The sequence below is a fragment of the Anopheles coustani genome, chromosome 3, assembly GCF_943734705.1.
Source record: "Anopheles coustani chromosome 3, idAnoCousDA_361_x.2, whole genome shotgun sequence".
NCBI lineage: Eukaryota > Metazoa > Arthropoda > Insecta > Diptera > Culicidae > Anopheles > Anopheles coustani.
This window is the reverse complement of record NC_071288.1, coordinates 19,677,501-19,744,122: the sequence shown is the minus strand read 5'-3', so window position 1 is coordinate 19,744,122 and position 66,622 is coordinate 19,677,501. Positions and strand designations below refer to the sequence as shown.

The 66,622-nt window shown below is 45.5% G+C and overlaps 4 protein-coding genes across 4 annotated transcripts; 1 reads left to right on the top strand and 3 right to left on the bottom strand.

Moving 5' to 3' along the window:
* Window positions 1-21,358: 21,358 nt before the first annotated feature.
* Window positions 21,359-22,058, bottom strand: LOC131272452 (dynein light chain roadblock-type 2-like). The gene is made up of 2 exons (XM_058274186.1): window positions 22,053-22,058; window positions 21,359-21,712 (listed from the first exon to the last, which is right to left on the bottom strand). The coding sequence occupies exons 1-2, from the start codon at window positions 22,056-22,058 to the stop codon at window positions 21,359-21,361; spliced, it is 360 nt and encodes a 119-aa protein (XP_058130169.1).
* A 121-nt stretch (window positions 22,059-22,179) lies between these two features.
* LOC131272442 (glutaminase liver isoform, mitochondrial) lies at window positions 22,180-27,006 on the bottom strand. Its single transcript, XM_058274173.1, has 6 exons — window positions 26,828-27,006; window positions 26,389-26,475; window positions 25,900-26,002; window positions 24,941-25,047; window positions 24,180-24,276; window positions 22,180-24,106 (listed from the first exon to the last, which is right to left on the bottom strand). Exons 1-6 carry the CDS (start codon window positions 27,004-27,006, stop codon window positions 22,499-22,501), a joined length of 2,181 nt encoding a protein of 726 aa, XP_058130156.1. The 3' UTR covers window positions 22,180-22,498.
* A 1,639-nt stretch (window positions 27,007-28,645) lies between these two features.
* Window positions 28,646-30,542, top strand: LOC131271725 (dynein light chain roadblock-type 2). Its single transcript, XM_058273239.1, has 3 exons — window positions 28,646-28,806; window positions 28,932-29,010; window positions 29,133-30,542. Exons 1-3 carry the CDS (start codon window positions 28,804-28,806, stop codon window positions 29,342-29,344), a joined length of 294 nt encoding a protein of 97 aa, XP_058129222.1. The 5' UTR covers window positions 28,646-28,803; the 3' UTR covers window positions 29,345-30,542.
* On the bottom strand, window positions 30,542-59,080 carry LOC131259987 (AP-1 complex subunit gamma-1-like). The gene is made up of 8 exons (XM_058261607.1): window positions 58,784-59,080; window positions 34,941-35,008; window positions 34,529-34,859; window positions 32,950-33,907; window positions 32,677-32,875; window positions 31,859-31,979; window positions 31,523-31,784; window positions 30,542-31,458 (listed from the first exon to the last, which is right to left on the bottom strand). The coding sequence occupies exons 1-8, from the start codon at window positions 58,837-58,839 to the stop codon at window positions 30,799-30,801; spliced, it is 2,655 nt and encodes an 884-aa protein (XP_058117590.1). The 5' UTR covers window positions 58,840-59,080; the 3' UTR covers window positions 30,542-30,798.
* Window positions 59,081-66,622: the final 7,542 nt, after the last annotated feature.

Below are 66,622 nucleotides of genomic sequence, written 5' to 3'. Positions count from 1 at the left end.
TGCAATTTTTTCTTCATTTTCCTTAAATTATTTTCCCAAATAAAGCGTTCCATTATTTCCCCAAAAAGGAAAGCAGGAAAAGCCAGCTGTAGTGTTTCGTGTCGTTAGTTGATTCGGAGAAGCAAATAGTAATGTTTATCCTGTTTTTGTGCATCTGACATTAACTGCCTAATATTCATTTTGCAACTGTTTTTACCAGATTTTCATCAATGTACTTATTTGTCCATCCTTCCCCGCATACATACATGGCCATTATTACAATGAAAAACTCGTTTATAATTAATATGATAAATTTTATGTTAACTGAATAATAGTCCTCTGTTAATTAATCAGAAGTATAAGTCGGAAATGTTAAATTGAAGGGTGGATGGTAAAATTTATCGCACTATCTGTCCATACGCGGATATAATTATCTTTAATGGGAAGTACTCAAGTGCACGTGATGAACGGTTACGAGCTGTGATAATAGTCATAAATTATGAGGGAATCGATGGGAACACTTGGCAACCGACTCTTCTCGCTGTCTGGTTTATTTTCCGCCACGGACGTCTTTAAAACTGGCAGAGGTTTGATGGAGCCATTTTATATTTAAATCATGTAATGGATGGCCTCACTGGTGCGCTGTTGAATAACTCACTTTCCGTTTCGATTTCATTTCAGTTTCATTGCACTACCCACGCAGGGCCAGGAAAATGGGGGGAAAAACATCCGATCGATCATTGGCGATCTTGCCGACTTTCACTGGCGCAGCTGATAACAATCAATGTTTCACCGTTTACGATCGATCGTTGGGTGCGATCAAGTACTTGGCGTGTGCTCGCGTGCCTCGGTAGCCTTTCGGGGGCCTCCGTTTTCCATGCCCACCGTGAGCGCGTGTACATGCCGTGGTGCGGCCGTATCAACAACATGCCAAACGATCCGGCCACTAAATATCGTCGGCACTTTCATCAATCGTCTAAGGCTGACGCGGTGTTGGACTCGCACCGGTATGCCAACATAATAATCAATTCGATGCCGAAACCAACCCGGACACACCCGTCCGAAGTGGCGTGGTTGAGAGGCAGGTTTTCAGTCATTCATCCGAAGGGGCTTGTATGCATGGTGCATCAAACTGCAGTGAATAATAATGGCTTCCAAACGTGCGATGTTTTAGAGAGTCACGGGGGGAGCGATGCAGGATGGTGGAGCTCTACAAAGCCGGTACGATTTCACGATGATAATTTTATGCTCCGTTAGACAAACATCGAACGAACGTTCCACCAGCGAAGGGGAGGAGGAATGCGTCGAAATGGCAGCGATTTGAGGCATGTTTTCGTCCCCTCCCCCCTGGCATGATGGGGAGGGTTGTTTTTGTTTTCCCTGTACATTTCATAATACCGCTTGCGAGGAGCGTTGCAGGGGAGATGCAAATGATCTGTGTTGTACAAGGTATGCTGCTGCTCGACTTCGACTTCTTCCACGGTCCGGCGAACTTGGGGGTGACTTTGCTGACAGCAATCGGCACGAGAACCGAAGCGATAACGGAGGCTTCATTTTACCCGCAGTTTGTCATGTTTTCAACCGTGTTTACCATCATCGACGAGCTCGAGCCCGTCTTCATTGTCACGGTCCCGGGCATCCCGATTCCCCGCGGGTTTGGTGAACGCTTCATCGGACCTGTCCGCAAATCATCGACGTTAAGCGTGTTTTACGTTTGGCGATGGAATGGATTAGATGGGATCTAAAAATTGACCGCACACAGATAATTTATCGCTAGCGAAACAAAAAGAAAATCACAAATGCCCAATCCCGGCGACGAACGAGATGAATCCCGAACGCAGCCGAACGCGGTTTGGTGCCTTTTTATTTTTGTGCCTCACCGTGAACTGGCTTAAGCGGGAGATTTCCACGAGATTTGGTGATTTTTGTGGAACGTATTTTTTTCCCACTCCCACTCGTGGGGGGGGGGGGGGGGGGGAGGAAGCCCATTAGGGTTAAGCTCGTTAAAGCCCGGTTTTTATCCGCGAAGATTGTTTAGATGATTCTCGATCGCATCTGGTGGTAACGTCGGTATTTGGCTGAGTGTAGCCTTAGCCCATAATGTTTCTCCTTCGGTAGGTTGTACCGCGCGGAGAATGGGGGGGAGGGGGGGGGCGATGGGGAGGGATTTTGGAAGGATCTGATTAACGGCTGACGAGATTACATTGCCAAGCATTCGTCGAAATCGGTGTAACTTTTGGTGAATTTCCATGGTTTTCGAATTTCCTTGGTTCGGAAATTAATAAGATCGTTAAAAATTCTCAAGTTAAATTATATCGCATCGGAACGTGTATGCAAACGAACTGGAAGTAAGTAAGACGATGTTTGTGCTTTGCTGGGTGAATTATGTTGAAATGTAATTAAAATCGTTTATATTTACTTCCCGCTAGACATGCACTAGCTTCAGTTGTTTATGTGCAAAGTAACTCGCTAATACGGTAAACAGCCTCAGAGAGCGACCCACAGCGAAGAAGGTATGGGGTCGAAGAAATTCTTCATTGCCACGCAGTGCTGTTGTTGGTTCGGGGCTCTAATTAACGTTCCGCGAGCGTGCCCATTACGAGCCGGCCGTTATAGCGTTCACTGGGTGGACAATCGGAGCGTACCAGTTAATTGATTTAATGTCCGGGCGTCTATTTCGCGGGCGGCGTCTATAAAACTCACCCAACCGAACCCAAGTGCCTTCGGCTTAAATATTTTGGCAAGGCAGGACCATTCCCTCCCCTCCACCCTCGCTCGTTACAGGGTGCCTAGAGACGCGCCAAAAAAGTGCTAAAATATCGTAATGTTTTATCTTTCCCGGAGCCCATTTTTCCTCGCCCATAGTGACAGTGAAATTAGTTTTGTGCGCGGTTAAAGTGGCGGACAGGGTTCGCAAAACCACCACCTAAACATTAATGGACGCGCGGTTCAGCAACCCGCCGCAACCCGGTCTGCAGGCGAAATGGAAAGCGAAACTGGAAGCCCTCCAAACGTAACCCTCCTCTTCTTTCTCGACGACGTCCCGACGTAAAGAAAAGACGGCCAGACGTCATGCTACTCCAGACCGATAAGCGCGGGACTCCGGGACACTGCGTTCTTCACAGCGTAAGGTTACAAGACGAAAGTTAATCCGGAACGGAACGGAGAAGTTCCAAGCAAAACGTCCTACCCAACGTCCAAGAAGGGGTTTATTTCTTATTTCTCGACGACGTGAAGACCTGGCCACAAATGGTTTCCGAGTCGTAACGTTTTCGGGGTTTTCGGTCGGTTTCGGAAATTCGATACGCGTTAGCGATGGTTTGATTTCCACCCTGCGTGTATGTTCAACCGGAACACGCACCAAAGAACGCGGGCGTATATAACAGAGCCAGCGCACCTTTGAGGCTTTTGCCCAGTTCCGAATCCGAATGGCCTAAAAATATCACAAAAACCCCACCAACGGGGTGATTGGTTTTGGTTAGTTTCAATTAGCAGCTTGTTAGTTCGCAGTGACCCACAATGGTTGCATTGTGCGGCCTGTAAAATTAGTCCGGGGTGAAAGTTCCAAAGGGTTTTCCCCTTGGTTTTGTGTGAAACATTTGTATATTCATTTTGAATCAGTTCTTTTGGTTTCATAAATAATATAACTTTACACTTCTCATTAAACAGGAGAAACTAAACGTGGAAATCACCATTCGGTTTCATTTGTCCATTCCATACTATCACAACACCTTCTCAACTTCTCGTTCGGGAAAGTCTCCTTTAGGAAATGTTGTTGAAATCAATTGAATTTTCCCTCCCCATTCGCAGTGTCCTTTTGCCCGCAATCATGTAACAAATATTTGACTCGATCCAAAATTTTCATTTTTCCAAAAGCTCACATCCCGCAACCGCACGAGCTCGGTTTTCACTCGGGGAGGGGGGGCGGAATTAGGGTTCTGTTTGGGATGAATTTTCCCGATGGTTCGGTTGCATATTTAACGTTCGAAGGAATGCGGCCCGGGAGAGCGTGTGAGGGAAGATGGCATTTACGAAATAAATCATCCCCGTACAATGTCGAACAAAGTGATTCGGAAGGCCGTGTTAGTGAAATGGAAAAGCGTTGTACCGAGGGGTGGGCGGGTGCACTGAAGGTGGAGCTAATGCGGGGATGAAAAACGCCCGGACTGCCCATTCCGATAAGGATCACGGTTCGATTCGGTTGGAGTCGACCGGCGGCTGGAGGCCGTTTGTAACTGAATTTTACTTTCGGTTCAGGTTCCCCCCCCAACCTAGAGCACCTCGGGCGTGCAAGCACACACCCACACACACCGTAGGAGTTCGTGTCATTGCGATCGATCATTTTCTCGTAACGGAATGGTCGCCGTGGGAGTCGAAGGATGGGAGCTTATCATCCTCTTTTTCCGAGAAGGCAAAAAGAAAAGAAAAAAAAAAACGAGGGACACCAAAACTGAGTGCACGGCTTTCGGGAAAAACGGCTTACAATTTAGAGACCGGTCCCGATCGAACGTGGCGTGAACGGTTGGGGGGCAATGTGTTATTCATTTCGGATAAAATGCTACATAAATCATGCCATACACGCACACGGCCGATTCCGGTGCGCCCTAAATGTCAGCTCCGGGCCTGAAGCCCTCGAATGGGGATCCCGTTCCGCTTCCGGAGTTCGTTTGCTTTCCACGGGGGAATGGAAAAGCAACGATTATGGGACAATTTTTTCACCATATTTATTCAACGCTCGGGGAGCTTTTAAGGTCGAAAAAACATCACCGGCTTCGATTCGCTTTGAAAAGCCTCTACTTGGCAGTGGTGTGTGTGTGTTAGGGGAAGGTTTGGTCCCCTAGAGATTAATGACAACAAAAGAAACCACCTACCCTGAGCCCTGGGACCTGCGTCCGAAATGATAAATGTCATTGAAATTTGGTGTAACAAATTAGACCCGTGCAAACATTATCGATAATACGATCTAGATTTATTTTATTGCTTTCTCAATCGTAGTTTTCTCTTTCATTTTGAAAATTTGAACGTTGTTAGTTATGAGAAACATTGACATAGTGAAAGGTTAAAAATACCTTCACATCCAATGGCTTCGAATTTTCGGGAGCTCGGGAGAAAGTGCGCATCATTTTACTGTACTTAAAATTGTTTATGATTTAATCAGCAGTCAACTCTCAACTACAAATTGAAAACTTCGGCACATACTGGTGGTGGATGGAAACATTAGAAAAGTTACGTCGACTACGAACTACTCAAACAAGCTCACCGAATGGGCCTGTGTTTGCCTTTTTCGAAACGGCTAAGTGAATTTTTCCGGGATTAAAACTAACAGCAATTCCGGGCACAACTTTCGAAGCCCACAGTCCCTAACTCGTTTAGCGCTAATCGATTCCGGTAGCCTAATCCCTGGGAAAAAGGGAGGCGGCGTCCCATGGATGTCGGTCCTTTCCGGCCGGTTCCATGGTTTAAGCTTCCGTCCAGACGGTGAACCGTAAGCGTAACGTCCAACGAGAGAGCGTGGAACGTGGACGGTACGATAACCGTTGATAACTGCCAAACTTGCTCCTTCGGGGAGTTCGGGGTATCGAAACGAAGGATGCGTCCAGTTCGCCCTGGCCTTCTTATCGGTCCGTCCGGAAAGGGGTAAGGGGGTCGGGAAAAAGCACACACATGCCTCGACTGTGTCGGATCCCGTTTTGCCAAACAACGAATCGATTCGTACGGGTATTTGTTGGTATTTCATCGTCCCGGCGTCAATTATTCATCGAACTCACGAACCTTTCGAGCCGTGCCAGAAGGTATGTCTCGTTTGTCGGGCCATTACACGCCACCTGGAAATACTTCGACCACCACCACCGAAAGGGAAGGAAATTCGGCCATTGGACATTGACACGCAACGTCGGCCCGGGGCGATCCGAAACGGAGCTTTCTCCGTAAAAAATAATCGATAGACCGTACCGGAGTATGGGAGCAGTTCTGGGTGCAAACATACTTCATAAAACATACTCTCCTTAACATACCACATGATTACGTATGGAATCTGTCTGGGGAGCAACATTTTTCACATAAAATCATAGGTTAGAAGATTGTGTAGATAAGAAGGGAAGATAGAAGTAAATGATTCTCTGATTAAATCTAAATCTAGTAAAATACTAATGCAATTTACTGTTCAACTGAATAGTTTCCATATAATCAGTAATACTCTTTGGAATGAAAGCGGTTAGCTGTTCAATAAGAGGTATATTTTTAGTTATTATTAACACTTTTTTCTTTGATTCTTTATATCATTTGAAATACGCAGATTTGTATATCGTCTGTTCTTGCTCATTGTACAGTATGCATTTTAAAATGAATTCATTCAGTCGATTGAACTAGTTTGGAACTACTTCTAAACTTCTCGAAGTGTGCCCTTACTTTAAAGCTATAAAAATCACGAAAAAAGTCACGCAGATCATTACGCTGGAATGGGTTCTCGCCAGCCATTAGCATTTTATTGGAAAAGTTTGTTCCATTTTTTTTTTGCATTTCGCTTTTATGTTTGTTCCACTCCGGTCACGTCTATGTCGGTCGAGGTCAAGTAGAAGAAAAAAAAATTACCAACTTTCGATCGCACGAAGTGCAATCTTGTCCACCTCCCAAAAGGTGCATTATGCGCGGCACGAGTACGAATGCTAAGTCTTCTGCACTGAAGTTGATGCAAGAAGGAAAAAATAGAAACAGTAAAGTGGAGCGGCTTCAAAGCGAGTGAGAAATGATAATCGTGCATTCATTCGGGTCTAACGAGTCTTTATTCTTTCGTTTATTTCCGTGCAACTCCCCCTTTCCGTCGGTGGTGCATTTTGTCTTTCGTCAGCTGTTTAGGAAGGGAGCTCATTTCCGGTCGACGATAAGAACCTTTTAAAACATTAATGGACGACAGTTGGACGACGGTGGGAGTGTGGCCCGAGTTGAGGCCCGTCAAACTTGGTCGCACAACGTTTCAAAGCGTTCCTTCGTGGAGGATGTGTGCGCAACCCGGGAGTCTGGAAATGATTATGAGCGGAATTCCTGCATCCGGGGGTTTTCATCCGTACGATTGTCTCCACCGAGTCGCAAGAAATCCTTTCCACATCATTCTCATTTCGCACAGCACAGTAACTCCCCGAGGGTATGGGTTGTGCAATAAAGCTCAACTCAACACACCAACGTGCGAGTCGTCATAGTTTTCCCGCATTCCAAAGCGACATTTTACCAGCCGAATCTCGCCGTTCGACCAAGGACCAAGTGTTGAAACTTCCAACAGTTTGCTACTTTGCCCTTGTGGGTAGGGTTCGGTCGTTAGGCTTTACATATTTGTCTTCGGGCTGCCGAAGTCGCCCACAAGGGATTCACTTGCGTACAAAACCGGCCCCAGGTTGGGCTTTGTGCAAACGGTAGTCTGAACCGTAATGAAAGCATTACTGCCAGACTTGGACGGGTGTGTGTTTGGTGTTTTACCTCCTCCTTCCTTATCCAATGGAAATAAAAAAAATCTTCCAAAAAAAGTGTCCTTTTTAAGGAAAATCACCTAAAAGGACACGATGACAACAAAAAACAAAACAGAAAGACGTAAACTGGCTGGTATGGAAATACCGTCCATTATTCATCATTCCTAGCGAACGCCGATGGTGGCTTATGATGTAAAAAAGGAGCTGGTGGATGTTTTTTACCTTCTTACTATACACACGCAAATGTAAAAAGGCTGAAAGAAGGATTTAGAAAGAGTAATGGAGTGGAGTAGCCATGCTTGAAAAAACGAGACGTGTGTGTATGTTAGTGGCATGAAAATAAAACTTTGTACCAAAACAAGGACAAATAATTCACGAAGGAAAGGCTGGGATTATTTCAAACCAGACACCCTAATATACCGGTATTATGCAAATTATGGAACTATAAGGGACAAAGTAGATTTTACGACGAGTACTACTCAGTAAGAATCTTCAAAAGTGCAGCATTCTTTTGGATGTTGACAAATGAAATGTTTCTGCATTTTTGATTATCCTAAATAGTAACTATGCTTTCGGTATATTTGTTTACCTTTTCTTTGTAATTTATTGTCAGACTGAATGAAAAAAGAGTTTTAAACAGTCTTTTACAATGCTTTTAAGAAAGTAAATGGTGAATTTTGGTCCATTACTCACATGAACTTCATTTATTTTTACTCTTTCATCATTGATTTGGTGGAAAATATTTATCTCCATTTGGGCCCGTGTCAAGCCAACAATTGAAAAATGCTTTTCATTTATTGCACGGGCCTAACATATCTTTCTCGCGAGTCATGTGCAGTAAGGATGGGAATGTTAAGCGGCTCAGGGCGCGACCGTCATGCGAACAAATTCATCCAAACGTATTACCTACACCGATGAGTTTTTGCGGGCGACATAAACTTAGCTGCCTGCAGACACGATGATAAAACTCGGCACGTCTTGCCCCGCAAAACGCTGCAAGGAGTTTACTTTGCTACGCGCAATGAAAGTATGCAAATTTAGGGTAAAGAACAAAAAAAAACGAAAACTGTGAATATGTAAATGGTGAGCTTTTTCTCGCGTTTTATGCTCGGTGAGGAAAAGTGAAAGAGAAAGTGGATGGATGGATAGTACAAACTTTGGCGAAGGATTTGGAGTGTTATTATTTTCCTAGGTAGCCTTAAGCCATCAGTAACGCTTGAATTCTCAAAAAAAAAAAAAGAATGTCGTTCAGTGGAATATCAGTCTGGAAAGGATAAACCGAGAGGCATCCATTTTTCCCTTCAACCGCTACCCCATTGTCATTTGCCATTGGGATTGAAGTCAGAGGGTGCATGGAAGATGCCGGAAAAAAAGACTGACACCAACGAATTAGCGTTGACAGGGAATCAACTTCCAGAATTTTGTCACACTGACAAGCTTCAAAGTGCACAAAAAGGCACACATACACACACACACACTACACACTTTGCGCCCGACAGGTCCCGAGGGAATGGAGCGTTTTGAGCCGTCATGAGCTATTTGCGCCGAAAATGGGCTTTAAGGCTGCAGGCTCTGAGTGGAAAAGGAGTATCTGGGAAGGGTAAACTGCCTTTCGTCCAACGTGACGGGTTCATAAAATGTAGAGTGACTATGACAGAGTGTCAACGGGAGGACTCTCGGTTGTTTTCAAATCGTGCCTCGAAGCTTTCACAAGCTTTAGAATAAACAATAATTTGAAAAAGAAATAATGAAAGTATCGAGGCTCTGGGTTTTAAAAATATTCTAACACATCCCGGTTGGAACAACCACCGTAAGGCGCAGGCAGCGCCTCAAATTGGGGCCCTCGTTGGCCGCTGGCCAAACTATTTATTCCCTGCGATGGCGCAAATGGGCGACGGTCGGTGAATATTTCAATTTTGCGCCTCCCCAGACGCTCCACGTCCCGGTGGCGGTCCTCGCCAAATTGGGCACACGTTGGGCCCGGAGTGCCGGGCTGCGGTTACGCACAATCGGGGTCCTGCAAATGAGACGCAATCAGTAGCCTCGGCCGCAGCCAATTTGATGCAATATTCACGAATCGCCCGTCTGGTGTGCCGTGGCTCGGGGGGTCGCCCATCGGCTGGTCGGCCTTTTCCGATTGTCCAGCCAGTTCTAGCGTCCCTCACCGTACCTTTCTCTTTCCGGGTCGTTCCTTTTCGGGTCTTGGTTGCTGGTGGAACGAAAGGGAAAGGGCTTTTCTCGCCGAGGCGAGCTGGCTCGTTGCCAAATAGGATGCACTGGTCGTCGACCTTCGTGTGAGGTTGATGGCTATTTTTTCTCACAATGAACAGGACTTTTCACAGACATAACTGCATGAATTTTTTGGTAGAATGGTGAGCTTTTATTGCATTTCCTTTTTTAACACTTTTGACTCCTACGAACGACGACCCATTCGTGGATAAATTACATTAGGACTCCGTGTGACACCCGTCCACCACGGTTGGCCACATGAATATCCTTTCCGAAAACCCCTCTGGAAAGAGCATAAAATGGATGAATATAGCTCCATGCTCCGGGCAGATCCGATGCCACATTCACCGAATGGCCATTAACGACTAAGTACGGGACGACACAGGGCACGTTTTGCATCTAAAAATATACATCCATCGAACGTTCTACCACATTGATCGCTGCTCATGTACCAACGAGCAGCAGATTAATCGAAACACCAGAACCCGGTCGATCGAGCCAAATGGAAGCGCCCCGGAACGTGGTCGATCCGGTCGCTCGGCATCGAACGAAACCTCCGAAATTCGTTCCGGTCGGAAAGTCCGACCGAAAACCTTGCGCCCCGGCGGAGTGCCGCCGAGTGTAACATTAATTTTTATCTACCCCATTATGCGTGACGACCTCTTCGACCGTTTTTCTGGGTGTTCCTATCTGGTGGGCTGGTGGGCTGGTGGGCTGGAAAAAGCGGGCCAATTTTGTAAAGGGAAAATCGAAACATGCACCACCTTCCCCGCTCAAGTGGATGAGATCCGATAAGAAGCTACACGAGCTGCAGACGATCGGCAAAGATGCGCCCCCGGGGGGGATGGGAAAAGATTGAAGGTATTGGGAAGCGAATGGATTATTTTATTTTTAGGGCCGTCTATTTTGCGATCAATTTCCTTCCGAAACAGTGCTTGCGATTATTGAAATAAAATGAGGCAAACATAGGCGGTTTTAAGCAATACCATTTCGATGGTCGTTGGTATGCAATTTAAATGATGTGTGACGGATGCTGCGAATGGAAATGATTGTTAATTTAAATCACAAATCAAATACGTGCCTTTGTCTTGTTTGCTGACACGTCGATTCGATGACAGAAAAAAATGTCATGAATATGAATTGCGCAAACAAGAGATGATTCATGCAATATTCAATATTATTATGCTTGTTTATTTTGCGTTAGATGGCGGCAAACATCATGGCAGTTTGCATTTCACCTTTTTTTAATTAGAGACATTTATCGCATTCATCATACCAGGTTGATGAAACGCATTTCGCAACATTATGGTGGTATTTAATTAAAATCAAAAGTGTATGAACTTAAGCTATTAGATTAAAGCCGTCTCGATGCATTGAAAAAAAGAGAAAAACCCTCCAACATTGACATTTTGCTATATAAAACTCCCGGTTTTAAACCCGCCTGGAAAACCCACCAAGACGGACGAGACATTTCAATTCGGTTTCCCTCAAAAACCACAACATTCTATTCGCCTGACGAGCGTTGTAACGTCAAACAAAATGTGTTACCACTCGTTCTAGAAGTATCGCGGGCGGTAAAAGGCACTTTCTATGAATCCTTCGGCCCGGAGGAAAAGTTCTACAACAACGTACGGATAAAAACACCAACCTTTTGGGAGGCTTGGGATTACACGCACAAAAGCACCACCCCACCCACGGGCGAAACGGTGAATCATTAAATTTCACTCACGAACAAAACTTTTGCTCCCAAAAAGGGGGCCCCTCGGGGGGATGGACACGTGGCTGTGGAAATGGAAAGTTTACGGCCCACGCAGTCGGCGCAATTCGTCGAAAGATCCTTCCCAATTTCTGAGCGGAGGTGGAAAATTTGTCTTCTGCTATTGCCATTTGATCTATCCGTTTATTTTTTTTTTCCACGAACCGTAATGCCTTGTAGTTGAATTTTTGCCATGCTGCTTTGTCTAGTCTTCTTTCGTGCTTTCGTGCGTTGATGTACGCTTTCTGCTGACGCAGCCGACATTATCCATCGACCTTGGATCGATGTTAGAGTCTATCGAGTGACTCATCCTTTTTTTTCTAAATTTTTCTCCGCGCGGTGCCACTCAGTCGGCGGTAGTACGATCTGCGAATACGGTCGTTGTGGCCAACGCCATCGGAGGACGATTGTATCATCGTCTGATATGCGCTGCTTTCCTTATGATTGCATGATGTCGTTTCCGTTGTTTTATTTCGCTACCGAGCCGTCTGTCCATCGTCGCCGTGTCGTCATGGCAGGTTGCCAGACGCGATTGATTATCTCGGATGCCACATATTACCACCCATCAACGCCATCTTCATTACTAATCTGATGCTGTTACAGTTACAGCCGTGGATGTTGGAGCTCGTTCGGGTACGTGCCATTTATTTGACCTATCAGCCATCGCCCGTGGACACCACAGTACGACATAGAGAGACGAGAGAAGCCGTCAGAGCTCAATGTCTCTATTATCCTCAACAAACCTATCATTCAGTGACTTACATACATTGGCTGACCTTTGATCGTTAGGTAATGATATTCTGCTGTCATGTACACTCTATTGTAAGTATTAGTTTTGAAATGTTTCTTTCCATCCTACGTACTATAATTGACGGGTTATGATATGTAATTATTTTTCAGGTCCATTTTTGGAGAATGATATCATACAAAAACTATATTTTTATTGATAATGGGTATACGATAGGTGGTAAATTAAAAGCTGAGATAAGCATGTTATCGATATCGGAGATGTTTACAGGATGGAGAGAAAAAATGACTGACCCTTGTACACGCCAGGATAAACATTTATGGGATGACGTACAATTCCAAATAAAATATGCAAGACAAATTTCTCATGGGGAGTTTTGGAGAACTTATTAAAAATCAATAATATGGTTTTTGTTTATACTTAAAAATGGTTGTAATAGGATTGTGACATAAATGTTTGTATCAAATTCCAATTTATCTTCTACGTGCCGTGTCATTGGTTCGTCATGGATAGCGCTGTGTGAAATAGAAATGGTAGAAACTCTTTTCATTTTCAAAGCGAAGTTTGCCCTTATTTCCCTTTGTGTTTGGCAAAAACTGGGACAAACAACATTTAACTCCAGCCCTCAAGATGGTCGCAGGAACAACCATTAGCCATTCCCGGTTTCCACACCGTCACCTCGTCCGGGGATTACACTCCACGCTGCCTGAATGTGTCCTTCTTCTTCTGCAGCGTAAGGCACAAAAAAAAAACAAACATATCATTTGTTGTTTCGAGCCCTGGTCTACGTCGTTGGTAAAAGAAACGAGTAGCAGAAGTTTTGCAGGGCCGTAACAAAAGTGACACTAAGAGAATCCTCACCAACGCTAACGATCCTTGGGGCAGACGAAGGCTCGGAGGGCGGGTGCGATGCGTTCGCGCCAACAAATTCCTTTCCATTGTGCAGTGTTTTTGGTTTGCCTTCGGAGGAATCCGTCCGGCGGTTGTTATCTACGAGCACGGCGAGAAAATCTGGGCCAACAATCTGGGCGCCTTTTGCAATCTCCATCAAAATGGCAACTGCTTCGTGCAGCATCGTTCTGAAAATCAGTGCCAGCGAACTTTAGAACAAACGCCGCGTAGCCTACATTTATATATATTCTTGGGGAATGTTTCACTGCTTCGGTGGACGTTTTTGTTCTCCAGCAAATAATTGTGCCTACGAACGTCGAGCCTCTGGTTCTCGTGCACCATGATAAAACATTACGAGAATTGCATCGCATTCGTATGGCAGGGAGCCGAGTCTCAAGTAGGGCATTGTTGTCGTTTTGTTCATTTATTGTTTCTCTTGCGAGTTGAAAGACATCTGGGCGTGTTTAGTGCACACCATACTCGTACGCGTTTCCGGACGAATGCTTATGCAAAAAAAAAAACAAACATTTGACGACACAGATTCTTGGGATACAATCGGACTGGATGGTTGTTTGTTTCCATCTTGAAGCTGTAATGACGGGCTGGGACTAAAGTCATCAAAGAATCATGCAAAACCCAAAGCACCAGCATCTAGCACTGGTCCCAGTGTGGATAGTACATGTTCATCTCATACCATTCGGGTGTGTGTGTGTCCGCATTCTGCTCCAAATAGATCATGAAAGGGATGAACATCCTTCCCTGGAGGGCAAATCCCCATCATAGGCGTTATAGAAACGTCACTACCGTGCGTGTGTGTGAACAGAAAGTGGTTTGAAAGGTTTCCAAATGAACCTGGTATGATCCTCCAGTTTCCAGCAACAGGAGATAAAAGCAACGAGAAGTGAAGAAAAAAAACACAAACAGATACAAACTCTCGTCCTTGCTGCTCATTTGAGCGGTCGTCCTTTGTCCGTCAGCCTCCAAAGCTTCCCACCGTGCGGATCTTCCACGTGTTCCCGCCGGCGGTGAAGGTTAAGTCAACTAATCAACCCGACAGATCGGCCGACCCTCGGCGATGGTTAGCACGGAAAATCCCACGAGATTTTCCATCCCCCTGGACCAGGGTGTTGGGTAGGTGGTTTCGAGCGTAGCGAGAGGTGGCAAGTTTGTAACCTTTTTAGAAACCTTTAGCAGGAAGCCAGCCGACGGTGTGACCGTGATGAAGGATTTTAAATATTTATCTAATCCAAGATTTAGATTCCATGGGTCGGTGTTTCCTTTCTTTCTTTTTTCTCTCTCCGGTGAAGCCGAATTGTGTTCGGTCAGCGGAGGAAAACATGGCCAGCACCAAAGGAACGGCCGACGAGTGTCCTGGATAAATGGTTAAGAACAGAACCTATCTAGGATGGGTCGGTTTTTATCCCAGCATCGGCCTCGAGGACAATGTCGTCGCCCTCGAGGGGGGAAAGTAGAACGGCCGAGATGTATATATACATTCAGGGCAGCAAACGTTCCTTTTCTCGGGCCTCGGGAAAACTGTTATCGATTTTCCTCGTGGCACGCTGGCCTCTTTTCGCATCGGTTTGCGAACGGTTTTCCGATACGCCGGAGGTTTATCACGGGTGACGATCCAATCAAACAAAGATACCTACTTCACAAGGGACAAAGCGGAACATAGGATGGCGTTTCTCTGGGAAGCAATTCCGGGTGAAGGTTTTTCCCGAGTTCTTTGTCTGGTCGTAGCATTTTTGCTTGGTTCATTCTCTCAATAGCACGTTCCGAGATGATGTTTTTCGGGTAGGTTTTGGGTGGATGATTTAAATTGCGAAACAGTTCATGATAGTTTTTGCATTTCAAAAGAGGATTGGATACTCTTTTTTGTGAGTAAAAAGAATCCGTTTTGGAACCAACAAATGATTTGGTAGAAGGAAAGCATTCCACGGGGAGAACGGTGTCGTACGGAATGAACTGTTCGGACCAACTCTACTGCACAGTAATTATCAAAGTTCTCGAGCACCCTGTAGCTCATTGTCGCGTTGTACAGCATCACTTTCTTTAGTGGAAAACTTTGCGCGAATGGGGAGAACCACCAAGAAGGGCGGGTAGGTTCGATGGGGGGGCGAGGGGTGTGTAAGTTCAACGCCAACCAAACCACACCGAAGGTGTATAGGTTCAACTCCACAACCAACCTGCGGACGAGTCGTTTGGGGGCATTATTTTACACTTACTTCATAATCTGTCCCTACGCCGGGTGAAAACGGAAAAATGTAATTAAGTTGCGTCAGCTGGTCGGTTGGCAAATGGAGGCCCTCCGGTGCCATGCCCCGAAACGCTGCTCCGTCGCTGCAGCAAACCATTATTTGTCTTCCGTTGCTTACATTGTCACCCGTCTACCGGTAATCCGCGGTCGTTCGGTTAAATATTTGCCATTTGCCTAACGAGAACCGTTTGTACAAGCCGGCTCCAAGTGTGTTGGTGGGGATCCGAACACAGGTGGATCTCGGCGCTGTCCCGAGCGAACCTGTACCGGTTTTGTTTTAAGTATCTGCAGCCTCCCGCCCAACCGAGAGCTGAGAATTGGTCGTTGCCGACGAGGGTTTGATGGAATTTAATCGAAAAATCATTCAACGATGTTCGGAAAACGAAACTGGTTTGCGAAGGGCAGTAGCTTTAACGCCATGAGATTTGATTCAACCTTAAAATGCCTATAATGAGATGCTTCGATAGCAAGGTCAGCAGATAGCGTATACGAAAACAAAACGAATGCGGCAAAACAGAGTCAAACTCCATTCCGGGTTCTTGGCAAAGACTTCCCCGGTACGTTCGAAAAGTTTACGTTCCGTTGACCCAACGCTCGGGAAACTTTTCCACTAAATCTATTCTTCTTATGGTGAAGTTTGGCTTCGCACAATGTTTCTTTATTATTGCTAAGTTTGTTGTAAAGTTCCGAATGCGATGAGTCGTTGAGTCGGAAAAACATATGGAGAATGGAAAGGTCACATTGGTAAATGATTGTATCTAGAACTGGTTTATGGCAATTGTTTTTCGATAAATTCTGCGATCTGCCAGTCCAGAAAAGGCAACCATTTTTATTGCTTCGAAAACAAATAATTGCAACTCGTAAGCCGGCGTTCTTTTTTCGTAGGCATGAGAAATATATATTAGCACCGACACTAGAACCATTTATTGCCAACGCTTTTTCAATAAGCTGGCACAAATCAGGGGTCGGCAATGCACGAAATAAGCCCTAAAAACGAACATTACATTATGACGAAGACAAACAAATTTCAAAAATGTAATACAAACTGTAAATCAAGTTATCAAGAGGTTTTGCGTTTTGTTAAGAATATATTTACCAACAATTTAGTTGTAGTACTTTCCGGGTAATAAGTCTTTGAATTTGTACAAGAACGTTTTGTAATTTACAACGTTTGTATGTTTTTTACGGAAATTATGTATATGCCAATGAAGCAATGCCTTTATCCAAATGAAAAAATAATCAGAGCAGAGACAATTCTTTTAATTCCTCTTTCCAGCGCATTCGTTGTTATATCCTAGAGGTAATGTTAGATTATTTAACCTTTAACCTCAATCAAAGTGGAAATTACGTCTTCAATACTCTAGGTCTGTTAAATATTCTATGCCTCACTTTTCGGATGAAGACCCCTGGACTAAACGTTCATGAAGAAAAATAGAACGGAAATAAACTCATTTTTCAAGTGGCCCTTCCAGTCGGTCGCTTCTGTTTGTGATGCTCAAGTAGTTTGAAGTTGTCGCGTGTTTTCACAATAAATCTGGTATTGCAACACGGGCATCCATTTTCACCCGGCACGAACACGATTCGGTGCGGTTGTTGCAGCGATTTTCCTAGCGATAAGGACGAACATTTGACAGGGAGGGGAAAGAATTAAAAACCAGCCAGACGCAACTAAAACGCCAACAGCATGCAGGATGCAATTCCCGGTAGGAAATGGAGCAACATAAGTAGCTCTCACTTCCCAGCGCATTTCGTGCGAGGTTCGGTTTCCTTTTTCGCTGTGCTTTGTAGCTGCCTTGTTCTTCCTTCTTCCCAATCTTCCTCACCCGGGACCGGGAAACACAAATCGAAGCTCTACACTTGATATGTTTGCTGGTGTAGCTCATTTTCATTCTCCACCCGGGGAGGGTCAGGTTTCGAAAAGAGTTAAGTTATAGCGGCATTGCAGGGTGTTCAAGCAGGCTCCAACAATCGTAAACCATTGTCCGACGTGCGAAAAGTGTGGGGCGGGATGCGGGGGACCTCACGGGGGCGTGATGTATGCACCGGGAACACTACTGTTACTGGGCGAACCGAAGGGAAATGGCGCAGGCCACCGGGTGAGAAAAGGCTAGCGGAACAGTAAAACTGGTTCTTCCAGCCCGAAGGCGTTCTAGGAGCGAGAGAAAAGAAGAAATCTCGTAACAAACGAGCCTTTTCATGTGGCATGTGTGGCCGCGCCATGCACACTCCACGATACTCGACGAATCGATGTGTGTTTCACACGTTGCAGCGATTTGCTTCGATCAGCCTTTTTTTGTACACTTTTACAACGAACGGAAAAACTAAGCCAAACAGATGTCGAAAAGTTTCCTCAACTTCCATAGTTGATTCAATTGGCAAACGGGGAAAAAAACGTACCATAACATAAACACAACTAATGAAACATTACCGAGACGACATTGTACGCAGGTGCGTTACTATAAGCGTAGAATGTGTTCGTGTGGAATAAGAATCGACGAGCCCTTAAGGGAATTCTGCTCCGTGTTCGCTATCGTGAGAAGCGATGAGAGGGTATGAGAAGGTATGGCAGGCGAGCCCTTTTCAAGTGTCTCACGACTCACTGATTTTGAGCAGGAGTCGGCAAAGTCCAATCCGTAGAGCAAATTTAGGAGGGCCAAGGATGTTTTCGTATATTACTATTATATGTTACTTTCCTACTCTTCTGATTGCTATCTCAGGTATGGTACCGTTTTCGATTATGCTTATCTATTAGGACTTTGTTGACTTTATCTCTTTGCGTTAGTGGACAATCAACCCTCTCGTACACGAGAGGGCTTGCCTTCAATTGTGATGTGAACTCACTCTGCCGAGGCCCTGAACTCTACTTTCTTGCACAAATAATTCGTAGATTTGGTCCTGCTGTTGTCGACATTTTAGAAAAAGTTTGTAACCTAAATTGTCCTAAAAGATCAAGTAATTAGCTTTTATAATAAAAAGGTAGAATGCGATATTGAGTTCAGTTACATCACAAGGAAGGAAGAGATAAGTTTAAGAAAAGAAAAAACAGTAAAATTAATCGATATTGCGTAAGGCGTTATTAAAATCATCACAGGAGACGAGAAGTTGGCCCATAGCAATGATTTTATTTTTCTTTTTTTCTCAATTTAAAACATGATAGAAAACATTTGACCAATAATTTCCCAATTTATTAGTTTCAATCGATTTCGTACGTGAAATGTGTGCCAACCCCTGAGATTTGAGCATCCCCTAAAGCCGCGTGAGTAATGACGTGAGATGGAGTTGAAATCTCTTTTGCTCACACCGGCCAGAAACCAGCTCACCGAGGAAGGTGCACTTTCATTTCGTTTTGTTTGTTACACTAGGGGCAGCAAAAATGGGGAGAGTTCGTTTTTCTACATTAAAAGCCATCAAACAAGATGCTTGTTAGTTGCTTTCTATTCAAATGAGATCATGCTTGGTACCGATTTCTCCGTTCAACGCGTAGATGACAAAAAGTGAATCGAATCAAAGGCATGCAAAAATGATTCGAGTGGATTTTTTTCAATGTTTACCAAAATGGTAACCAGATAAGCAGCAAACCGTGATGAGTAAATGTAAAAAAGGGCTGTTTGTGTTGTGTGTCAGCAACAAGCAACGCCTTTAGTCAGCGAGACTCGAAATGCAGCGTTGTTCGATGTTCCACTGTGACCTGCTCACCTACCGGCCACGAGATTACGCTGATTACAGACAGCATTAGGGACAGCCCGTTTTTTTTATCTTATCGCCCCTCGCGCGGGGCCGCGACGCGAACTGACATTTCATGCACACGCGCACACGCGGAGCCCATTCGACGAGCCCCACCACATACGCACGAAGCAGCACGCGCTACGCTGGACGCGGCTGAGTCAATGGAACCTCGGAGTAATTTCCGCTGACGGTGGCCAAAAATCGTGGATTTTCAAGTGCAAAAGAAATTCTTTCGGGATAAATTCATGCCGCTGCACAGATTTGCATTTTTATTTCCTCCACGCAATTCTTTTGCGGCTTAAACACAGCGAGCAAGAGGAACCTCTTTCGCCGAGGAACGGCGGAGAATGGAGGACCTTTTTGCCACAACTCTCCAACGCCGTCCCACTCTCTCCTTCCCGCTCAGGCAATCCTTACGGCAGGACATCCCGACGCTCCGGGCTCGGACGGAATCGATCGGCGGAAACATATTTTGCGTGTTTATATGCTCTCTTGATTCAATTTACCTTCCTTCCTTCCTTTGGCGCTGGCTTCTATTGCTGGTCGATATCGGGTGGCGTCCTTTCGGTTCTGGCCGCTCGCTCGACGGTGTGTGTAGGAACAGCTTTTCTTCAAATTGAGTTTTCCCGTGCACCGAAAACTACCTTCGCGAGCCCAAAACGCTACGTCGGATCGTAGCAGGCGCAGCCCGTTTCTTTCTGCCTTTTTCGCTTCCTCTTCTTTGCTTTCACGCGCTTACACTTTTGTGTACAAACCGTGCACACTCATACGCACACACACTCAAACAAACACACGTTAGCAGCACCACGGCAGACAGGTATGCATCAAAGACTCATTCATGGAGCCGGACACTTGTGCCTCATTTTACTGCAGCATCGCGCGAGTGGAAGCTGAGGGGTGCACTTGGCGAGCTTTAAACCGCCCGGAATCGATTTCCGGAGGCACACGGTGACAGGTAGTGCCGCACGGGGACAGGGTGGTGGCTCATGGGACGGCCTGCAACTCGGAGGCTCGTGTAGAAACGACGCTGGCCAACGGGGTGGGCACTGTTGTGGCCGTTTTCTATGCAACGTTTCAGATTGAACAAATTTTTGTTTTCGAAAAACTACACCTCACTCTTCTGGCACTGGAACGCCAATAGCCCTACGCGAAGCCCACGGACCGGGGGGAAAAGCGGACTCGGTCAAAGTATGCGGAAGACGCGCGCACTAGCATAGAGAGCTGCTGCCACACCATCACACCACACAACCGAACGCGACCGAAGTGCAAACTCGTCTGATGCTGACGATGTTCCGAAGTGTGTTGTGCCTATTTTTTTCCTCCGCTCCCAAAGGCGTCTGCTGGAATTTCTCGCGCGAGAAGCGCGACGGTCACGTCCTGCTCGCGCTTTCTTGGAACGCACATCGCGATGCTTCTTTCTTCCGTTTGCGGTCTGCTCATTGATGCTCTTCGCTCTCGCGCGTGCTCACGTTCTCATTTATTCACCTGTCGCTCTCGTATGCCGGTTTGTACCAGCGACGTGAGCATAAGCATGTAAAATAAAAACATAAAAACATATTTTTTAAACATGCCTTATATGCTTTTAATGAGCCAAAATTGATAAATTCAATTCGAATTATGTGGAGACTGTAGTGGACAATTACAGGATTAAATTAAACATAGATTACCGAAATTTGTAAAAAGTTACTGCAAAATGGTCTTTAAGGTAATGAACAGACAGTATATTATCCTTACAGTAACCAATCTTAACTACAAATCCACTGATAAATGACCTGGGACAAAAAACTTAACCGGCATGTTGTAGACAACCTTCTTCCAATGAGTACTTAAGATTTCTATCCAATGAGTACTTAAAATACTTTTATATAACTTTTTCATAAGAAAACCACGAGAAGTTTCAAAGTCGATGCTAAAATTTATTTTTTAGTGACTTGAGATTGTAATCAATAGTGTGGTGTAATAGTTGTTGTTAAACAAATGAGTTATTCGTAATTTACTTTGTTTTTTGACATGTTTTGAGACATCCGTGCGACGCTGCACGATGAATTATTTTATCATCTATTTTATATCATATTTAATTTTTCTTAATTCTAGACTTCCGGAGAATGTGTATTCTAACGATACAGTGCGACGGGAGTTTCACTGAACTTGGGTGGATGGACATGATCATATTTTGGTTTAATATTTTGGGTTAATAAAAAGATCAACGAACTATTTTTATAATATGCTTTCTGATCGTGAGAAAATCAATTTTATTACATCGATTTCGAATAATTTAAACTTGCGCTCAGTGCTGGAGAGCATCGTCTCTATTTCGGCACTTGTACGGTGATGTACAGCAAACCGTGCTCCGGGTCCGTGCTGACAATGGCTTCGTTGTTGCGCGTCTTAATTCGCAGCATAAGAAACTCATCCTCCGGATCGAGAGCTTTCAGGTAGTAGCAGGCCTTATCCTTCAGGCTAGCGTAAAGTCCGGCCGTGACAACCGATTCCCTTTCGTCGCTGATGGTACTCCTCACCGGATGGCCCTGATCGTTCATTACGATCACCTGTTTCACCAACCGTACGTTGCGGATGAGCTCGAAGCAGTGATCGATGTACTTTTCATGCAAATCTTCCGGCTCCGGTTCCGGTTCCGGCGGTGGCACACTGGGTGGTTTTTCCTACGGCAAAGGGTCATGAGATAAACACATAGCTTTTTATTAACACAACGCCTCGTAAGTTTAAAGGTTCAATCAATTTATCTAAAATATATGAGATTGTTCTGTTTCCTAAATTGATCTAAGACAGACACGAACCATTTCTTTCACCTTCCACAGCTCACGGTAAACTGAAAACCATAACCATACGTGCCCAAACCACAAAGTAGAACACCTTTAATTATGCCCCTAAGTTATGAGTGTTTTGTGGCGAACATGGCAACTATGAGCTAGAACCTAGACACAAAACTACGAAGGGATCCGTTATGCTAATCAAACCCTTTTTTATTCGGTGTTGCCTGACATGCATCATTCGTTGTCGAACATTAGAAATTGGTGTTTGTTTTCCACTCAACGAGGGACATTTTCGGGAAGCAGATGGTATGGGAAATAGAAATAGGTAAAAGAAGAAACGAACTCCTTCCGTCGGTGAATACAGTCTCGTTTGGGTTTATTGACGTTAAGTTCATTGATTGATTCGACATCGATATAGTTTAATTGACATGCATTTATACACGCACTCATACACACACACGCACACGGTTAGAAGCACACGAAAAGGGTGCATGAACGCTAACATCTATCTAGGTAGGTGGTTTACATATAGAAAGGGACGAATTAAACCGAGTGCCCTTTATACGGTTCCTAAATCGCAGCGGTAATTATTGTCGCAGTTAATGTTGATTTGCTTTCAACGCTGGTAAAGCTGGTGCTCGTCATTCAGTGGTGATGGGCTAGGTTCTAATTGGTCTAATTTAAAATCTCCGCCCCGGGCGAACCGTCCTTCTTGGCCGATCCCTTCCCACTGGACGAGTCGCTGTCCTGGTCGGAGTTGTAGCCCGTTTCGCTCGCGTCGCAGGATTTCGCCTTCAGCACCTTCTCCTCCCACTGGCGGAGCAGCGCCACCACGTCCTCGTGGCCGAACGTTTCCGCCTCGTCGATCGGCCGGTTGCCCCAGCGATCCTTCGGGTCGTGCGGAACGCCGCAGTGCTCGAGCAGGAACCGGACGCACTCGAAGTGTCCCTCGGCGCTGGCAAGGTGAAGCGCCGTCCGGCCGTCGTAGTCGGCGAGCGTTATGTCCATGCCGGACAGCTTGTGCCGCCGCAGGGCCGTAACGTCACCGATGGCCGCCGAGAAGAGCAGGTTCACCACCGACAGGCCCTTGGTTTCGTACCGGTGGCGGCGCGGGTCCTTCTTGTTCGAGCCGTGCTTGATGTTGTCGTACAGGTGGAAGTTGAACACGTCCACGAGCTCCTTGCAGAACTGCACCCCCCGGCAGCTGTTGCCGAGCGGATCGAGCGGCGGCGACCACATGAACATGCCCATCACGTTCGGGATGACCAGCATGACGCCGCCGCACACGCCCGACTTGGCCGGCAGACCCACCTTGAACGCGAACTGGCCGCTGAAGTCGTACATGCCGCACGAGTGCATCAGCGACAGCACGTCCCGGACGTTCTCCGACTGCAGCACGCGCTCCTCCGTCAGCGGGCAGATGCCGCCGTTGGCTAGGGTGGCCGCGACGACCGACAGCGTGTCGCAGGTGGCCTCCATCGAGCAGATCTGGAAGTAGAAGTCCATGCACTCGCGCAGGTTCGCCTTCTCCGGGTAGCACTTGTGCTCGCGCATGTAGAAGCCGAGCGCGTAGTTCCGGTCGGCCGCCTCGCGCTCCGACAGGAACACGGCGTTGTTGAAGCCGAGCGGCTCGTTGCCCGCCATCCGGCTGAACCAGGTCTGCGCGTAGTCGAACTTCTCCGCCAGCGTCATCTCCGGGTGGACGAGCGTCTTCAGCAGCGAGCAGGTGAGGATCGCGCCCGCGTTGATCATCGGATTGTGCGGCTTCTTCTCGTAGTCCAGCACGAGCTCGTTGAAGTTGCGCCCGCTCGGCTCCTGGCCGATGTACTGGTGCACCACCTGGGCGCCCAGCTTCTCGAGGGCGATCGCGTACGTCAGCGGCTTGCTGCAGCTCTGCAGCGTGAACGGCACCGAGGTGTCGCCGATCGAGAAGCGCTGCGCGTCGATCGTGCACACACTGACGCCCCAGTAGTCCGGGTTGACGCGCGACAGCTGCGGGATGTAGTTGGCCACCTTGCCATCGGCGTTGCTCTTGCACTTCCAGTAGATCTCCTCGATGTCTTTGGTGAAGCCCTGGAAGTCGGGGATGACGAACTGGTGGCGGAAGGCGCGCGCAATCAGCACGATGTTGGGCGCGATCACGGCCTTGAAGGTTTCCTCGTTCAGGTGCTGTGTGTGCGGCGACCCGTGCTCGTAGTTGTTGAGCTTGTGCACGCGCTTCAGGTTTTCCATCATCTCCTGGATGCGCGGATCCGTCCGGCGGATGCCGATAGTGCGTAGTTCCTGCGGGAAGTCGAAAGTGAAGTTCAATTATACCAACCAACAAACCACTAACGGGGGCTGACTGAAAACCTACCGCCAGGAACTTGCCCATGTTGACCGTGTTCGTGTCCTTATTTTTAAACATTTGGAACAGTTGATCTTCCGAGTGCTTTTTGTCCGAGTCCCGTTGTCTGTTTAGATAACCATGAGACGAGTAGAAGTAAACATTAATTGATCGCTACAAATGATTTAAATGAGGTTCGTCGCTTGCGCCTCGAAACGAAAGATTTCAACAAATCGGCTTCGCGTGCGGAACAGTAAGAGGAGTTTCAAACAATGGAAGTGATGAAACAACGGCAAATTAAGAACAAAATCTTATGTTGTTTAATGGGACGTGAGAGAAAATATTTACTACAGCCTTTAACAAAAAAACAAGAATGGTAGTATCAGCAGGACAAATGGGTGTCTAAATTGATCTACGCATGTTTTCTTTGCCTTACTTACATTTCTACCATAGAAAAGGATCTCCTTAAGAATCTTAATAATAAAGGCAGCAAAAGGGAGAAAACATGGCGACCAATTAAATTGTAATCAGACTTATTGAAAACTTCCCAGTCTAAAGGATAACGATTTTGGCTCGAAAGCTAACAACGGTTCAATTTGTTCAATTCCTTTTCATAACCCATGTCACATGGCTCGCAGAGTATTTGCACTAAAGCCGTTAGAGACGTTGGCGCTTCACTGTCAATAGGTTTTCCATTTGTTTAGCTTTCATGATCTGATTTTTGTCACAACTTAAACCATTTAACATACGTCGAGTTTTCCCACCAAAATGATCCACTTTTACTGTCGTACCTCACAAAATTAGCCAGCAGCTTAACGAAAGCTTCCCGCTGCTGCGGGGTCACTTCATTGCTCTTCGTGCGATTGAGCTGCTGGATCGTTACGTCACAAATCTCCTGCTGGTCACCCGTATCATCGGTCATTAAGTTTTCCATGGTTTGGTTTCAGTGATACCGTTTTGAACAACACTCAAACAAGCTTCGTTTTTGTAAACACTTTTTTCGAAAAACGAAATCACATCCACTACGCACAATTTTAAGCCCACGCCCTGATTCGATGAGCACCGATCGTACACTATCAGAAATTCGAGCACACTCCAGGCCTTTTTATTCGTTCACCTCATCCATCTCGTTTCGAAGAAGGTGGAGTGGGAAGGTGCGATAAAAATAAGGATCGGTTAATAGCAATAAAAGCAAGACGATCGCACGAGGATCATGGATCAAAAGCCACATTAGCGGGTTTTGTTGTCGATCGATATAACGACGTGCTGTCTGGGGGGGAGAATGCAGTGGGGCGCTGAATTAAGTTCCATCCAATCGAATTCGATTCCTGTTGCCAGTAGGATAAATAAAAAAATGAGAGAAACGTAAAAGACCCGCGGGAAAGATGCGGTGTTGTTGATCAATTCTACGATAACTGTTATTGATCTGGCGCTGGTTTGTCGTATTTGGATTGAGAAAAACTTCGCTTCTATTAAATGACAAGCGTTCGCTAACCAATGCGAATCAATATTTGGTTCGTTGCTTAGCGGCGAAGGAATTTCTACGTAAGCACCATCAGTTGAGATGGAAACGATTTGAGGTTGGTGTTGTGCGGGACGGGATTGTGCGTAGTTTTGTGACAGTTTACGAATGAAAAATCAGTTTACGGTCGGATCTATTTTTTTTCTGTCTGTCTGCAAAAGCTCGAAAGAAGGGCTCGTCTCAAACAGTCTTCTTGAAAGTTGTTTCTTCCTCGGAGCAGAATTTTACCTTCTCCCAACCTGCTCCCCTAAGACTCCCCTGGCGGAACCACGTCATAACATCTTCAGGTGGCGTATGATGAGGTGATAATAGTGAATCAACATTAGCTAATCTGTGACGTGGGTCAGCAACAACGAGGAGTAGCACGTTGGGCAGTTATTTATGTTTCAGCGTGTGGTAGGAAGTTGTTTCGAGAATGTTTCTAGAAAAAAATGAAACTACTTGTGTCAAATGTCTCCCAGTCGGGTCTAATCTTAGACGCCAGATAAATACTGTGACGATTCGCACGTAAACATTGCCGATGATCACAAGGGGGTAGTAAACATTGCCGTCACACTTGCGCTCCACAACAAACCAGTTCGAACTCGAAAGGGGCGCGTGATTCTGACGTGGCTTGAGGAGTGGAGCATTGCTCTACTAAACATGTGAATCCCTCTGGAGTGATCGAGGTTTTTACTCAAATATTTCAACGTGGTTATGAGTCATGCAGATACTCACTCCTCGACCTGCAGCGGCCCACGTTTGCGGTCGACATTGTAGAAATGCGCTTTTTGACTGTAGGAACGCACTTGTTGCACCGAAAATCTGTGGAAGATGTTGAAAGTAAAAGAACCGTCAATGAGTCTAAAATATTTCGATTGCCTTCTTTTTTTATATGTCTTTTGTTATTGTTTGAAAATTTTCTACACAAATATTAGTTTTTTTATTAACATGTTTTTCCCTGTGTTAATGAACAATTCTGGTTCTTTGTTTTCGTTTTTTAATTCTCTTTAACGCCGCGTGCCACGGTAACAGCTGATAGAAATTTGGCCACACGCCATTCGCACGCTTGTTTTACTTTTGCTAAGAACAACGGCCTGCTAATTGGTTGTCACGGTGAATCGGTTCGGTAGAAATGATGTTATCGGTTCTTTTGGAATGATTTCTTTTTAGTTACCTATGCCGGCTGCTGCTTGACGCTTTGAAACAACCCGGAGATGCTGCCTCGGTGGTGGCGGTGGTCTCCTGATGGCACGAAAACGGCCTATATCCGTAACTAATGACACCCGCGCTAAAGCCGCACGGAAGGTGATGTGTTAAGTTTTGTAAATTTGCACATACGCGTGAGAGATTCATCGTTCGCTGCACAAGGTTGAAACTCGTGAAGCTACCGTTTTAAAAACACTGGACACAATAGTTGCACACGGGCTGGACACGAAGTCGATGTTTGCGATGTCGAAGTGTGTTTAGTCACTGCGGCTGTTGACCTGGGAGTTTATTTCACGGTGCTGAAGTAAATATCGATTTGGAGTCTCCCCAAAAAAAACCGCTGAGCGCAAACGTTTAACCTTCCTGAGTGTCCTTTTTCGGTGTGTGTCGTAACTTCGTGCGTAGGGATGCGAATGATGGGGGCACCAATGGGTGGAGTAAATCGATTACTTTCACGTGTCACTTTGATTTAATATCACAAGCTAAGCAACGGTTTAACCCTTCACGAAAGCCTTTCAGGTTTCACTAAATCGTTGTCAATCACGCCGATGAAGTAATCACTGTTGTTACACACTTGCCACTGATAACGGAGTAAGGACTCTTGGCGTTCGACTCGAAAGGACTCGTTACACTCTCCTTTAAATATACCTCTACTCTTCGCACCAGGTGCTGTCTCTATCACTCTGCCGCAAGCGTGATACCCATTTTCCTTTTCAGCTGCTTATGTTTCTTTCTGCCGACATACAGTCTGTGGGCGCCGGTGGACCTGCGCCTGGGCAACGATAGTCCTACCCTTCCCTATAGCCTAACGAGAACTAAACCATGCTAAACTTTTTGGAAGAGGCAGAAAAGTTCTCCACATTGCATCATCTGCACGGGATCTGTGTGAGTGAATGAAAAGCATAGGGACACGAAACAACGTAAAATACACAGACATACCATGTGAGTTTGTTTGTTCTGTTGGTGTTGTTGATATCCGAGATGATTTTCTCAGAGTATTTCTTTGCGATATGAGATAAGCGTGGTTAATGGGTCTTCAATGGAACAGAAAGCGTTGCTGTCGTGAATAAGATGCGAGACGACCGTTTTGAATCGGGACGTGGAGCTTCCGTTGCCAACATGTTTTTTTATAATAAAACGGTGGAATTCCGAAGAAGCTTGAGTTCGTTGGAGGAAGCATCCCCCACGCAGTGTACCTGTTTGTGTGAATCATCTTACTAACGCACAACAATCGTGATCATTTGATAATCATTCCAAGATACTCGAAAACTTATTTGTTATCTTGCTGGTTTCGGAAAATATTTATACTTGTGTTTTTCAGCACGTAGTAACTACACGTTTTATTCATGGAGGCTGCAAGATTTGTGTGAATTTCATGTTGTTTACGAAAGACATCAGATAGGAGCGCGCTGCCGTTTCTTTATCTCAAGCAAACAACAGATGGTGGCGCCTGGTGGCGCATGGTGGTTACGTTATAAATGAAGCACGTGCTTTTGTTTTTTTGAGTTTTGAATTTTCATGTAATGAGTAGTTGCCAGCGCTCTGTGCAGCCCAAATGCATTTATTTACTAGTTTATAAATGATGTTTTGTTTTAAATTTCTTTGTGTAAATGTTTTTTTCTTACACATTTCAAACCGACAATTCGAAAATCATAACGCCTAACGCTTAAGCTGTAACGCCGAGTAGCAATAACGCTACCTGTCATGCGGTAACGTTGAATAACGTTGAGTAACCATTGATAACGTTTTGTAACTTTTGTTTGGTTGTCAAAACAAAGCAATATTTTTTAGCCATATCCAACGAAACACAGCAGACGTACTATTTTATCGGTGAAAACGAAAAAGGTGTTTCTGTGCAAATCTGTTTCGTAAATCTTCCTTATCTGGTGGTGTATTTTAGTTGTGGGTTAATAGTTTGACTAGTTTTCAAACCGTAGCCATACCATGGTAAGTTCAAAAGGCGAATCAAATGCAAGAATGGCAATACACAACCGCAGCCGAATGAGTTGGGGAAAAACTAATCAACATGTTGTGCTTTCATCTTTTTTCACCTTCAATTCATCTGCCGACAGTCGCAAGAGGTGGAAGAAACGCTAAAACGTATCCAATCGCACAAGGGTGTTGTCGGAACCATAGTGGTCAACAATGAAGGTACGTCCCGTTGCATTGAACGGTGTTTGGATGATGTCATCAATTGCCAGCACGACTGTATCTAGTTGAGATCAATCCACGTTAGTTTCGTTTATTCAATCTGTATCTTTCCTAACCCGTAGGCATTCCTGTGAAAAGTACACTGGACAACACGTCCACGGTGCAGTATGCCGGATTGATGAGCCAGCTGTCGGACAAGGCCCGGTCGGTGGTCCGTGATTTGGACCCATCGAATGACCTGTCCTTCCTGCGGGTCCGGTCGAAGAAGCACGAAATCATGGTCGCTCCTGATAAGGACTTCCTGTTAATCGTCATTCAAAATCCAACGGACTAAACGGCGACATCAGCTTACCCCGAATGGAAGCAGTTACGAGTGAATTGCTTCAAGCATTACTTTTGTTCTTCTATGTTATCGTTCGATAGGCAAACCCTTGAAGGGTATGGAACCCGATATGGTTTTCCTACCCATTTGCGAAGTGATTCAGTTAAATTATAGTGCGAAAGTAGGGAAACATTTATAGACAGGGTGCAACGAGTGATGAGTTCTTATTTAAACAATCTTCATTGAAAGCAAACTAATCGTGCAAACTTGAGGGAAAATTAAACTGCACTAAAACAGTAATGAAACACGGATCTTGAATTTTTTATTTTTTTTATTTTATTCATATTTTCATAAAAGCAACCGAACGATAAAAGTTGCTGACTTCTTCTTATGGTGCTGGTAGAATTTTTGGAACATTCCTACATTGGGCCTGTGCCTCCTTAAATCTGTATCCTAAACCTTTGCATTAAAATATTCAACTTTATTACAATCAACTTGAAAAGAATGGCCAACTAAACTAAACACAAACTGCTGTAGTCAACATTCTTCGAGGAGAACGTCCTCAAAAATCACAATAAATTTTAAGTTGGTTGCTAACGAGAACTGCAGGAGATAATACAACTGAACAACAACAGACGATGCCCAATATTGGAGCGTTCTTTACTGACTTGATACAATGAACAACGAACCCGGATAGGAAAGAATGTTCAAACTCGTGTATATGGGTCCAATCGTTATCCTCCGCTATGGCCTACTTATTCGTCCTACTTCTACGGTTATCCACTATCTGGGGATGAAAGTATTGTGGGTATTTTTTTACAGGATTAATGATTTTTTTGTTGGTCAAACACTTGGTCCAATTTTCCGGTCCGACAGGGGTTTCGTTTTTCTTTTGGTGGGAAAAATGTAGATAGTTTTAAAATACGTTCGATCACAATTGTTGGGCGGTAAAGTATGCCCGTGGTTTTAAAACATGCCGCCCATATCGGGCTGTTGTGGGTTCGGTTTTGTTCGAAATATTCAATTGATTTTTAATAGGAAAAAGAGTAATCCGATTACTTTCCTTCCGACCCGACACTGTTTTTGCTGTTGTCCCATGCGGTACATCGAGCTTACATATAGCTTCGGGCTGTAATTTACAGAGAGTAAAAAGGTTTTGTTTTTGTTTATAAATCGCTAGATTTTTTTTATGAGCTCGGTCTGCTTTGTACCTTCGGTAGGTTTTCTCTTCGATTTAAGGATTTAGAATTTTCCTACATAAGAATAGTGTGCGAGGGCTTGAAACGATACATTCGTCGTATTCGATTAACTCTGTGTGTTCCGTGCCCGAATAGAAATACAGCCTTCAACGATAAGATTTTATTTTATTTCTTGATTTTTACTAGCGCGTCGTTCGTCCCACCTTAGGCTGCCCGACACGTCGATCACCCACGTACTACCTCTCCGGCCCGCCCGTCAGCCGAATGCTAGCGAAGGAAATCGTTCGGAAAATCGTTCACGTCAATCTGCTCCACCATGGAGTAATTTTCGACCTCGTACGAAAAGCGCACCTTCATGCGCAACCCGCTGGCGGCGGATGGCGCCCCGCCCGTGTTGTGCCGTACGATCAGCAGATCCTGCATGATCGTACCACCCGGTGGCATCACGGAACCGGACGGTTCGCGGAGAGTCAGCGCAAAGGACTTGGGTACCGCCGCCTGAAAGAGGAACTTTTCGACCGTATTGTGCGACCCGTTGGTCGTTTGAACGGTGATGCGGGCGGGTGCGGGGCTCATCGTGGGCTGCTCGAAGGGCGCAGCACCGCTCGGATGGATGAAAAAGCGGATATGAATGTCGTCCTTCTGGTACACGTCCATCGAAGGGATCGCGGGCATAGGTATCGGTGGTTGATAGATTGTCAGCGCGTTCGTTTGTGCGGTCAGTCCAAGAAGGTTCAGGATATCGCCAGACCCCGTCGCTCCGGGTCCATTGTTGTTTGTGGTTGGTCCGTTTCGATTAAAGCTCGTTGTAGGATAGTACGGTTGGGATTGTGTCGCTTGCGGGACGGGCACGATGGCGAGGGCATTATTGCCATTCCCATCACTGGTGAAGCAATCGCCAAGAAGGTCCAAAAGGATATCTTGATTCTGTAAAAATAAAATCCATTTTGAAATGTCTGTAACTTTTCTTATCCTCTCGAATCCTCCATACCGATGGTTCCGCTGGAGGGACCGGAACATCTTGTTGCTGCTGCTGCTGCTGCTGTTGCTCTGTGTCCGATGACTCCTCGGCGGTAAAGTCTGCATTGTATTCGGATGCTGTCAGCTCGGATAGTTTCAGCTTTGGCATCTTTTCCAGTAGTGACGTCCTTAGGTGCTTGTGGTCACCGAACAGCTGCGAGAACTCGTTCGCTCGCTGTTGCAGATCGATGTTCAGATGCACCCGGAACGAGTTGATGATGTTTTGTATTTCTCTACAGGATCGGAACGGAAAGGACAAAACTTAATTAAATGTAATTCTTTTATGGGTTTTCCAACGTTTCCTTACGGTGTGCATCCATCTATCCGGACGCTTATTTTGGCCAATGACACCAAAATGTACTGTTTAGTGCTAATTGAAAGTTGCGGGGCCCACAGCAGCTGGCGGTAGTGTTCGATGAGTTCAAACTCTGTTTATAGAAAATAAAAAAAGGAAATTATGTCATTTAGGATGAGTACAATTTAGACAATTTCTTTGACGATATTTACTCAGCACGAAAAAGGTATTGCATGTTTTATAGCCATTACTTCAATTGCATACCTTTAATACTTTGCTAGTATGACAATCGATTGACGAGCGGGACAAAGAAACAGCTATTAAATATTTGGTAGTCCTTGGCATTTCTCTACCGAATAGTGCGATCAATACAATAGTGCGATCAATAGACATCGCCATTAACGCTAATTGAAGCAAGGGTTCGTAATGATAATTTCCTGGCACAAATAATGAAGAAGTTTTCGTGCCACGTTGGTTTTCCATATGACTTTTTTTTACAAAGGTCGTTAAATGTTGTTTCAAGCGTTGACCTAAAGAAGTGCTGTTGCTGTTCATTCATTTATGTTTAGAATGTATAATCTTTTTGAAAGCGTTTCGTTTTTTGCAGTGCATGGACTAATTTTCATTTTAAAACATGCTTCACAACACCTCATGGAACTAATTCAAAACTTTTTTCTGCTAATGTGATTTCAAACATTTTCTCCGTTTTCAAGTACAGTAGTTTGGAATTCATTGTAGCAGTGTCTTATCAGTCAGCTGTTATCTCAATTCTTCCCCTCATTTAACGACGTAAGTCTTACGTCTGTCTTTGGTTGGTGGATAGGACTTACCATCGAAACCGCCCGATTCGGCGTACTCGCCTATCGTCCAGACGGCGACCTGAACGAGCGGTTGCCGGTTCTCGAGCTGGTTCATGTTGGTAATGGCCTGCCACATCTTGCCGGTGATGAAGCGTTGCTCGTGCACGGGACTGTTCGAGATGAGCTGTATGGTGGACGAGATGACGTCGTCCCGGATGTGGTTTCCAGCCTAAAGAAGGGAAACGCGAGAGATTATTTATTACGTACGAGAAAAAATTATGTTAGTTGAGGCGCTTAACGTACGATCGTGAGGATCTTTAGCAGCACATCCAGATGCCAATGGATCGACGGGGAGTAGGTTTCGGCGGCCAGCACAATCTTGCTGCTACAGACTGCCTTCATCTCGGCGTCGGTCGATTCGAGGTAGCGCAGCAGCTCGCGCACCACCATCTCGATGTTCTGCGTGTTGATGAGCGTAAAGGAGAGCTCCATAGCGCAGCGTTGGATCGATGGGTCCGCATCGGAAAGGCACTCGAGGATGGTGATGCGGTGGCGCTGGACCGCCGTCATGTCCTTGTGGACGGTCTTCACCAGCGTCAGCAGCCCGATGAACCGAATGTTCTTGTCGTTGTTCAGCAGAAACCGCCCGAGAATGTTGACCGCCAGCACGCGCAGGCTGTTCTCCGACTCGACGTTCATGATCGTCAGCACCGTCTCGTAGAGGATCGCGTTGCCGGCGTTCTTGCTCGTCTCGGTGTTGGTTGCCACCTGCGCCAGCACGTCGTTCATGATCTCCGACTGGGCCGGATCACCGCGGCCGAGCACGCGCAGCAGCCGAAGGATCTTCACCTGCAGGAACGGATCGCTGACGCCGCTGACCAGATGCTCCGGCGAGTAGCCCGTCACCGTGAGCGACTTGAGCATGCGCACCAGCGTCGGGATGATGGACTTGAAGTAGCGCAGCACCGGCCCACTCTGCTCGCACATCTCCGTGATGAGCGTGATGGTGGCGATCAGGATGCCGTGGTTCTTGTCCGCCAGGAACACCTCGCACTTGGGCAGATAGTCCTCCATCAGCTCCGGGACCCGGCGCACGAACCGGAAGGCACAGAGGATCGCTTTCTTGCGCAGGAACGCGTTGGTCGAGACGATCAGCCGCTCGACGTCGTTGCAGAGGTCGCGCGCCATCTCCGGGGACGCGATGGCGGCCAGCGTGCACAGCGCCGTTCCGACGATGAATTGCGTCGAGCTGTTGAGATCGCTGCAAAGGAACGGGGGACGGGATTCTCTTTACCAAAATCAAACCAACAACATCTTCAAGGATTCAAGTTAAAAAATAAACTCCATTAAAGCGACGAATCAACAAGGGTTGTCGTTTGGGAGAAAAGCAACGTTATTCATTCTCCTTTCAGCCATCCGATTCGTCGGCGAAATGATGGATGAGCCCAACGGAGGAGCTTTACCTACCCACAAACAAAAGTCCAACACCAGACGTGGGGAAGGGTGTCATATTTCCACGCAAAGTTTCCCGATACACACAGCGTTCCCCGTGGAAGGAGTCAGTTTACGCTGTCGTTAAAGTTTAATTATTATCCCAGCTTGGATTGCATAAGGGGAAGTTTTTTGGAAACTCGTTCCGTCGGCGCGTTACGACGATGTTAGTCCAACCAACCGAAACATGGCTCGATAGGTGGAATGGAGTCTTTCTTTGCCTTACTTTGTGAGGTTCGTTAGTGTGTTGTAACGATTTTGTGGTTTTTCACTGCCCACTGTCCCCCTTTGGCTGAATTTTTAAAACCCTTGATGGGGGCGGTTGTTTTCCAACAACTGAACATTATTTTTTCTCGTTCGTTCGTTCGTTCGTTCGTTTGTCGTGACTTACTTTTTAAGGCAGTTCGTAAGCAGCACGTGCACGTCGGCCCGTTCGTCCAGCAGCAGCATCGCGCCCAGGTAGCCTATCCGCTTGTCGGTGTACTTCGGGCTGGCGGCCAGCTTGAGGCACTCGACCTGCCCGAAGTGGGCCGGATAGCCGAGCATGTGGATGTACAGCAGCTTGGCCATGTTGCGGCACTTCCAGATGCAGTCCGTCTCGCGGAAGGTGCTCCGGATGTAGGCACATTCTGTGTTGACCACGGCCCGCTCCTCCGCTGCCGTCCGGCAGGCCCGTATCTGTCGGATCAGGTCACGGAGCCGCGTCGGGGCGGGTTTGCGTACTGGCGTTTGAACAGGGGAAAGGAAAAAAGGGATGTCGATAATATGCCTTGTTTGTTCCGGATCCTCCGGCTCCTACTTACGGATGTTGGTCTCGATTGTTTCATTGATCACCTGTTTGATGTTGTTTATCGTCAGTCCCGGGCTGTATCTGTGGAGAGAAGAAAAGAAGATGCCACCCGGCGAATGAATATGGATGAAATGTGTTAACCCAATTTCCACGGCTCGTTACATGGAACGTCCATTTATCAAACGGGGGCTTTCTAATTTCGACAAATCCGACCGCCCAACCGCTTCCCACCACGTGCTTGTTCACCTGCATAATAAAACAAAAAAACCATTCCAAAAGGTCGTTTTTAATCAACCGTACCGAAGAAAAACCAAAACTCATTAATGAGCAGATTATCCGGAGGCTTGTTGTTCCAGCATTTTCCCCCGCCCGCCGCTCGCAGCGGTCATGTCTTGCCCCCCGATGAGGGTGATTTGTCGGTGGGTTATTATTCACCTTCGTTGCCTCCGTTTAGAGAGATCCGGGTTTCAGGTGTGGGAGCGGGAGGGGTTTGATTAGCTCCTGGGCCTCTCGACGCCCCCACAACGGCTTCGGTCTGGGCCGGGCGTTCGTGGCGCCCGGTGATTCAATTACGCTCCGGTCCGATACCATCGCGGGTGGGCTTGTTTCGGAGAAAACGGAAATCCTTTTTAAAAGGCAACCGTTTATCGCGATTCGAGTTGAACAAAATCTAGCGTTTTGTTTTGGGTTTGCCATTTTTGTTTTTGTTTTATAAAAACAAACGAAGCGGTGAACTTGTGGAAAACTGATCGAAAGGATATTTTTAGCATTATTTCTTTTCTTTTCCAATCAATACACATTGCGATTCAACGAATTTGCCACAAGAAACACAAGGTATCACTGGTCGTAAAATAGTGCAACAAATTTTACCTTCTCGCTAGCTAACAAGCTCTAATTTGGTAAACACCCTAGCTTGTGCAAGGTGAACAGGGAGACCAGACGATTTTCCGTACGATATCAACAAGCCAATATCAAATCCCAAAAGCCGTAATTTGATCTAACCACCGACCGTGTTCCATCCACCGAGGGAAGGATGGAAAAACCACAACGACCGGTAATGACATAAAAAAAAAAGTTGATTTACAACCAGAATAATACAGCATGCGTCCAGGTCAGTCCCTGCCAGCCGTGCCAATGTGCCTTTCCTACTGGAGGCTTGAAGAATTTAAGCTTCATTTGATTACAGCACATCTGTGCCCCGACGGTAGTAAAATTAACGGCAGTAAAACATCTCCTAGGCCATTAAACATGAGATGATTACCTTTAAATAAATTTCAACGCCAAGAAAGAAACACACACGCATTAACGGGAGGAGAAATTGGATGCATTGTTTCACGCGGTGCCCATTAATATATGTAAATAAGGCATATTTCGCAGCGTTGGCCATTAAATCAACATTTTCCCGCTCCCGGCCGTTCGTGGAAATGTGAGCGAATGGAAAAACAATTAAATCAAACAGATGTGCCAGAGTGAACTGCACCGAGTTGTTCACATTCTATTGGGAAGAGTTTTTTTCCCACCATTGCGTCGATAAAGTAAATGGAAAATTCGATCATTCTCCCTCATTTGAACGTATTGAATAAATGATGAATTGTCAACGACCGGGCGCCTCCATTCCCGGACTGGGCGACTCCATTGCCAACCGTACCAAAACTACTTTTGTTCATCACAATGTACTTATCACACCGAAGCGGAGTAAAATGAAGTAACTTGATGAGTATGTCGGCCGGGAGTTGGAAAGGAAAAAATTAATAACTGTCAATAGTGACAAAGTATCCGTATTCCGGGGCGACGTTTGACTGAAAATGCGGCTGTATTATTTCCCCACCAATAGGTCGACCCACGGGGAGTTGTTGGTCGAGGGAGAGACCGAGTTCATCTTGATTCAAGTTTAACTCGAAAGAGAGTCGAGGCAAAGAAACGGACGTACCAACAGATGGGCCGGTGTATTTTTTTTTTTTTGTTATTTAAGTTTGATGATATGTTGGCCGCCCTTTTCGGGGTGCTTTGAACCAGTCCCGGACCAAGTTGATTGATGGCTAGCAGTCGAACGTGACTCTCCAGGCGAGGGCGAGTGATAAGGAAAAATGTAGATAGAGTAGGAATCGTTAGGGAAGGGAGGTCGGGAGAGAATGGGGGGAAAAAAAACATCAACAGAAGAAACGTGCCGTCCCTCAATCCCGAAAACGGTGGAAGCTGATCTACCGAAGAGGGGGGGAGAGTGCCGGGCACGTGGCACACCACAATTTCCACTTCAACGCGGCCTTCGGAGCTTACGCTTTATGTTCCATCCATTCTCGCTTTTCACACCGAACCGTGTCACTCACGGAGTCACGGTGGCACGACTTTGTTTGATGTATACACAGTAGAGAGTGACTGAAAACGTCATGCTACTACTGCTGGCCCGGCTGCAAACAAACACAAACCGGCAGACGGGACAGGATCCGGTCAGAAGGACAACCGTGTTGGATCCGTGTTAGATCGTGCACCAGCCAGCCCCGAGGGCACATTCCCTTTTCCACCACACGAGTGGAGAGGTTGCTTTTTTTGCCGAACGGATATGGAACGCTCGGGGCCAGCAAATCAGAATGGCTCGTAATCGGGGTTGTTTTTCTGTTTGCTTCGCTTGTGTTTGGGTTGCTTTTTTTGCGAAAGTGCAGCAAATGGAATGGAACGGCTTGGTTTCCCGGTTTCGGTTTGGTTCTGGAGGAGTGTGTGCGGGGACATAATCGCTATAAGATTGGAGGATGCAATATGGCATTACCATTCCGTTGATGCACAGCTGTCTGTGATGTCTGTGGTGGAACAAAATGTAAATCTTTTTACGTTTCAAAATCCTCTTTGGGAGGTTGTTGGAATATTACCGAAAGTAAATAACATTACTTTACTAGTTTTGTTTTTTTATTGGTTAAACTAAGTTGTTTTTATTCATTGACAATAATGAAAAGATTTTAAACCTTTTTATTTTCACTTTTATAGCTTTTGGACGTCATAGACAAAACAATCGAACATTGGTTCGAAACGATCATCATTGATTTATCGGCCCTCCGAATGACGCCACGCCAGCAAGCATCGAGCATTTGACGCGTGGGATTAAATATGAGATCGCATAAATCGTACCAAACACAGCGGCCAAGTTACATTTGTTGCAGAAAACCCCTTTTGGAAAAATCCTTTCCCGACGCAGGCTTCCGTGGGTTAGGATGGTTGGCAATGCATGGCACGATTGCCGACCCGGTCCTGGGAACACACCATACACCATCCAGCTGTTGCACACGAAATTGGTCCACCGAACGGCACCGAGATGAACCTAACCTCATAGGTCCTGCCTGGCCCTCGAGCCTGCCCGGTCCATCGTCTCGCTTGCCGGCGTGGCTTCCATTCGGCCCGAAGAAAATCGTCAAATATTCATGCCGTATTGCGCATCCCTCGCATAGTTTCAAGATTCGGGACTTTTCGGTTGTGCGCCGGCACAAAAGCGGGTCATAAATTTTCCGACCTCCATCCCCCTCACAACACACACACGCGCGCGCACGTACAATGTGCTGGTGCGTCGTCATCGGTGATATTTGGCCAGAGATGGAAACATACATCCCAGTCCCGCGTGGTCGTCGTCGTCGTCGTCGTCTTCTTTGGCTCGGTTCAATGAAGGCGTACATTTCTTCTGCCGATAACCACCCATCGCTCTCCTTCCCCAGCCCCACTCTAACCTTGTTCCCCACAAGGTCCGGAAAAACGCTCGAACCAGCTGTTTCCTTTTTGTGGGTAGGTGGGGAATAGATTGCCTTCGAAATGGCTTATTTTGGGTGGGATCACGTGGAAGCTCGGCGTGACGTTCGTCGTACGTACGTTTGGCAAGGATGATGAGCTTCTCGGGATGATATGAACTATTTTACCACTCCCTCCTTTTGCTCACTTTCCAGAGAAGAAGAATGGAATAATCACCACGATCATCGCCATTTGCCATTTAGGTTCATTTCACTTGGCTTGCGTTTGGAGGGCGAGACCGACTGGTTGCAACTGTTGAAAAACCGATGTAAGTGAACACAAACACCCATACCAACAGACAGGCGAAAGGGGGCCGTTGATGGAACACTCGTTCGTCAAACCAATCCGCCTCTCCGATCAACCTCCCACCAACCCGGGGGGGAGTTGATTTTGTTCTTGCAACGTGTATCTTTCGGTTGATTTCATGCTTTCTCCTTGAGCCGGGAACCCATCTTCCTGTCGATTGTGATCCGGTGATCAAAGGTTGTTCGGCGCACGGTTCACAAATTGAAATAACCCCGAATAAGTTCAGCATAGTTTACTAGCAGCGCCGTGAGGGAGGTAAAGGAGTAAAAAACACACCTGCCAGGACCATCGAAATGTGCTTATGCAGATTAGATGGAGGAATATACTCGCCGTGCTATTTGTTGAACGTGTACCGTTTTCGGGAATGTTTCTTGAGCACCGAGAAGGATGTTTAAATGCATTGAATGTACTCACAAGGTGTGCTTTTGCAAGGAAAAGAGAACCTACGGACGCTTTTTTACTTCTTGAGTGCTTAATGGATCCCTGTTTGTGAGTAATAAAAGCTTTTGTTCACCCTTCTCTGCATAGATCTTTGAAAAATGTTCCATCCCACTTCTATCTCATAAAGTTGAGCAATTGAAAAGTGAATTATCTAGTTACCAATCTTCTCCTCAAGAAACTCCTTCGAAGTTTTGGCTCTTTTCCGTGTGCCAAGTACAACAGCTTCTTTCAATTAGGTCTATTTAATCAATCTTATTTCCACCCTTTCTCCCCCGGCATTGTTTAATTTCCTTGATTCACCCAGTTCGCCACTGGATGGCGAGCAGAAATCAACAAATTCTTGAGGGCACTCTAAGTTGCCAAACTTTTAACTCGGCTAATGGGCATTAGCTGTACTCGGTCGTGATACAATTAAAGCTTGCCGAAGGAAAAAACGGCTAATGATATTTATGGAAAACAAAACCAACCCCGATTTGCTGGGAGGAAAGTTTTTCCAAACATCGACAAGTGCTCCCGTGTGGTTGGCCCGGGGAGGGTTTTCCGATTGTTAACAGTTTTGGTAAATGTGGCGTTATTTTTTCAGGTACGATTTTCTAAAACGAGGGAAAGTGAAAGAAATTCAGTGGAATTTGTTTTATTTTCGAAAAATCTTGTGAGAATTGAATTCGTCTCCTTGTGTGTAGGAATTCTAAGCTTCGTGTTTTTACTTATTTAGCCACATATTTTTACTTGTTGCTTTGTTCCCGTAATGTGGTATTAATAGAAACATATTTGTTTGGAAAAGTAGGCTTGTTATTTGATCTTCTCGCTTCTCTCCCACAAAATACTTGTCTATAGATGTCATTTAGAATCCCTAAATGGGTATTTATGGCACCTTATTACTGCGTTCCCCGCAGGCGATTCGAGTTTATTCGAAGCCTAGTCCTGGACATACAAACACGCGCATCAATTGGTTGTATTGGAGAAAACATGAACTGACATCATTCCGCCGTAAGCTGCCACAAACAATCGAACCCACTTGAACGCATCGGTTGGTTCGTTATTTTTTATTACCAACTGGCGTAACGCAACGGTAACGAAAACCGTTGACATATTTTTGCTGCCGGCAATTTTCACATTTCCAACCGGCTTCGGTGTCCATTTGTGTCATCATCTTGCTTCGCTTCCGCTTCACCTCCGTGCGTGACAGTTGCTGGAGTAGCAAGGTAAAAGCTTATTAACTCCACTCCGGTTGGCCGGTCGGGTATGTGTGTGTGTGTGTGTGTGTGTGTGTGTGTGTGTGTGTGTGTGTGGAGGTTTTCCACCGAGGCCCCAGTTGTTTGTTCTCGATTTGGCGCACGTCAGCATACCCAGCCCGGGAAAGTATGATAAACTGAATCGTATGACAATGGATACGCGGTGACGGCGACGTTTAGTACCGCGCCATCGATCGAACCCGTGATGTCGTGAGTGCGGGAAATATTGATCGTCAGATATGCGCTGTGTCGGTGTGTTCGAGGCGAGGGAATGTATGTATATTGTGTCCATTGTGGCAGCTCGGGTGCCCGAATTTCAGCAGCTTTTCCACCGAACCGAAGGTGAACCCGTTGAATCCTCCATCGATTTATCACGTTCAATGACAACGTACAAACTGTCCCCTTCTTACCGGTCGATAATAAACGGGCGAATGGGTAAATTATCCGGACCCGGGCCGGGGCTCGTACGGGCCCGTCTCAAAGGCACAAAAGACACGAGTAACAATCTGCTCTGGTGCTCCCCGGTTAACCAAATGCCAGTAAATACGGTCCGTGCATTTACCATCGAGAGCGATGGTCGAGCGCCATCGAAAAGCTTGCAGCTAACCACTCATTTCCATTTCCACTCACTGGCCCAACGACAAACTCAAACGCTCGATGGGCAAACTGTAGGGCCTCTATTTGTTCTGTTTAGCTTCGATGGTGTGTCGAGATTTTTCCTGTATTCCCTCCAGCTCGGACTCGAATCCGTTTCAAGTGGTTTAACATGCCCGACGAACGTTGGGACACAACTGGAGCTGGAGGGAATTTGGGGCGTGAACATAAAAAAAACGGAAGTGAGTTAAGTCAATCCACCGGCCAATTGGACTCGAGTGGAGCAAACCGTAAAAAAAGGGGGTCAACTCTCCAGGGTTTGTTTTTTGCTGCAGGGAGTCAACCTGCTTACATTAGTTTTTCCGAGCTCTTACGATTTTTTCTCTCGTTCATCCCTTTTTGTTTCCCTGCTTATCGTATCCAGCAAAGGGTTTTTGTTTCTGTTTACTCCCGATTTCCCTACCGAGCAAATCACGCTCGGCAAACGTCGGCCCCAAGGTTGGCCATTTGTGTTCAGCAGCTAGGCCGAAAGGTGCTGGGCCAGAAAATTCATGTTTTTCCTCCGGAGAAAAGGAAAAAGCACACCGGAATTGAAATGGCCAAAAGAAACGGACTGCCGGAGACCGATGAACCGAACTCGGATGTGCAATATTTTACCTTAGATGAACCTGTCACCGCCTGAAGTGCCGACCATCCTGGCACCTGCACCTCCTGGAAGCCACGTGAGGAAATTCAGAATATTTTCACTCGAAAAATCACTTCACCAACGTTCGGACTCCAAACCGGGTAAATAAATGTTCGGAGCAGAAGGAGTGCTTGTGTGTGTGTTGTTGGTTTTGGTACGGGAAAGGGGCACAAATAGGCACAGGCTTAATATCCTCATTCGGGTTCCACAAATCACCCCGGTCGCCCCTAAACCCACCGCCGGAAAGCACTGAATACGACCTAATTCCGGTGTCGAATCGGAATGGTGATGGGTTCGCATTGGGGAGGGGTGGGAAAGCAAAAATAAAAAAAAACAAGACCACCCAGATGTCGGTGAATTCGACATTGATAAAGGTAAACATAGTGCGCAACTTCCTGCACGCTTCGTCACTTCTTCGACGACCGGAAACTTCAACCCACATCTCGAGGCCGGAGCTCGCCAGGGCTTAGGCCGGTTTTCCCTTTTCGGGATGAATGTATCATTTGTGTGAAAAGAAAACACGCACAGGCACAAACGAGGATACGTATTATCTTGCCAGAAATCGAATGTGAGGTAAAAGATGCACCCGGTTTAGCATATTTTGTCTGGAACGTACCGTTATTTGGAATACGGAATTTGTATTTGTAGGTATGTGAGATAAATTTTATGTCCATGTTGGAAAAGTGTGTTTAGGAGTGGTTCGTATGTTTTCGACGTTTCGAAATGTTGGTTTTTGATATGCGTTATCTTATTTGTTCAACCCTTGTACGCAACATTCCACCCATGATTGCGATTTCCTACGATCCAAATCGCGCAGTTTCTCCCAAATCTTCAAAAGATGCCTTCAATAAGTAATAAAAATAATAACTAACTACTTTTTAATACATTGTTAACGTCCTATAAAAACCATCAAAGCTTAATTTTCTCCCATCGAAATCCAGTCGACTTCCGTTCCGAGGCTCGTTCTGGCATTAAATAAAATGCAAATTTTCGTCGTTTATTGAGAAGCCGCGTGTTAGCAGTCGGACGATTTCCTTTGCCGTCGCCCTTCCCTTCGCCCCGTACCGACGAACTCCCATCTGACGTACGAATTCTTTCGTATTTTCTAGCACCTAGTGGCGCGTTTGCATTTCCCGGCGTCAATTAGAACGCTTCCGGACCGGATTCATCGGAGCAATTAGTTTTGGAATTTTGTGCGATTTTAAATTCCTCCTCGCCCGCCTGGGATGGATGGCGAAGCGGAAGCATGGCGTGGAAATGAGGGCGAAGCGGAATGAAAGCGTGTCCCTGCATAGAGCAGCATCGACCGGAAGCAGTCATTCCAGGGCCGGGAGATGGAATCGGTACGATCTAATGACAAATGCTAAGCAACGGACACCTCGGGAATTTGCCAGACACTCGATGGCGCGCTGGTTTTGACGTCGTGTAAACAAAGCGAACAGGATCGAGCGGCATGAACGCGGGAAAGGTGGCTTGTCGGCCGTTTTCCATCACGCTTTCCATTTCCTGATACATTTGGTTTTTTTTTTTGTGTTTTTGATTCTTTAGGCACCGAAACGGTTTGACGAGACACTGGTGTTGGCGGACGATTTAAGAAGTCTACACAAAATTAAAAACCTCCTCTCACTCCCAACCTGGAAGGCTTTCCCTTACTCCCAACTGGTTGGGTAATTTTTTATTTTTGTTCTAGATTCAAACATGAACAGAAACACGTACAGGGCAAAACATGATTCAAGTAAAAGGGAGGTGGGTTAATTTAAATAAAGGAATCTAATTTACAACAGATTTCCACCCGAAAAAGGTCTTATGAATTCCACCTCAAACGAGTGTGTGTATATGTCTGAACGTCTCTCAAGTGCAACTACAAGAGAAAGTTCTTTCTTCGTAGCCCTAAAGGACGCAAGTTTATTTTACCTTCGGTTCTACCGGTCGATTCGTAAAGTTTCGTCCCAAGTTGTTAACTGGTTTGTGGGAAAATTTTCTCCAACAACAATGGCTAGAACTAAGGGAACACTATTGCTATGGTAGGTGTTGCCGGGCACACTTGCATCTACCCGGGCACTCATTAACCACTTGAGGGTTGGAATGAGAAGGGTAAAGAAAAATGTTTTCCAAACCCTGTGCTAGAAAACTTCTTCTTTTAATTAATTCGTTTAAATGTGTTTTACTTGGTCGAAGTGAAGGAAGAGCTGTTAAAATAAAAGTTCATTCGTGTTTAATATGATTTGCATAATCTTAATTGGTTTTTCTCTTCAGTCAATTTTTCTCCACCCGGGAGATTTTTCCTAGGGGAAAAATCACTCGACCACGAAAGCTGAGTTCATTAGAAAACACAATCGGCTTGATTTGATGGATCGTTTAGCAATCAACAGTTCCTGGAAGCCATCCATTACGGGGCCACTCGAGGTGGCGAAGAATGACATCGCTTTTGTCGCTCGGCGGATCGCGGCCAGCTGATGGATGATTTTTCCTGAAAAAACACCCACCACCCCAACGCCGCGCGTCTCGCCCACCAAAGTAAACTTTCACTTATTTACGGTCACTCGATAAGCATCTTAAGTGGGTTTCATGCGATCGTCCCGAACGCGATGCTCCAGCGACGGAAATGGGTCTGTGGCGAGGTTGGTATGATAAAAAATTTAACTAACAGTGGCACAAGTGACACAGTAAGTGGGTGAGTTTCCTGTAAGGTAGGAGGATAAGAAACCCCGGATCTAGGAAGGTAGAGGAAAGCAAGGGAAAATAGGCCGAACCCACTTGGGGATGCGAGGAAAAGTGTCGAAACGATTATGAAGAGTCTAATAGGCCTTGCCTTACCTAACGCACACACACACACTCAACCACACAACCACACCCTCCACACAACAAACATACCCACTCTGTGGGGAGCACACGATCCCCAAAAGGGAGTTCCACTTGATTGGGTCCAGGGTAGGGTAACGATAAGGACAACTTTATCTCGTTGGTGGTTTTCAGGTGACAGCACTTCGTAAACAAAACCTCCGATGGGAGAGTGGGGGTGGGGGACGGGGGACGAAATCAGTTTCAAAATTGTGTGTTACCTTTTCTGTCATCTTTTCTCCACGGAATCGTTTTACTTATCTTTATTTATTGTCCAGCAAGGCGGGCAGAAGGTGGGAGCAACGCATTTTGTTTGAGCCGGCAGCCCTTCCCGTTACCGGCCGGACCTTTTCCTCTCCCACCCCCCCAGAGATGGGTTTTTGATGCTATTAATTTTAATTATTTTCCCTCATCAGCACCTTCGTTTTTTTGCCTTTTCCGGTACGCAATCGGGACGAAAAGTTGATTCTTCATTCGACAGTAGGGAATGGGAAAAGTCAACATGAGGGATGAAAAGGCAACTATGTGCCGCCTCGAAACATGGAAAAGGACCACCAAAAGAATCCCACAAACCATCTGATATTATTGAAAGTGTGTGTGTGTGTCGGGCTGATTCAAAACTGATATCAGAGGAATGGAAATGAGAAATTTAGCTGAAGACGTTTATTGGTGGGCTAGTTTTAGCAATACACTTGAGATCGTGATCGAAATTTGCTTGTTATTATTAATCAGGATACAACAGGGAGGGAGGCGTCGAGAAGGAAAAGTTCACTCGAAAACCAGGCAAAAGTTCTCAACAACATCTGGCCCTCACCGGGGGCGCGTTATGTGAAAACTTTGGTGGCTTGCCCCATGAATTCAGTAAAACCAAATCCGATACGTTTTGATTGGCACGCTCTTGAGTCAGGCTTTGTTTTAGTGAATTTTTCAATAAAAATTAATAATTTCTGTTTAAAAAAGAAGTAATGTCGAACGACAAAACTTTACGATATTATTTTCCATAAGAGCCTGGAATAAAAGTTACCAATGAAAATAAAAAACAAGGTTCACATTTGATGGAAGTGGATTAACCAAATATTTTATTGATTGATTTTTACCGAATTATTTAACAACATAAAATATTTTGTCATTATTTAATCCATCAGAATAAATTCAATAAAGTACTAGATAAACAGCCTAATTAAAACTGAATATTTAAAATTTCTAAAAAAAATCATGTTAAAACTGTTCACATCATATTCAATTAGTCGATTTGGCGAGTAAATATGTATCCTCTTGAATAGATTACATTTCACTGTCGATCGCAATATTTTCTGCAATCTTATTCACCACTCACGTTGATCAGATTGGATAACCGTAGGTTCCTTCAGCATTGGTTGAGTAAATCACGAGAAAGAAGAAAAAAAACCCTAAATAAAACACGACGGTACGATAATTTTATCAGTTCCACGTTTACTCAACCGAAATGTGTTACACGGTTAGTCGCCCCATTCCGCTGCGAAGCTCTCCGATCCGATGGAAAATCGCTTCACTCCAGGGGTGCCCCATTTCCATCTTCTCAGAACTCCCTCTTCCCCTCCCTCAGCCCCACCGTTCGCCATCGCAATGCTTTCTTAGACGCTTGCTAAACGGTGCTTGAACAGATTGTGGCAAAATTTCCATTTCGTGATTATCACGAACACGGCGCTGTGTGCTAACAAACGAATCAACGAACCGAGCGAAGCGAAACGATTGCTTTCACCTCTTGAAATCGAGTTTTCCACCATCCTCCCGCAATTCCCATCCCCGCCAATCGATCGCGATTCATTAGACTGTCTCTCGTCCTCGAGTCGCCAGGATAAGGTGTTCAATACCTTGATGGTGCCGGCAATATAAAAAGGAAAGGATGAGAGCAAAAGCTGTTTGTTCGAGGAGCAAACATAAACGAAATGCAAAGAAGATTAAGCAACACCGACAGAAGCGCAATGACGTCACCGTTTGCTCGTCCGTCGGGGAACGGGAACCTTAAAACCGCAACCGGTGCAGTAAAGTTTTCGGGACACATTATTCGTGAGTTTTAGCGCCGCCGCTTCCCGGACAACAAGCAGCGAGCAGCCACGGTTTAGATAACGACAGCAAACGAGGACACAAGACACGGAGCCATGGCGGTCCATTTTCAACCCCACCGGGGGTTGGTGTTTTGTGATCCCAGCGTCGTGTTCGCCATGCTTATCTACTGATAACAGCCCGACAGTACGACTTTTGTGTGTCTGCTCCGGCTCTGTTTGTGTGGCACACGAGGCGAAGCCCTTGGTGTATGCGCGAGGGTTTTAACTTTTATTGGTGGCATTTTCCTGATCTCACGTCGTCCCAGCGGCCACAAGCCATCGGCATGGACGTGGGATGTCAGCACAACGGTGTCATGCCGGTTGCACAAGTTGCATTCGGCTTCTTCGCTGCGTTCGGTAATAAAGAGTGACTCTCGTCCGCACAATGCGGTTACACTCGACACAGCTTAAAGCGAAACTGGGATGAAAGACGACAACAGTTTCTTGGCGAAAAATTGAGCACCGGAAAGAGTTGCCCCCGTTGCCGGGCATATTTTCTACCCCCTGTTGGTTTGCCGGATCACCGGGCTTGAGATGTAAGCAGATAAGCACGACAATCCGCGATGGATGAAAAATCCAACCTTGGGTTGGGGAGCAAGCGGATTGCAGGATTACCATCGCCACACGGTGTTGGCCACATTTCGACACTTTCGCACGCACCCCTTCACCCCCGCGGGGCTCCTGGAGGACATAAAGTTTCCAAATCCTGCCTGGAAAGCCACAGCGCTTCGCATTATCCAACGGATGAACGAGACGAGACGAGATGAGGGCGAGAGATTTGTTTGCTTTTCCTTCGGTAATGCAGGTGTTTGTGGGGAGGAAAGTGAAATATATTTCGGTGAAGACCCCCCAAGACTTTCCGACACGATCCTCTTTCTCGTGTAACATGGCGGAATGGCTGTGTGAATGGCAAGTTGATGCAGGGTGTAAATAATGTTACGTTTCCCAGGGCGGCTACATGGCACTGGCTTAAGCTAACAAGGAGAAACGACCCCAAAGTGGCACCCCTGAAAATGGTAATATTGATAAACCGAGGAAATTGGACATTTTGGATGATTTGGAATGTGTTCGTTATACGTTCAAAAATATTGAAGAATTTAAACTTAAAAAAAAAAAATTATCAAAATATAATTTAAAACTACCTTAGATTACTGCATGATTAACGATGCATTGAATATAATTTAAACAATGCTTATTGGCAAAAGAATTAAGCGTTAGGTTTCAGAGGTTAAAAAACGCATAACAACCCTGTAAATATTTAAAACATCAATTAAGAAAGGTGTTTTCAATTTTATCTTCGGACAAAAGTTAAAAATTCATCAAAACAAAACATCCAAATAAAAGTAAAACTTACGCTGTCAAACCGTCATTTTGAAGGAAGTTTAGCAATACGTAGGTTAATTCATGATGGTGTAATGTAATGTACTGTAAAAGTGTAGTATGAAAGTTATTTACAGTTGATGAATTTTATCTATTCAATATAACTTGTAGAAAACAACATGCCGTGTTTGTCGATAGTAGGCAATCATTCAATATTTAAATGTATTAAAATTAAAATACTTTCGTCAAATTAATAACATTTAAGTTTCCAATTAATTAAAAAACTCCCACAAACAACCGTGAAATGGATGCTTGAACAAAGCTTGTAGTGTATTAAACATAAAACTTTGTCTCATTGTTCGGTTCCTTCCGAACGTTGCAAAAAGCCAGCCATGTAACTGTAGTAAAAACCTTTTACTTCAAAGGGATTCACCCAAGCTGGCTGTTTGGAGCCCGGTGAGTTTCGGAGGTCCAAAAAGACAAACAAATCGAATAAAAAAAATCGTTGCATCGACGTCATCACGTTCAGCGTTTCGTTTGACGTGGTTTTGCGGCGAGGAAATGGGGAGGAAAAATTTGATTAATTCCGGACGAGATTCCGGTACGATGGGCATAATCCTTTGGCATTTATCTTCCCGAAGCGTTTCCTCGCCTACCCCCGCTCCTACTGGTGGCAAGTGGTATTAAAGGTTTCGGACCTTTTTTGTAATTTAACTTTGAAAGTGTTTTTTGTTCCCAAAAACAACCACACCGAGTGGGTTTTGCTTCTTCCTTTTGTCTTTCTTGCCGTACTCCTTTGGTGTGGTCAGTGGCGAAGGTGTAAGGGAAGATATTTAAACTCGACACCATCGGCCGATACTACGTTGCACCGTAGTTTTTCCCATCCTAATTCGGAGACCCCCGGGGGGGAGAAAATGGTTGGTGGAAAAATCGAGTTGACAAATCGTTCACGTCCCTGCCGAGCCGAACCGGGTTTGGGGATGATTTCTCTTCAGTTCGCATTCACCTTTTCTGCTTCAGCGCCATCCGTCAGCAGCCGGGGAGTGACCAACGACGTGATCGGGTGGAGTTTGAAGGTTTGAAGACCGTAAAGTGAAGTGTTAATGTCGGCATAAAAATAAAATACGGTTCATTTCGCCGGCGTGACAGAGTAGCAATGACCGGATCGCGCCGGTCGTCGACCGAGCGTTAGTTTTCCGGCGATGGCCGACCGTACCGTACCGTACGGCTCGCGCTCGGGATGGTGAGTGAAAAACGATGGAAATGAGTGAACTTTGCCGATGGTTCCAGCGAACCGTAAGTGAAGCAAGCGGCTCGTAGAAATTTATTACCAAATTTCGGGCCTTACCCTCCGAGCTTATGCGTTGGGCTTAGTTTTTCCCGGTTTTCCACGGACCGTTTCCGTGCCGTTCCGGCACAAATCGACCGGCTCAAGCGTACGCTCGAGTGAATAGTAACGGTTCCGGAGCGAGCTCCTTGCGTTCGCATTGGACGGAAACGAAAGACGGAAGGAATTATTCATAAATCACATTAGGTTTGATGAAAATGCTTTCCACCAAACTTTCAGCCGGAGCGGTGGTCTAGTTTTCGAACTATTTTTCCATAGAAATGCAGTTCAAATTGGTATTGGAAACCATGTTCCCAGGAACGATCGTTTATACGGCAATAAATATATCAAAAACCCAGAAAAGGATCCAGCGTCCCGATGGTTCGCGGAGCTGTGAAGAATCATGCTACTAAATGACACTCGGTGGACACGAGCATCTTTGCCCTCCCTAAAAAGGAAAACGATTTCCCTCTTTCGCCAATGATTGCGCTCACGGGTGGAAACATAAATACAGTTCACCCCGAAACCGGCCCGAACGCGCGTAGGGCAATCCGTTTCGGCTTTGTTTTTACTGTCGGTCGCCGAAATCGAGCATCTCGAACATAAAATGAGCTCGAGGAAAATGAGCTACCAGTGGACGGTTTTCGGTCTCGCCCCACTCGCTTTCCACAACCCGGTGCCCGAAATGGAGGCGCCTGGTGGAAGTTTTCCTTTGGCCGAGGATTAAAAGCAAAACAGTATGCTTGCCCTTTTGTCGGGGGGCTTTCGTATTTCGCCTTTTATTTTCCATTTCCCCCCAACGCTGGTTTGTTGCCAAAGTTAACCGTCCCCTCGTTCCCTGTTGCTTGTCCACCGGAGGGGCACGGGTAGAAGGGTGACTCGCACCCGGATTCGAAATGTACGAACATAAAACATTCGACTCAACAAGAGAGACTAAAACGGAAACGATTAAAGGACCGGGATAATGGAGGGGGGATGGGGCCAAAAACGAACAGTTATCGATAATGTGGCCTGGAGCGGTTGGAAATGGTATGCAAAAATTAAACGAGACCCAAAACAGCACGAGAAAAGAGGGAAAATGTGGTGTTTTAAACTGTTGCGACAAAATGGATTCAGTTGAAAGGGATCCTTTTTTGTTTCCTCCCACGCTTTCGGCAATGGAAGAAAACGGCTACATTTATTTTTAGTATTTGGTTGATCCCTTGCTCGGAGGCGATTCACAATTAAGAAAACGATCAATTGGGTCGATTGAAGGAAATGTGCCTTAGAAAACTTTAATTGAAACATCTCTTTAAACTTGAACGTCCTAAATGCGGGATGAATACTAATTTAAAATAAATGTTGTGGAAATCATTTGGATAACGGTACAAGTTTTGACCATTTTGGCCTAAACCAGAACGCATTCAAACTAGAGTTTAAATTGATACATGAATAGTGAAAACCAATGACCACAAAACCCAACATTTGGAGTAGATCATACATTTCTATCTGGGATTCAACCACCAACAACCTCACGGATCGTTTTTTCTCAAGCCAGGTGTTAATGATAGCTAACTGTGTACCTTGGAGGTGCCACCTTCGAGGCATTAGCTATCGACCGGCTTCGAGGGTACCTTGCTGTCAGACCGCAAAAGCTTCCCCGGAAAAGCCCATTATTTAAGTAAAGTTGGGTGTGCAGCCAGCTGCAGGGAATGAACGCGATTGCCGGAGCCAGACGACACTAAGTAACCACAAATAGATAGGACCCCCATCCGTCCGTCCGTCCGTCCTCTCCCAAAGCGACGACACCTTCGAACCGCAGCGAACCTCCTAACGCTCTCTTGGTTTTATTTTCCGGCTTCGATGTGCCGATGTAGTTTTCCCATCCGTCCCGCAGTCGCTGTGCTAATTAAGAAATTCGAGAACGAACACCGAGAACGCGCCAACGTTCGCATCATGCGGAACCTTTGGAGCATTGTGTTGGTGGAAAAGTTCCTTCGAAAGGGAAGATCAAGGGTGTTTTGAGAAATAAAAATGAACAGGTTCAATTAAAAAGAGTCAAAGAAACATATTTATTGTTGAACCGGAAATAAAAAGAAACTGTAGGAATTATTTTGAACTTAGTAAACAGTGATGTCAAACACGTTTGACCTGGCGGGCCGCACCCAAAACGTACAATTGATTGGATTGATGAAAATATGTTCTTATCAATGTAGTTTTTTCTTAACAGTCAATCATGGTTTACACTTTCACATCTTTTTATATTATATAACTTCTTAAAAAATTTACAATTTCGAGTAAAAGAGAAGGTTTCTTGATCAATCGTTTTCCAAATTTTAACGAATTCAAATCAAGTGTATTTCAATTTATGTTGCATTTCAACACTATTGTGTAAATTGTGTAAAGATTTTACAACTATTTTACTTTAGTACGATTTACTGCTCCACATCTGTTATTTAATTTTGAATGCTCTTGTGGTTCACAACGTTTATTTTCTATTAACACTATTTATTAGATTGTCTCGATCACTTTCTTATTGTCCAAATTGACATTCGTTTAGTTCTCTTGCAATTCGCAGTTCGTGAAATCATTAAAAAAATGTTGCTATTGACACTAAAGCCAATACTCTAGGATCCAAACTTTCGATGTATTGTTTCAAAGGGGGTCGCGCTCCGCATGTTTGACATCCGTGATCTAAATCAACCAAGTGGGAACGTTTTCATTTGCCCAACTTTCATTGACGTCACTATCGAGGGCTGGAAGCGGCCCTTCGCTAAAGGTTTCAATGTTTCATTTTCCTCCCCCTCTTAGTGGATGCCGCTTCTTTGGTGGTTCTTTTCCGAAACCACCCCCAGCCCGTAAGAAAATGGAACCAAAGTGATGGGATTCTCGCGTCTGATCATTAACCACGACTACACGGACACGTACGCATGGTGGGTAGTCGCCTTCACAAGCCCTCTCAATCGCTCCCCGTTTTCCCTCCCCGTCGTCACGCTTATAAACGTTTATGGTGTTTCCGGTGCGAGGCCGGGTCTTTCCCATGTAGTCCTCCGCCCTTCTGCCCTGGTGTAGCCAGCCCGTCATGCGCCCACAATCAACCAGTGTCAGAATCCTAATGGACTCCGGGGTGGCTGGCCGGATGCGATGCCGGGTTTGGTTTGGTTAATATTTCATGCGCCCATTGCCAGCCGCCCAAAATCCCCGTCCGTTGCCGGAGTCTACCGGGCTTAAACGGAATTAGTTTTCGGTTGTTCGTTGGATTCGTTCGGATGGCCGTGCATGATTTTACGGACATATGTTTGCGGTGCGGCTGACTTCGAACGAGCCGTCCGTAAGCTCGGGCTGGGTTAGTTGAAAGTGGACGAACGATTGATTATGCCACCCGGTGCTTCAATCCGATACGGGATACGCAACTGGCAAGCGAGTGCTTTTGTTGTCCGTGTGGTGCTGCTGGTGATTTGTTTCCCATTTTCCCGTTTAAGTTTCCACCACTCCAGCTGAAGTCGCAGCACGTTTGAGTGGTTTCTGATGAATCCGAGAGCTCGTGCAGATTAATGCGAGATGGCGTAAAAGGGATACTGTTGCTCGACAAAAAAAAAACCGTTTCGTTTCCGACCCGGAAAGGACACTCGTGCTGGCCGTGGATGAAACGTAAAACCGCCCGAATCCTCCGGGGCTGCCGAAGCACGAAGCGACTTTCGGTCCCGCGCTTAATCGGTAGGAAACATTGCACGTGCTCTAATTTCGTAGGCAAACAGAAAGATCGTGTCAATATTGGAGGTCCCTTTTTCTATTTGCCCTGGGAATTGTCCCACCGCCCGATGGGGGCATCCCCCCTGGACGACCGGCTGTCACTCCGAGGGGTTTTTCGTCGGCGCACCGTGTCGATGGTGATACTGTTTCGGTTCGGGGTAAAACCGATTACCGTGACATTCGGTGCGGGTCATGCGTACGCCGGGGCGGCCATTTAATCTTTCCCACTGGAGCGGGTGGTTTCCACCGTCGGATCGGGAGCATCCTTCGCCGCCGGAAGTCGGTCAGCCGGAGGTCGGTGGAGCTGGCGCTCGATGGCGATTTTCCTGTTGCACAACGAAGATAATGTAAAAGAGCGACCATGCGGCGGCCAGGAAACCTCATCGTGCCATTAAACGTTACCTAATCAGCTGGAGAAGATTGGTCGTACATTGTTTCTTGGCGGCGTTGGGAGGGCGCCTTGGACGCAGTGAAAGTGGATACTTCTTTTTTGGCAGCTTTCGGAGAAATATCCCATTGCCGTGGTTCATCTCCATTGGACCAATAAATTGATGCCCTTTATGGACGGCGTTGGAGTATTGATGATTTTTATCTTTTATTATTTTTACGAGAAATATGGATGAAAGATTTTCATATATAATGTTCCTCGTTTAATGATTATTTGTATCTAATTTCTAAATCAAAGCTAACAAATGGAAGTTAAATAATTTACAGTTTTTTTACCAACTTAATTTGATGATCAAAATTGAATCCTTTAATAAGATATGTTTATGTTGCTATAACATTTAGTTTATTATTAGGATGGCATCAGCTATGCTATTTATTTTTTATTGTTTTGTTTGCTTCCATTTTAATACTTTTATACTGACTGCAAAGTAAATAATATAAGTAAGACAGAACGACAGAATTGGATGATCTCTTAAAATTGGAATAATTGGATAAAAGCAAAACTTTTTTTTATTAATAATCAATAATAATCAAATTATTTTCTAACTTGTTTATTAAAACTTTTTCATTTCTCAGAAAGTTATATTATTTTGTCCACTTCATTGTTTAAAATATCTTCTTTTTTCGTTTCGTTCATTCTTAACACGAAGTGAGAAAACGTTTCAAATTCCACTTTACACGACTTTACGATTATGTCGACGTGATAAAGCGTTAAAGTGGTATGTCCGTGTGATGTTCCAAGCGGGTGTTGATTTATTCATTGCCCTCTTTTTCTTCCATTTGCCGTGTTATTTCCCCTCCGTTGGGGTTTGATCATTTTCCGTTTCGTTTCGTTCTACCCTCGCTTAGCAGCAGGTAAGCGAATTCCCAGTGGTTCTCGGCAGCATTTGTTCTCGACGCTTCGAAGCCATCTTTTCACTTTCGATACTAGTGGTGCACTTTACAAATCGTTCCGATGCGTTCGATAACCTGATCCCGGGTCCGCTTTCTTCCGGTTCCGCGAATCCTTCAGCAACAAAGTATCGTTCATTCTTTCACCCTCGAGAAGGTGTCTCTTCCGGGAAACGATGCGGGAAATCGGCAGTGGAATGCTGTTACAAAATCTCATCTCGTTTGTAGGCGTGATTGAATTTTGAATACACCCGAGGTCGATTCGGAAAAGCGGGTGTATCGTTTCGTCCCGGACGGGTCGGTCGATGGGAAGAGACGCGCCCGCCTTAGGTAAACACCAAGGGGAAGCCCTGTTTCCGGTGACTCGTTGGGATGCCATTCGCTAACGAAACGGAAACCAGGCAAGATGTGGAGGTGTCCCATCCTGAAACCCGAACATGCGGCTGGTGCGGGTGCGGGTAGTCGGAGGTGGGAGAACATTTGTTTCGCCAAAGCCTCGGAAAACAATCACGAAACATTATCCGGGCTCGAACGTTCGCGTGAAGTAGTTCAACGGTCTTTATTCGAAACGATAACGACGATAAAAGCCATCCCGGCAGAGCTCGTTCGAACGTGGGAAAATTGAATAAAACAGGCGCAGGGTGGCCGTTTGACAGAAATGTCCTGAATGCTGCACACGTTAATAATTAGCGATGCCTTTTCCGACCGAACTTTTGCAGCTCGTTCCGTTACCAATTTCCATTGTCTCTTTCATTGAAAAGTGTTCAAGCACAAAAGACTAAATAAAAGGAAATTAAACGCCTTGATAAAAACTTCACCGGCACTTAGTTTTCACCCTGAGGGAGGAACACACAGGAAAGGTTGTTGCAAATTTGTGGAAAGTGTTTCCGCCGTTTAGGGCGGAAAATTTCCTTTCCTAGTGGAAGACTCAGCCCCGCAGGCGAAAACTGGTATCGAACGGTTGTGAAAATTGATTTAAATTGGATCGAATAATTTAGCTCTCTTGAAATCGCGTTAGTTATTTCCGGAGAAGTTTGATACCAAAGAATATTTTAAGTAAAAAGCAAAATAGCAGGAATGTTGTGAAGATTAACATATATTGGAGCGTATAAAAAACTTGCTAGTAGAGCAGTAAATTGTTTCAATTGAGTAATCTTTTTTCATACTTTATTAAGTCACCACTCCGAAAAACTCCATAACTCAAACTAAGCCCGACAAAGATACCGAAAACGTGGTCATCGTCCGTGCGATTGCCAATCAAAGGAAAAAAAAACAACAAGTAAAGCTACTTCTCCGTCATGCATATTCACATCTCGATATTGAAACATAATGTTCTTCGGTGGAGGAAGCTTTCTGGGCCCGGGAGTCGGGTAAATCAATAAAAAAAGGCAGAAGGGAAGAAAATATTACGCACACACACACACACACCGCCAATGACGACGAGCTTATGGTTTTTCGCTGCGGTTCTTATTAATACCGGCCTACCGAATCGAGGTCTCGATGGCTAATATTTCTCGATCCATTCGACTTCGAGGGACGTTCGGATCGTGCGACTGTTTGGATCGGTGGAAGGAATCCATCAAGCAAATGGAAATGGATTCTGGCGGAAAAATGGACGCGTGGAAAGCTTTTCCCCGCACGAGCGCGCTTGGCGGTGCGGAAAAAGGTGTGGAAAACGTTTGCGTTCGGGACCTGTGGCGAAAGACATTTTACTGTGCGGGTAAGTGCTTCGAGCCAGCGGTGGCATATTTTGAGACACCGGCAACGTACCGGCAAGGCCAAGGTGGAAAACAAACAATTTCGTTCTCAATACACGCCTAGACCGCAAAAAATGGGGAAAAAAGAACGAAACTTATTGCTAAAAGTTGAACTGGCGGGAAAACACAAAAAAAAATCACATTTTGCTTGGAATAACTTTTCTCAATAAGTACTGTTGTTTTTGATTTGTTTCCCTGCTTTGCGACAGTGAAAGCCCCGAAAGCAGATTCGAAACACACCTGATGCCGTCGATGTGCGATCGATTTGATTCGATTGATGGGGACGAAAAACAGAACCATTCTGCCCAAAGTTTTTTCCCAACTACACGCCGAAGTCAATCGAGCCAATTTTGGTCGGAATGTGTTTTTCTATTTTCCCCTCTCCGACTTTCCGTGAGGCATTTTTTTTCTCTTCATTTGAAAAGGCCAAGGCAGAACTGTTGGATTGTTGGGAGGCAAGAAAAACTTACCGGAAGTGAAAGTGATAGGAAGCGCACGGAGGGGCCCCAAATGAACTTCATTTCTTCTCCACCACCCATCTAACTCGATCAGCTGGGCCAAATAAGTGTGACTTTTTCATTCCCCCACCTCCAAGCACCGGTCCGGTCACGTGAGAAGGGTAGGTGTTTGTCTGCAGGAGGCAAAAAGTCTGATATGCACGATATGGTCAAAGTTATTGATTTCCTACCTCGGCCCAAGTTTCGGGTTGGTGAAAAAGGAGACGGGATAAAAAATCAATTAAAACAAGATGCGGAATGATGTAGACTTGATGCTTGAATTTTAACATCGAATGTTTGTGTTGGGGAAGCTTATGCTCAAAAACTTACTGACACAGGGATTTGCAATAGGAGCTAACATGATACCGTCTGGGGATTGTTTGTTTTTACGCTTCCTTTGCGCAAAAGTAGGCAATAGGAGAGGAAAGTAATCAAATGCTATCAGCTTTTCAACACGATTCCATTATTAGAAACGCTTACGTCGCTTAAAAGGTCACATGTTTTGCTTCTAGTGTAGGCAGTATTTTGATCCTTCTAGTATTTTGTTTTTTTAAATACTAAAATAGTTTATTAAAAAAAATGAAAATATATTAAACACTTCCCTGTAGCAATTGTTATTTACAACTTAAACGAATATTTCTGGTTAATCATTTTATTTAAAATACTTATATTATAACGTACGACTATTTTTAAACCAACTTTTTCAGCCCCATATCCATATTTTGAGATAAAATGAAGGTCTAAAAAGTATTTTTGATCTATAAAAGAGTATATGGCATGTATGTATAACATGTTTCAAAAACAAGCATGTATGTATAACATGTTCTCTCAAGCGTGAATCAATTTCGACTTGAGAATGCATTGATTTATACCACCCACTCCCTACTTACATATACGATAATAGTAGTAGTTCAATTTAAAGTATTCATGATCGCGTGTTGAAACAAAGGCAAACGCATAGCCTCCCCCCAACAACAAACACGCCTATCGATTCGTGTGGTTCGACGTACTTCTGGAAGTGTCTAATCCCACCCGGCTCAACTGCACTGTTACAAATGTCACCAGTGCATATGGGACGAGGGAAAAACCCCGCCATTGTAGCCGGAAAGTGGTTTAGAAATGGAACGAGTAGAAAAACTACCGAGCGGGAAAAAAGGCCGGCTGTTGCATTTTTCAACAATTTCTCCACCGCCCCATTTCCCTCGCCGCAGGCTGCGTTGCGCAACAAAGTGTTCAATAAAATATTAAGCTGCATACACTTGGTCGGTGCATCGATTGCATACCCTCTAAAGTGCACTGCACCGAACGAATGGTGTTGGCTGGTTGGCCTTCGCGTGGGCCATTTTGTGGTAGAAAATGGAAAAAGAAATGCAACGTAGAACGAGAATGAATCTACTATCCCGACCGGATGTTTGTCCTTTCGTGTGGGGGGGGGGGGGGGGGCGCAAGTGCTGGCTAATATTATGCGACCTGCTGCCGGAAGCCGTAAGAAAGGCAGGACGACGGATATTAGAAAAAAAAAGCGCCAGGTCCAGGTCGAAAGAGTGGATGAACTGCGAAAGGAGAGCGAGCATCGTGTGCAGGTCAACACAGGAAAAAAAGGTCAACAGGCAGAAAACCATCTTTGTCATCGTCAATCCACCCGAGTCGTGGGGGTGAAAAAAAACGAACCTGACAACAAACCTACGGATCATGGACAACTCTTTTTTTCCCGTTTGCCACCAGCAGTCACGCAAGGTTTCCTTTCCACCCCCTTCACGATGACGATGACGGTTTTCCTGTTCTGCAGTAAGTCCGTCCTTCCATACACTCTGCCCAAAATGTGGCGCTGGCCCATTCTATTCTTTCCCCGTTCAATAAGCGCACCGACTCGTGCACCGATTTGTTGCAGGCGTGGAAATTCGAAATCACATGTCCCCCATACGAACCTTCTGTTGTTTTCGGGCGGTAGAATGCTCCAGTCGCTCTCGTAGTACGGGTACATGACGTTGGGTACTTTTTTAGGGCCGATAATCGGGAAGGAACGGTTTGTTTTGGGATTTTTCTGCCCCGTTCTTTTTTTTTCGTTAATCACTTATTCGTTTGTTTTACTTTCCTTTGCTTTTTCGTTGATTTCTTTTTACTATCTGAAAACAACTTAAAACACTCGTTTCTTCAACTCACACGGTTGCACTAGGTTTTTATCACGTATTTGTATTATTCTTCACTGATTCACTGGTACTCTTGTTATTTTCATTTAGCTGATAGAACAAATAGAGCGGCAAGATGTAAGGGTAAATAACAATTTAAAAACCATCGGCACAAACCCACAAACAAAAACACACACACGCACACACAAAATGATGTAAGGTTATGTTGTACGTGTCCTGCAGTTCTCCAGATCGAGCGTCTTGTCGGGGTCGGACCGTGGATTGTTGCTTTTCCACCGTGCGGCCCCGTTGTTGTTGCTGCCTTTGAGTGGCCCCCTTTATTATCCTGTTCCGCGCCTTGCTCACAGCCTCGCCCGGATCGTGACCTTTTGTGACGAGTTCTTTTAATTAAATTCTTAACCACCTGCACAAACACACCGCGTGCACGTGGGAACGTCTCGGGGCTCGGGGCCTTGCAGCTTGGGTGGGAAATCTCAATTATGGCCGCGAAGCAACGTACTCCGCGAGGTACATTCACACTCTTGACACACTACTGCATGGGTGATTACTGAAGAGCGCTTGCTTTCAAGTGCCTCAAACGCAGAAGTAAATGTATCGCTCGGGGGGAAATGCTACAAGAGAGAGAGAAAGAGCGTGTGGAGTGACGCCAATGAAGCGAAAAACAAGCGGCATACATATTTTCCGCGCCGGTGAGAAGGGAGTTGGAGGAACATTTTTCTACCGGTTTGGTAAAAGGAATGGGTTAAGGTAGTCGGTATTTCTTTTCATTTAAACAGAAAATATGTTGCTTCATTAAAAGTTCTCAATCGAAGAGAAGGATGTATTGCACTTTGTAATCACTTCTACTTAATTAATAATGAATGTAATATGTTCAACTAAAAATTTGTTCATTTCTTTTTACAATTTTCCCTTCTTTACGCGAACGAATAGTACTTCTCCCCCGATAAAGCCGTTGGAGGATAATGAATCACCTGAGGAACTATGTGATTCATCCACTTGAATCAGCTCGTTGGGGCATGAAAAACCGCCACGTGTACCAAGCCGAGCGGCATCCCCTTTACACTACATTATTCGCCACATCCGCGTGGGTCATTGCTCGCCACTTTCCACGCCAGTAATCGAATCCGACCACATTCCGAACGCAACCTGTGGGAAAATTGCCCTTTACCTTCGACACCCGCATTCACTCGTGCCCTTCTTTCCTACCCTTTTTTCTCACACACTCAGAAGGGAAGTGGATTTTCTTCTCGCTGTAAAACTCCATCCGGCGCCGTGTCCCCGGTGGAAAGTGGATCGTTTCATTCCTGTTCCGGCTTTGTGGAATTTTTCCTTTCAACCGGCTACAGGTAGCGCTCGAGTGGCGGCGGGGGGAAAATTGCGGTAACAATACTTGAATGCATAAATAAAATAAACCAGAATTAATTCTTTCACTTTTTGATACCGCCATATCCGCCGGGCAGCTTTCAACTAAGACACGCCGCTGAAAGGAAGCGTGGCGGTTGGAGAGATTTTCTTTTCGCTGCCAGAAATGTCCGTGTAAATCGCGTTTCACTCGAAGCTCTGTTAAACACGGAAACCGAATGGAATCCGTTACGCACAAACACACGTACACACACAAAACAAAATTACACACACCTTATGAGGTATTTGGGAAAAGTTGTTTCTTGAGATCGGCAATCCGTCGGCAAGCAAAAAGGATAGTAAGCCGAATTCCCTTCCCTCTCACCCCCACCTTTTGGTGGGGGGAGGGGGAAACTTCCGACGGTGGGTCGGATGTGAGGAAGGATCAAGCCGGCAAGAATAACTTCCATTCATGCGAAGGTTTAACGTCTCGGAGGAATTTGTTCCCGCCGGTGGAACCACAGGCTCCAAAGAAAGGGTCCGGGATCGTAATAGGAATATGAAAATTTTATCTCGATTTTTCGCGCCCGGTTGCTTTTTCCCAGTCGGTTAGTTTTTCGAGCTGTCGCCGAACTGGAGCAAGGTGCACTGTAATTATTTCACTTTTAACTTGTTTTGCGCGAATAATATTCTTTGGGAAATATTTTATTTTTCGTATAACGATTTTTCCCAATTTGCATAAAATTGCCCATTTGCAAAAATGGGTTGAAACACATTTATCCAGTGCACGTGTTTCCTTTCCTTCCACAACACAAACGAATGCACATGATTCCCGACCGATTCTTCTTCATCGGGCCCATCTAAGTCGTGATTTCAAGGTGAACACTATGCGTTAGATGTTATTTACTATCGACCACTTCGAGAATTCGAACCAGCTACCGCCACGCACCGTACGGTGGAAATTCGTTGTAGACAGAGACCAACGAAATAGCTCGCGCCCATACCGGAAGGAGCTTTCAGCGAGACGTTACTTCCGATGGTACGATCCTTTTCGTTCGACGTTCTTCGGTAGACTGAACCGTGCCGAGTGCCCGAACTGGTGAACTGCGTGCCGGCCTGACGAAGGGCGCATGAACGAATGAACCGACCGTATACGGTTTATCAGCTGAACAATTCGAAGCTGGTACAAGCCGTTATGAAACGTACCCGACAGCGGTACCCCGAAATGGCCCACCCGCCATTGGTGATAAGGGTATTTTTGTCGGGGATGTCAAACTTTTGTTGAGGGCTGTAATGGAACTAGAATTGTTTCGGATTCAAAGCATTGCAAGGCAATCATTTGTGCTGAGTTTTGAAAATGCTTCGCAGTGCATTAAACTTAATTTGGATTTTAAGTATTAGTCAAACGTTATGTTTTTTTAAGATGTTTCATATGACTATTGAGCCGTGAAATTTCAATGCCATGTTCAAAGTATAGTTTTTTTTCAAAGAAATATACTTATTTATTTATAATAACCGAGAAAGCCCGGGATAAGGCCTAATGATAGGAAGGAAATGCCCTAAGAACAAAAATGTCAGTTAGAGCACGTGGGCTCTAACAATACGGCAACGTCCGTCATACTTTAGTAAATAAAATGTGGCTAATTTTTAAAAGAATCTTTAGAGTTTGACAAAAACAAAAAATAGATGTCTCATGTTGAAAACTTGCAAACAATACTCCATTATCGGAAACTAGTACTTTGTCTGCTCATCATTTAAACTAAAATATTTGGGAACTCACACTGATTTAGATGTGGATGAATTCAGTTCAACAATTCATTTGATCAATATAAATTTGAACATGTGTATTGTTTTCGTTTATTATCAATTGAGAAAAACTGATCCCTCTGCAGCATAGCAAGGTGGGACTAATGCAAGAATAGAAGCTTCTAGCAGACTTGTGTTTGTGACTTGTGAAATTTGGATATAAAGAATGGTAAATTTCAATTTTACCTTTTTTTTAAATAATTTTTCATTGTCTATGAAGATAAAATAAGTTGTTCAAGTAAAAATCGATGATAATGTTTTACCTAACCATTAGCTTCTAATTATTCAATGGCCCGTAGGAGGCCATGGAATTTGACATCCCTGCCACGTTCGGGTAGATGGTTCATCGCAATGAACGGGAAATGTACTGAATAACTTCCGACGATCTCTATCAATTCCCACCGTCCCCCATTCCCCGGGCCAACCCCTGACCCGAAATGAACACCCGTTTGACGAAACCTACTTATCTGTTGCGCACCTTTTGTAAAAACTGGAGCAAACGCCCGTTTATCGGGTGAAGTTCTGCATAATATTTTTTACCCTCGCGTAAAGGGGGTTTAAACGCAATGTCAACCCCACCGTTCGCCTTTTCTCGTTATCAGCTGAGCAAACACGGGCCTGCAGCGTAGGCTGGGCTGGGGTGTCCCGAAAATATCGGGCAGCAGCAAATGGGGTACATCGTGAAACCCCGTCTCGGTTGTCGTGCCGCCGCCCAATGCAATTGCATATTCGAATGAATTGTCGAAGAAAATTGGTCCCGGTGGGCGGAAAGAGGCGGTCGTCGTACGTCAACAATGCGATGGACGTGGGAGAAAGTTGGCCCTACTCGTTGATGCCCGGGAGTTCGAGCAATTATGCAAAAGCAAATACGTGTAAATTAGCATGTGATAAAGTCAATATGAATTTTCACCGGTTGGTTGTTGGGTGACGTAAATATTTCTCTGATTGGTGGCACCGACACAGACCTGTACAATTGTCTGTTTTAATTTTCACAGTTGCAGGAAACTTTTTCAAAATTTGTGGTTTTATGAGAATGAGCTTTTGTAACTATCACTTACAAAAACGGTCAGAGTTTTATTAAATTATCTGGAAGTAGTTTCTCATAAATCCCTTTTTATTAATTTTCAAATTTGAATAATATATTGTACTTCATACAAGAAGAAATAATATTCCCCATTCTATTTTTCTTTTTCATTGCACTCTTAATGCTAAGCGTACCGAAAATGGAAACAATTTCCACGTTAAAATTACTGGAAAAACGAGCTCGCTCACTGCCTGCGGACTTCATCATCAACGCGACGCACAAATCGGATTAAATTTCAACCCCTTGTCGTGCGCTTTGATGGCCTGATGACTTGCTGCAGGATGAGAGATTGAGCCATACCCACACACACACACACACACACACACCCAGCTGCAAGACGTGGGCTCCATTTGGTTGCCTTTTGCCTGCTGGCAAAATTAATCTTTTCAATCCGATTTGATTTGCAAGCGAAGCGAATGGTTGGCTCCATCAAACCGCAACGTTCAATCCGCGTGCACATTTGGAAAAGCTTAGCCACGGATCGGTGGCATCGGAGTTTGGTTTTCTCGTAGGCAAATTGGAAAACGATCTAACCTCGGTGCACGCGGCGTGGGTTTTGCAGGATGCAGTCACTTCCTCAACTGCTCGGTTTGAGCGGAAATCAACGTTGAAGTTGATACTTATATTTACCATGTGGTGACGACAAATTAAAAAAATAAATTATCCTTTTTGCCTTCGTTGCCTGCAGCAACGTCTGAAATCACGCGTTATCCATTGATCAAATAATCCAATTATAATGTTTGATCCCGGAATGAGCAGGTATTCCGATGGTTGAAGAGTTAAACGGAAGAATTAAAGCTATTTAGATTATCCATACAAGCCTTTCCGTTATTCGTTTTGCAACCAACATGGAGTTTAGTATGTCGTTGCATTCAAATATCCAAACGGAATAATCGAGTACAAATCCCGGCCCGGTGGAAATCTCATCTGATTGGTATTAAACTGTCCGACCGGAGCGTGGGCCAAAAATCAAACCTTCCCGGTTTTGCGGTCACGGGTCACGGAACCGGGGCGACGCTGTCGAACGGCAATTAATGGCATGTCAGTCAAATTTGCATATTAATTTATGACGCCATTCGGTTCGGGCTCGGAGCCGGGTTTGCTTACAGTCGCTGTATTGAACACGTGGTGTAGGCTGAGGTTTCGAACGAATTGCGTTCGAATGAATTTTCCCGTCACTCGCACTGGACCGGATGATGTGATTTTAAATGGAGCGTCCACAAATTTTCCCAACGATACACCCACGATCGGGGAGGGTGAAATGTGATCGGACGTTATGAATAGCTCACTTGGCCAAGTTGCAGACACATCCATTTTTATTGGTGTGCGAGTTCCCTTTCGTATGACTAATGATGTGCAACATAATACACTCGGCCCGTTAGTGGAATGGTCCTCGTTAGCATCGGGAAGTTGTTACTGAACTTGATTTGGAACGGTTTGAGAAATTGTTAAAAAAAATCCTCATTTTCCAACAATCGTAATTCGAAGATGTGCTGAGTTGATCCTCTGAGACTCATGATTGGATTTCGTTCCTTTTCGTGAACGAACCGGTGAACAGCTTGCACCCGAAAGGATTCAGATATCAAGAGCGTAAAGTTTATCCTTCGTTTCGTTTGGTGAAAATCCGCGAAAAAGTGCCCGTAGTTGAACGTGTAAAGGGAACGTTCTGTTTCCTAAGCCTGCGTTAGGAATAAGCGGCGTGTGAAGATTACGCTAAAAATCTGTTTTCACAAACCAAAACTGTAATAGGATCAGTGATGTGCCAAATTGGAAAGTGTAAATGTTGCCCCAGCATGTCGATAACAGGAGTCGCAGTCGAACTTTCGAACCGAGCGGACGTGTTCTGACGGAGCTCCCGTACGAAAGAACAGAGAAACAGAGAATAACCGAAAAAAAAACCGAGTGTTGTGACGGAGCTCCCGTACGAAAGAACAGAGAAACAGAGAATAACCGAAAAAAAAAAACCGAGTGCGCCACGAGCGAGGTCATACTCAGCGGCGTGTTCGATCGTGTTTGATCGTGTTTGACTGAGGAATCACGAGTCCCAGTCTGGTATAGTGCGAGTGTGTGTGCTTGTGTGCGCGTGGCAGGCGAACATCTGCACCAACGGAAATTCCCCAGACTGGAATAGTGTGCTGGCGTTGCTGAGGGCCCAAGTTGAAAGCGGAATTGAATGGCTACACAACAAGCGACGCGATACTCGACCCGCCTGGCAGGGAAACCACCAGGCAACCCGCCGACAAGCAAGCTGCCGGTGCGTCCCACGCGAGTGGTTAATAAAGCTGGGTTGACGGACCCGATGTCCTCCGCAGCGCCGACCGGGAGTATAGAGGCTCATTTGGCCACACCGCCAGTTTCTTCGCCGGCAAAGAGCAGCCAAGAGAATGTAGAGGCAGCCGAAATCTCCCCCACAGCAGATATAATCTCTTCTCTGACTAAGAGAATAGATGGGCTGAGCGAGAGGGTGGAACTCCTGGCCAAGGAGTTAGATCATGAGCGGCAATGCCGGCAGTCGTTGGAGGCATTGCTTAGAGGGAGAGAGAACCTAAACGTGGGGGAACTGATAACCGAATCGACGGCGGCGATACAGAGGATGATCGCGGAGAGCCTTCCCCAGGCAGGAAAAGAAACTGGGAGATCCCGTGGTAGGCGAGGGAGACGAAACCGAAACCAAAAACAAGGGAAAAATTCCCCCCCGGCTGCGGGGGAGCCGCGCGGTGTGGATTCCCAGCTCCAGGAGCAGTCGCAGCAGCAAGACCAACAGCAGCAGCAACAGCACTGTCAGCAGCAACAGCAACAGCAGGAACACCAGCAGCAGCAACAGCAGCAGCAACAGCCCTCGCACCAGCAGCAGAAACATGCTGAGAACAACAGCAAGTCGAAGCAACAAACTCGGCCCGTTCAAATAAAAGTAACGGTCCCTGAGGGTAGAACCTATTTGGATATGTACAAACAGATTCGTAGCGATCCGCTCATCAACGAGCATGTGTTGAAGGCAACCAGGGCATCAGATAACGTCCTCAGGATAAGCCTAAAGAGAAACTCGGATGGCTCAACAGCACTGGGCATTGTGCGGAAGGCACTTGGGGAAGCGGGTCAAGCCAGACTGCAGGTCCCTAGGACAGTGGCGGTTGTTTCCGGGATAGACATGCTCGCAACGCCCGAGGACACGATGACTGCCATGGCTGAGGCGTTTGGTGTGACGGTTCTGCCTGAGGACATTGCGCAGTGGCGCAGCCCTAGCGGTCTTCAGCGTGCCAGGATTAGCGTGCCCACTGCAACGATGGAAATCATCCGAAACGAATACGTGACGATTGGACTAACGCGTTGCGCAGTAAAAGAGCTGCCGCCAGTTCCAGTCAGTGAGCAGCGCTGCGTGAGATGCC

Excerpts from the sequence above, each read along its gene's own strand:
- LOC131272442 (XM_058274173.1), bottom strand. The coding sequence starts at position 27,006 with ATGAATCTCTCACGCGTATGTGCAAATTTACAAAACTTAACACATCAC. Across the intron at positions 25,048-25,899 it reads GGGGAGCAGGTTGGGAGAAG|CAGGAGATTTGTGACGTAAC; the intron begins GTAAAATTCTGC and ends ACGGGTGACCAG. Across the intron at positions 24,277-24,940 it reads CTGCTGGCTAATTTTGTGAG|ACAACGGGACTCGGACAAAA; the intron begins GTACGACAGTAA and ends TTATCTAAACAG.
- LOC131271725 (XM_058273239.1), top strand. Across the intron at positions 29,011-29,132 it reads CATAGTGGTCAACAATGAAG|GCATTCCTGTGAAAAGTACA; the intron begins GTACGTCCCGTT and ends CCTAACCCGTAG.
- LOC131259987 (XM_058261607.1), bottom strand. The coding sequence starts at position 58,839 with ATGTACCCGTACTACGAGAGCGACTGGAGCATTCTACCGCCCGAAAAC. Across the intron at positions 34,860-34,940 it reads AACAATCGAGACCAACATCC|TACGCAAACCCGCCCCGACG; the intron begins GTAAGTAGGAGC and ends TTCAAACGCCAG. Across the intron at positions 32,876-32,949 it reads TGCTAAAGATCCTCACGATC|GCTGGAAACCACATCCGGGA; the intron begins GTACGTTAAGCG and ends TCCCTTCTTTAG.